At 43.9% G+C, this 72,089-nt stretch overlaps 3 protein-coding genes across 5 annotated transcripts; 2 read left to right on the forward strand and 1 right to left on the reverse strand.

Moving 5' to 3' along the window:
- Window positions 1-936: 936 nt before the first annotated feature.
- Window positions 937-15,997, reverse strand: LOC124134450 (methionine adenosyltransferase 2 subunit beta-like). 2 transcript variants are annotated; one of them, XM_046499283.2, is made up of 6 exons: window positions 15,917-15,997; window positions 13,108-13,303; window positions 12,332-12,446; window positions 7,786-7,938; window positions 7,056-7,249; window positions 937-5,263 (listed from the first exon to the last, which is right to left on the reverse strand). In XM_046499283.2, the coding sequence occupies exons 2-6, from the start codon at window positions 13,291-13,293 to the stop codon at window positions 5,012-5,014; spliced, it is 900 nt and encodes a 299-aa protein (XP_046355239.1). In that variant the 5' UTR covers window positions 13,294-13,303; window positions 15,917-15,997; the 3' UTR covers window positions 937-5,011. The 2 variants fall into 2 exon arrangements, with proteins under 2 accessions (XP_046355239.1, XP_046355238.1); XM_046499282.2 differs by having other exon boundaries at window positions 15,836-15,973.
- Window positions 15,998-16,164: 167 nt separating this feature from the next.
- Window positions 16,165-29,967, forward strand: LOC124134451. Of its 2 annotated transcripts, XM_046499284.1 has the most exons (7): window positions 16,165-16,283; window positions 17,836-17,902; window positions 18,754-18,819; window positions 19,427-19,500; window positions 22,895-22,943; window positions 23,822-23,964; window positions 29,654-29,967. In XM_046499284.1, the coding sequence occupies exons 1-7, from the start codon at window positions 16,182-16,184 to the stop codon at window positions 29,714-29,716; spliced, it is 564 nt and encodes a 187-aa protein (XP_046355240.1). In that variant the 5' UTR covers window positions 16,165-16,181; the 3' UTR covers window positions 29,717-29,967. The 2 variants fall into 2 exon arrangements, with proteins under 2 accessions (XP_046355240.1, XP_046355241.1); XM_046499285.1 differs by lacking the exon at window positions 23,822-23,964.
- A 5,177-nt stretch (window positions 29,968-35,144) lies between these two features.
- LOC124134452 (R-spondin-1-like) lies at window positions 35,145-40,312 on the forward strand. Its single transcript, XM_046499286.1, has 4 exons — window positions 35,145-35,302; window positions 38,948-39,032; window positions 39,410-39,474; window positions 40,014-40,312. The coding sequence occupies exons 1-4, from the start codon at window positions 35,227-35,229 to the stop codon at window positions 40,124-40,126; spliced, it is 339 nt and encodes a 112-aa protein (XP_046355242.1). The 5' UTR covers window positions 35,145-35,226; the 3' UTR covers window positions 40,127-40,312.
- Window positions 40,313-72,089: the final 31,777 nt, after the last annotated feature.

Below are 72,089 nucleotides of genomic sequence, written 5' to 3' on the forward strand. Positions count from 1 at the left end.
ACAAAGCCTTTCCTGAGCACAGTTTCCTGATGTGCACGATGGGACATCATAGATATATTTCCCTAAACAACATATAACACTTCTATTGTCAGTTTGAATATATCCCACTGCACGTTAGATCATTATGGAGTTTATTCCCTTGTTTGGACGGGTTTCGAGGGTGACAGGAACGTCTATCCTGTAGTTGATGTGTCTCCTCCGACTATTCCTGCAGGTACAGAACCGTTCACGCAATCCCTCTTCATTCCTTCCCGCTATAACTAGAAGTGTGATGTATCACTCCTCAAACCCCGAGCTGGATATATCCCTCCCTGGAGATGGTATCAGGGCAGAATTTCACACATGGGGGACACGAATTGAAAAGCTGGCTGTCTGGAGGTTTTTTTACTTTCTGAAATCAGTCCAGATCTGAGGAGCTGTAACGTTTTCAAACATAAAACAGAATTGACTCCCGCGACTGGATTGTTGTGAGCCTTCCTGCCCCCAGCCCGCGGGAAGATTCCCCGCAGTCATCATACACTGAATACCAGCAGAATTAATACAGAAATTAGGCAGCAACCATTTAACCAATTTAAAGTTTTAAAAACTGGCGTCTGACCTATAACACTGCCTGAGCTGCTATACCACAAAGGAAGTGGAGTTTCAGGGAAGCTGACAGTGAAGTAAGTCAATGGGTGTTTTGCATGCAGTCAGGAATATTACAGATTGAAAGGACATTGTAGGAAATAGACCCAGCAGTTAACAGACCCACTGACCCAGGATGTATAGGAACAAAAAGAGTGCAACTATCTGGCCAAATAAAATGGATCGTTCAGGATGCCATGTTTCTGCACATTACTCCCACAATTTCTGTCTTGTCAAAGAATGCGGGAACTGACAAAGTCATAAACACATCCTGGATAAACTAGGAAATATGAGACAAAGAAACAATCTACATATATGTAAATACTTTATTCCAGTTGTAACAGTTCCACATCCCTCACATGTGTATATATTAAGTAGTTATTGAGGTAAGAAGCAGCAGTACTACATCGGGGGTAAATACAAGCTCGCATAAATAATGAAGTCATATTTTGGCTATCTAGTGGACCAGTCTATTTGTCTGGTGTACCAAGCAGCTATACCAGTTAAGTCTAGTAGACCAGTCTATTTGTCAAATGGACCAGTTTATTTGTCAAGTGGACCAGTCTATTTGTCTAGTAGATCAGTCTATTTGTCAAGTGGACCAGTCTATTTGTCTAGTGGACCAGTCTATTTGTCAAGTGGACCAGTCTATTTGTCTAGTAGATCAGTCTATTTATCTAGTGGACTAGCATAATTATAAGACACCCACACTTCAGACACAACAATAGCTACTTTAATACGTCTGCTGTATGGTTGTACTGCTGTATGGTTGTACTGCTGTTTGGTTGTACTGCTGTATGGTTGTACTGCTGTATGGTTGTACTGCTGTACTGCTGTATGGTTGTACTGCTGTACTGCTGTATGGTTGTACTGCTGTATGGTTGTACTGCTGTATGGTTGTACTGCTGTTTGGTTGTACTGCTGTATGGTTGTACTGCTGTTTGGTTGTACTGCTGTATGGTTGTACTGCTGTTTGGTTGTACTGCTGTATGGTTGTACTGCTGTATGGTTGTATTGCTGTATGGTTGTACTGCTGTACTGCTGCATGGTTGTACTGCCGTATGGTTGTACTGCTGCATGGTTGTACTGCTGTATGGTTGTACTGCTGTTTGGTTGTACTGCTGTATGGTTGTACTGCTGTATGGTTGTACTGCTGTTTGGTTGTACTGATGTATGGTTGTACTGCTGTATGGTTGTACTGCCGTATGGTTGTACCGTTGTATGGTTGTACTGCTGTATGGCTGTACTGCTGTATGGTTGTACTGCTGTACTGCTGTTTGGTTGTACTGCTGTATGGTTGTACTGCTGTATGGTTGTACTGCTGTTTGGTTGTCCTGCTGTTTTGTTGTACTGCTGTATGGTTGTACTGCTGTATGGTTGTACTGCTGTATGGTTGTACTGTTGTATGGTTGTACTGCTGTATGGTTGTACTGCTGTTTGGTTGTACTGCTGTATGGTTGTACTGCTGTTTGGTTGTACTGCTGTATGGTTGTACTGCTGTACTGCTGTATGGCTGTACTGCTGTTTGGTTGTACTGCTGTATGGTTGTACTGCTGTATAGTTGTACTGCTGTATGGTTGTACTGCTGTTTGGTTGTACTGCTGTTTGGTTGTACTGCTGTATGGTTGTACTGCTGTATGGTTGTACTGCTGTATGGTTGTACTGCTGTTTGGTTGTACTGCTGTATGGTTGTACTGCTGTATGGTTGTACTGTTGTTTGGTTGTACTGCTGTATGGTTGTACTGCTGTATGGTTGTACTGCTGTATGGTTGTACTGTTGTATGGTTGTACTGCTGCATGGTTGTACTGCTGCATGGTTGTACTGCTGTTTGGTTGTACTGCTGTATGGTTGTACTGCTGTTTGGTTGTACTGCTGTATGGTTGTACTGCTGTATGGTTGTACTGCTGTATGGTTGTACTGCTGTTTGGTTGTACTGCTGTATGGTTGTACTGCTGCATGGCTGTACTGCTGTATGGTTGTACTGCTGTTTGGTTGTACTGCTGTACTGCTGTATGGTTGTACTGCTGCATGGCTGTACTGCTGTATGGTTGTACTGCTGTTTGGTTGTACTGCTGTACTGCTGTATGGTTGTACTGCTGTATGGTTGTACTGCTGTATGGTTGTACTGCTGTATGGTTGTACTGCTGTACTGCTGTATGGTTGTACTGCTGCATAGGTGTACTGCTGTATGGTTGTACTGCTGTATGGTTGTTCTGCTGTATGGTTGTACTGCTGTACTGTTTAATGGTTGTACTGCTGTAGGGTTGTACTGTTGTATAGTTGTACTGCTGTACTGCTGCATGGTTGTACTGTTGTATGGTTGTACTGCTGCATGGTTGTACTGCTGCATGGTTGTACTGCTGTATGGTTGTACTGCTGTACTGCTGTATGGTTGTGCTGCTGCATGGTTGTACTGCTGTTTGGTTGTACTGCTGTATGGTTGTACTGCTGTATGGTTGTACTGCTGTATGGTTGTACTGCTGTATGATTGTATGATAGTACCGAGGCCCCTGAAGTCAGTACATTGACACATAAACAAAACAGTCACTCTCCATCCCTGTGCTAAATCATAACAAAACACAAACACCCTCAAACACCCTCTGTAGCAACACAAACACCCTCAAACACCCTCTGTATCAGAAGACAGACACGTCTGGTTGCTAGTCTAGGGTGTTGCCAGGTTTGTTCGTCCAACACAATATTCCCAGTCTTCCCCTATGTGGAACATGACCAATGCATAGGTATCCATACTGAAACAGTACAGTACCACAGTAATCACACAAGTTGTTGTCCATTACTTGTGTCTACTTTGTCATGACTCAAGTACTTCAGTAGAATTTAACCTGGAAGATGTTTTTATTGATAAAAGCAAAACTTCCTCAGCTCTAGTTTCCCTAACTAGTGATGACTCCGGCCAGATGATGTCCTACAAACTTGGAGTCCCACAACAACATCTAAACTGACACAAGTTTTGTTCCATTCAGCTCGTTCTGCTGTTTGACAGCATTTCTTCAAGGCTATTGTTCACATTAAGGCGTGTGTACAAGACTAAAAGTCACTTTGAAAACATTCTCTTGTTTCAAATGTAAAACTTTACATGTTGTAACACTAAAAGAATCAACATATGAAGGTAATTGCGTATGTTAAATTATTCTAAACAACGAATAACTCTTGGAGTTGCACATCTGGTTAAAAGTAAGTACACCATACCAGACCAGAGACCATATAATATCTATTATATGGTCTCCAACTATACTAATGACTGCCGCCAACATGTCCGTCCTCACATGTGCAGAAGCAGAAGAGAGTGAGTGAGTAAGTTTGATTTTACACCGCTTTTAGCCATTTCCACACACCAATAACAAATAATAAATAGAAGCTGACCCCTGCAGCTCCTCGTCTTAAGCACATCAACAAGCACCCTGCAGAATAAAAGCACCACCTACCCTGGTACTAGAAGACTAAGAGATTGCACTCAGCAATATTTAGACGGCGTTCTGTAAATAATCATGTCTGGCCTAGACAATCCAGTGATTGACATCATGAGCATCGATATATGTGATTGGGGTACGATGACATGCATCAACCAAGTCAGCAAGCCTGACCAACAATCCTATGAGTCGCCTCTTAGGACAAGCATGGGTTGCTGAAGACCAATTCTAACTCCGATCTGGTTCCACCAAGTTCTGTTAATGTCCAGATTGTAGTAGTGTGTTGTGTACAGGGCAACATGCATGTATTTCGGGACTTTCTGGAGAGTTATCTTTCCTTGTCTATAATGGTTGCTGACAAATTTGTTTGAATCTTTCATGTTCCCCTATCTAAATGTGCCCATTTAGACAAAAACAGCTGATTTTTGTTTGAAATGAGCTCTGAAGAGAGACACTGTTTTAATGGCCTAATCCTGCGGCCACCCTCTAACTACAAGCATTTACATTCCTCACAGCAGGAATCAAGGGAGCTGTTGCTGAACCAGGCCAAATCACCTTTGTAGAGCATGGTAGTGTGCTCAACTGGTTTCATAATGAGTTGGTGTTTCACGTTTGATCATCAGGTGCACTCTACTGGTCAATACTGAATGATTGAGTATTGTTTTACGCCTCTTTTAGCAATATTCCAGCAATATCACGGCGGGGGACACCAGAAATGGGCTTCACATATTGTACTCATTTGGGGAATCAAACCCAGGCCTTCTGCATGACGTGTGAACGCTTTAACCACTAGGCTACCCCACCACCCCCTCTACTGGTCAATAACCATGGTCACCGGTAAATTACAAAGAGTAATACCGTCCCCAACTAGCAGGAATAATATGTCCTTCAGGAAAAGATATAACACTATAAGTAAAACATAATTAATTCCATCTTCCACATGCTTCTTCCTTGTCTAGGGTTTGTAGTTCTGGAGAACGTGCGCAATGCCTTCTCTGAACCTTGTCCTCTGACCACAGCCCAGCGCCTCGAGCCGGGAACAGTCCAGGTGGGAGTTGAAGGGCCGCGTGGCACCAATTGAGGGCTTCTTATCGGCTTCGATGTGACTGGCTGGGAGGCTAAATATCTCTGCCATTGCCACAGCCATGTCGTACTTGGTCATGTTTTCATCACTGCTCCAGTGGAAGGTGCCGCTGATGGAGTTATCCTGGAGGAGACAGCAAAACAACTAATTATCATTCCTGGTGACCCTTGGTAGCTAGTGCTCACTTTGCAGTAATACTCTGGATCTTAGACTTGGCCCATAGTTAATTGTATTTTACAGGATCAACTTTCAGTACTCTCAGTGTGATAATCGTTGAAGGTTCTCACACAGGTTGTTCATCTGGAACTAGTTGTATGCAGTCTGCATCTCCTGAAAAATGCTGCATATATGGATACCCAAAGAAATCTTTTGAACCTGAAAATATTAACATCTTACAGCCGTTCTCAGTGAATGGGGTAGCCAAGGCACCACGATTTGCTTGAAGAGTTGTGTCCCCTGGACATGCCAGGAACCTATGATCCCTAAACCTTGAAAGATAATGGTTATGAGTGAGTGAGTGAGTGAGTTGGGTTTAACACCGCTTTTTACAGTATTCCAGTTATATCGCGGCGTGTCAGCTTAATGTGGGAGGAAAGCTCGAAGTGATGCAGGTCTCAGACGTTTACCACTTCCGTGAAACCCACGAGCACGGGTATGGTGCTGACAAACCTGGAAACATAATGAGGGCGACCCGGGATTTGAACCCACAATCATAGGTTTCCGGCGTGCCCAATGGACGCTTTTCTGCCCAGCAAATCGCGGCTCCTTAGACAACTGGGCCATCCTAATGCCCCCTAATGGTTATAAGGCAAATAGATACCCATTCTTCTAAATTGTCGGTCTCCGTAGGGCGTGGGGGTGGTTATAAAGATTGGTCTAGAATTGGGTCGGGCACATATTAGGGCTTAATATGGTTAACACAGTAAATCAAAGAAGACTGTAAATATCTGAGACCATACAAGACCAACCAATGGTGAATACCATAAACATTGTGGTTGTCAAGGTAACACACAGCCAAGTCACACATTGTTGTTGTCAGGGTAACACACAGCCAAGTCAAACATTTTTGTCAGGGTAACACACAGCCAAGTCACACATTGTTGTTGTCAGGGTAACACACAGCCAAGTCACACATTGTTGTTGTCAGGGTAACACACAGCCAAGTCACACATTGTTGTTGTCAGGGTAACACACAACCCAGTCACACATTGCTGTTGTCAGGGCAACACACAGCCAAGTCACACATTGTTGTTGTCAGGGTAACACAGAGCCAAGTCACACATTGTTGTTGTCAGGGTAACACAGAGCCAAGTCACATGTTGTTGTTGTCAGGGTAACACACAGCCAAGTCACATGTTGTTGTCAGGGTAACACACAGCCAAGTCACATGTTGTTGTCAGGGTAACACACAGCCAAGTCACATACATTGTTGTTGTCAGGGTAACACACAGCCAAGTCACATGTTGTTGTCAGGGTAACACACAGCCAAGTCACACACATTGTTGTTGTCAGGGTAACACACAGCCAAGTCACACATTGTTGTTGTCAGGGTAACACACAGCCAAGTCACACATTGTTGTTGTCAGGGTAACACACAGCCAAGTCACATGTTATAATCCCCTCCAAGTCAGCACATCCGTGAGACTCTGGGGACCTATTCTGCCTTATGTCCTCCAAAAGGACAGTTGGTACATCAACAGGGGTGGATGTTCAAGGTCACCAAATATTTCTTTTATAGATTTGATCAAAACAAGAAAAGTACACATTATTTGCACAACCTCTTCATCATGGATTAGAAAGACAAAAAATGCAAAAATCTAACAAAACATAACTTTAGTCTTTTTTAATAATATTTACCCAGTAATATATTTTGGTCTAAGATAAGTAATTGTCATCCCACAAGTTCAGTATGTACCTGCAGTTTCTTGTCTGCCAACTGTCGGATGGCGACGGCGACGTCCCGGCAAGCTGTAGGGTACCGGCGTTCATAGTCAGACATGACACATGACTTTGTTGTGTCCTTGACCTTCTCAAACAGAACTGTGACAGCACTCTCTCCTAGATACTCCACTTCTCCATAGAGTATGGGGACACGTAGTACGCCATTACCTGCAGGACACAGCACCATACAGCACCAGGACCATACAACATTGAGCTCTCACCAACAGTCTCACAGAATTACACCAACATTGAGCTCTCACCAACAGTCCCACAGAAATACACCAACATTGAGCTCTCACCAACAGTCCCACAGAAATACACCAACATTGAGCTCTCACCAACAGTCTCACAGAAATACACCAACATCCAAAGGTGTACAAGATGACAAAAATCAAATCTGCTAATGACATATAACTCAGAACAAGGTTTAAGATTGGTTCATTGTCTCAGGTATGGACTCATTGTCATCCAAAATCACCTGAAGAGTGTTTTACAAATTTAGTAATGATATAGAAGAATGTCCTATCAAAAAATGTGATAACACACTGAAAATGTCCTGATTTCATTTGTCCACAGGAAAATCGACATATAATGATATAGCCTCTTGGAGACTTCACGAACACATGGTGATACATATAAGCAATTGTAGCTGTTGAAATGCTGTGGTATAAAATGCTACACAACTTTCTGTGACTTTTACAAACCTTTATCAGTTTCCAGAGTGACTTTCTCCCCTTCATATTTGCTCTGGCCGTACATGTTGAGCGGCGATGGCTGGTCCGTCACTGTGTATGGAGGCTTGGACCCATCAAACACGTAGTCAGTACTCACAAACAGCACCCATGCCCCCACCTTGCCTGGAACACGAAACTCACGATAATACCCACGCCCCTACCTTGCCTGGAACATGAAACTCACGATAATACCCACGCCCCTACCTTGTCTGGAACATGAAACTCACGATAATACCCACGCCCCTACCTTGCCTGGAACACGAAACTCAAGATAACACCAACGCCCCTACCTTGCCTGGAACATGAAACTCACGATAATACCCACGCCCCTACCTTGTCTGGAACATGAAACTCACGATAACACCCACGCCCCTACCTTGCCTGGAACATGAAGCTCAAGATAACACCAACGCCCCTACCTTGTCTGGAACATGAAACTCACGATAACACCCACGCCCCTACCTTGCCTGGAACATGAAACTCAAGGTAACACCCACGCCCCTACCTTGCCTGGAACATGGAACTCAAGGTAACACCCACGCCCCAACCTTGCCTGGAACATGAAACTCAAGGTAACAGCCTCGCCCCTACCTTGTCTGAAACATGAAACTCAAGGTAACATCCACGCCCCCACCTTGCCTGGAACATGAAACTCACGATAACACCCTTGCCCCTACCTTGCCTGGAACACGAAACTCAAGATAACACCCACGCCCCTACCTTGCCTGGAACATGAAACTCAAGGTAACACCCTCGCCCCTACCTTGTCTGGAACATGAAACTCAAGGTAACACCCTCGCCCCTACCTTGCCTGGAACACGAAACTCAAGATAACACCCACGCCCCTACCTTGCCTGGAACATGAAACTCAAGGTAACACCCACGCCCCTACCTTGTCTGGAACATGAAACTCACGATAACACCCACGCCCCTACCTTGCCTGAAACATGAAACTCACGATAACAACCACGCTCCTACCTTGCCTGAAACATGAAACTCAAGGTAACACCCACGCGCTCCTACCTTGCCTGAAACATGAAACTCAAGGTAACACCAACGCGCCCCTACCTTGCCTGGAACATGAAACTCACGATAACACCTACGCTCCTACCTTGCCTGAAACATGAAACTCAAGGTAACACCCTCGCCCCTACCTTGTCTGGAACACGAAACTCAAGATAACACCCACGCCCCTACCTTGCCTGGAACATGAAACTCAAGGTAACACCCTCGCCCCTACCTTGCCTGGAACATGAAACTCAAGATAACACCCACGCCCCTACCTTGCCTGAAACATGAAAATCAAGGTAACACCCACGCCCCTACCTTGCCTGAAACATGAAACTCAAGGTAACACCCACGCCCCTACCTTGCCTCGAACATGAAACTCAAGGTAACACCCACGCCCCTACCTTGTCTGAAACATGAAACTCATGATAACACCCACGCCCCTACCTTGCCTGGAACATGAAACTCAAGGTAACACCCACGCTCCTACCTTGCCTGGAACATGAAACTCACGATAACACCCACGCCCCTACCTTGCCTGGAACATGAAACTCAAGGTAACACCCACGCCCCTACCTTGCCTGGAACATGAAACTCAAGGTAACACCCACGCCCCTACCTTGCCTGAAACATGAAGCTCAAGATAACACCCACGCTCCTATTTTGCCTGGAACATGAAACTCAAGGTAACACCCACGCCCCTACCTTGCCTGAAACATGAAGCTCAAGATAACACCCACGCTCCTATTTTGCCTGGAACATGAAACTCAAGGTAACACCAACGCGCCCCTACCTTGCCTGGAACATGAAACTCAAGGTAACACCCACGCCCCTACCTTGCCTGAAACATGAAGCTCAAGATAACACCCACGCTCCTATTTTGCCTGGAACATGAAACTCAAGGTAACACCCACGCCCCTACCTTGTCTGAAACATGAAACTCAAGGTAACACCCACGCCCCTACCTTGCCTGGAACATGAAACTCAAGGTAACACCCACGCCCCTACCTTGCCTGGAACATGAAACTCAAGGTAACACCAACGCGCCCCTACCTTGCCTGGAACATGAAACTCACGATAACACCCACGCCCCTACCTTGCCTGAAACATGAAACTCACGATAACAACCACGCTCCTACCTTGCCTGAAACATGAAACTCAAGGTAACACCAACGCGCTCCTACCTTGCCTGAAACATGAAACTCAAGGTAACACCAACGCGCCCCTACCTTGCCTGGAACATGAAACTCACGATAACACCTACGCTCCTACCTTGCCTGAAACATGAAACTCAAGGTAACACCCACGCCCCCACCTTGTCTGGAACACGAAACTCAAGGTAACACCCACGCCCCTACCTTGCCTGAAACATGAAACTCAAGGTAACACCCACGCCCCTACCTTGCCTGGAACATGAAACTCAAGGTAACACCCACGCCCCTACCTTGCCTGGAACATGAAACTCAAGGTAACACCCACGCCCCTACCTTGTCTGAAACATGAAACTCATGATAATACCCACGCCCCTACCTTGTCTGGAACATGGAACTCAAGGTAACACCCACGCCCCTACCTTGCCTTGAACATGAAACTCAAGGTAACACCCTCGCCCCTACCTTGCCTGGAACATGAAACTCAAGGTAACACCCTCGCCCCTACCTTGTCTGGAACATGAAACTCAAGGTAACACCCACGCCCCTACCTTGCCTGGAACATGAAACTCACGATAACACCCACGCCCCTACCTTGTCTGGAACATGAAACTCAAGATAACACCAACGCCCCTACCTTGCCTGGAACATGAAACTCAAGATAACACCACAGCCCCTACCTTGCCTGGAACATGAAACTCAAGGTAACACCCACGCCCCTACCTTGCCTGAAACATGAAACTCAAGGTAACACCCACGCCCCTACCTTGCCTCGAACATGAAACTCAAGGTAACACCCACGCCCCTACCTTGTCTGAAACATGAAACTCAAGGTAACACCCACGCCCCTACCTTGCCTGGAACATGAAACTCAAGGTAACACCCACGCCCCTACCTTGCCTGAAACATGAAACTCACGATAACACCCACGCCCCTACCTTGCCTGAAACATGAAACTCACGATAACACCCACGCCCCTACCTTGCCTGAAACATGAAGCTCAAGATAACACCCACGCTCCTATTTTGCCTGGAACATGAAACTCAAGGTAACACCCACGCCCCTACCTTGCCTGGAACATGAAACTCAAGGTAACACCCACGCCCCTACCTTGCCTGGAACATGAAACTCAAGGTAACACCCACGCCCCTACCTTGTCTGGAACATGAAACTCAAGATAACACCAACGCCCCTACCTTGCCTGAAACATGAAACTCACGATAACAACCACGCTCCTACCTTGCCTGAATCATGAAACTCAAGGTAACACCAACGCGCCCCTACCTTGCCTGGAACATGAAACTCACGATAACACCTACGCTCCTACCTTGCCTGAAACATGAAACTCAAGGTAACACCAACGCGCCCCTACCTTGCCTGGAACATGAAACTCACGATAACACCTACGCTCCTACCTTGTCTGGAACATGAAGCTCAAGGTAACACCTACGCTCCTACCTTGCCTGGAACATGAAACTCAAGGTAACACCAACGCCCCTACCTTGCCTGAAACATGAAACTCAAGGTAACACCCACACCCCTACCTTGCCTGGAACATGAAACTCACGATAACGCCCACGCCCCTACCTTGCCTGAAACACGAAACTCAAGGTAACACCCACGCCCCTACCTTGCCTGGAACATGAAACTCAAGGTAACACCCATGCCCCTATCTTGCCTGAAACACGAAACTCACGATAACATCGACGCCCCTACCTTGCCTGAAACACGAATCTTACAATAACACCCACGCCCCCATCTTGAGCTACGTTGTGTCAGGTGTAACCCTACTCAGAGGCAAATGTGGGAAAAATGCAACTCATCTGGCGAGGACCCCAGCCGGGGGATGTGCTACACATATGGGTGAGTGAGTGAGTGAGTGAGTGCGTATGTCGCAAAACAGTACATAACAAACTCTCTACAGCGAACTAACGATAGCCATCTGATATCTGATCCCCAACAAGCCCAAATACCACTCATGTTTCTGAGCGAAAAGGTTTTTCTGAACAATGTTTATGCATCGAACTGATTTCTCCGGTCCCTTGTAGTTCATTATATCCATGTTCTACTGTAAAAACAATACTGGGATTTCCATGCAGTCCATCAAGTCCATGATAAAGTAATCTAGTGCATTCTCCGAAATACTGTTGTGACATGAAACCTCTTTCAGCTTCGGGAATTATTGTTGGCAGTATGGTTTTATGCAGCTTTTAGTCATATCACAGCGGGGGACACCAGAAACGGGCTTCACACATTGTAGCCATATTGGGAATCGAACCCAGTCTTTGGTGTGATGAACAAATGCTTTAACCACAAGGCTACCCCACCACCCCACTACACATCGTGGTCCAGCCTACCTGCCTCTGTGCACAGGGTCCGTGTAGCATCAATGTTGATCTTCTGTGTGGCCTCGGGTTGACTCTCAACAACGTCTGGACGTCGTTCCGCTGCAGCATGGATTACACAAGATGGCTGGAAGATACAATTACAGGACATACCAGATGTACCAGCTACAAGGAAATAATGTCTGTCCACAGAGAAGCGTGTTGTGTCAAGCAAAAGGCTAAGCACATTAACCCATGAAGTGCAGATAATTTGTAATTCACAATGTCAAGATTACAAACGATGAGGTTTCAACAGGTTTGTGTAAAACAGCTATGTCACTATTCTGACGCTTGGTGCAATGTGACCGGTCATTTCACATGGGGAAAAAGACAGAATACATTGAATGAAGCTATCACATTGATGGAACTTGAAGTACTAGTTTTTCGTTCATTCGTTTGTTTGTTGTTTAACGCCGCACTCAGGAATATTCCAGCTATATGACGGCAGTCTGTAAAGAATCAAGCCTGGACCAGACAATCCAGTGATTAACATGTGCATCGCTCCACGCAATTGGGATACGATGACATGCATCAACCAAGTCAGTGAGCCTGACCACCTGATCCCGTTAGTCGCCTCTTACGAGAAGCATCGTCGCCTTTTACGGCAAGCATGGGTTGCAGAAGACCTTTTCTAACACGTATCTTCACAGGTCACTGGTTTTTCAATCCATTGATGAATATACATTAAAAATTCATTATTACCAAGACGGTAATCAAACATCTAATTATCATGAACATGAAGCACATACCTTGAACTCTTGTATAACTTGCTGGATGGCACTGGGATTGGTTAAATCAACCTTTTTCAGTTTGTCGCCACTTCTGGAGAACGCCAGCCCCAGAACCTCCCATGACGGAGCAGCAGAAAACTCTTGAAACACAGCTCTCCCCAGCAGTCCTGACGCTCCCGTGATCAGCACTCGCTTCAACGCCATTCTCAGTAGTCTACAGTTGTATACGAAATATATCAGTACATATACTCATAGACCATGAGGACTACATTCCAAATCTAATACAATGAATTGCTAAATATGATTGTTTGTTGGTTGTTTAATGCTGCGCTCAGCAATATTCCAGCTATATGATGACAGTCTGTAAATAATCCGAGTCTGATCCATCCTGTTTCACCCGCCAGTCAGCGATATTTACTTCACATCATGGCGGCATGTTTGTTTGTTGTTTAACGCCGCACTCAGCAACATTCCAGGGAAATGACGATGTAAATAATCGAGCCTGGACGAGACAATCCAGTGATTGACATCATGAGCATTGATCCACGCAATTGGGATATGATGACCTGCACCAACCAAGTCAACAAGCCTGACCACCCGATCCTGTTAGTCGCCTCTTACAACAAGCATAGTCACCTATGGGCAAGCATTGGCTGCTGAAGATCTATTCTACCCTGGACCTTCACGGGTCTGCTTAATATGAATATAGATATTCATGTTAGATACAAAATTGGGGAGTGTGGGTCATCACATCTCTAAAATGATCAGCATGAGACATCGGACTATCAACGGAGAGCAACTCAGACCAGGAGTATGGTGGTGTCTATGTATTAGTTAATACACAATATTATTTGTTTGTTTCTTTGTTGTTTATCACCACGCTCAGCAGTATTCCAGCTGTATGACGGCGGTGTGTAAATAACTGAGTCTGAACCAGACAAACCAGTGATTGACATCATGAGCATCGATCTACACAATTGGGAGATGATGACTGCATCAACAGTGTTCCTGTTTACCGGTAATTACAAGTTTTTCACCGGTGAAATTAGGCTTATACCGGTAATTCATGTGACTGCCAGTCCCTGTGGACCGGCAAATAAAGTACCTTATTAATCTTTGTTGAACAAAACAACGGCGATATTCATATAAGTATATTTTTCAAATGAAGTCAGCTTGTCTAGGGTTTCCCCTTGTCTATTTCTAGTGCAAGGATATAACATATATATTTGTAGCGACCTAGTCTCGAAATATTAAAAAAGAAGAGAGAATTGTGACTTAACTTTGAGTGAATGACGAGTAGATATAACTATGCTACTTCAGAGATGACATCACTGCATTGAACATGATGTTGAAAGAATTAATACCAGGTAATTTTCATACATTTTTTTATTTGTTGAAAGTTGGGACTGAGAAAAATTTGAGGGGACTGGTAATTTTTAAAGTTGCCAGTCCAGGACTGGCAGTTTCAAAAGCCAGCAGGAATACTGAATCAACCAACCAAGGCAGAGAGTATGCACGATCACTCCAAGGTCCCAAGCACTCCGTATTCGTCATTAGAGCGGAGTAATGTGGATTAGTTTGCTACCATGTCCGACCTGTGCATTGTGCATCATCATGTAGAGATGACGGGGATTGCTGCTCATGATATCAATCTTAGTTTGCCTGGATGATTTGATTACTTGCATGACAAAGCTGGAATAATACCGATTGTGGCAGTCCCTCATGCAGACCCTGGAACATATATATCCAATACCACCCATACAAGGCCATAACAGTTGGCAAGTCTAGATTACTGCAGTTTTAGGCTGAAAGTGAAGAGAGTCTCTCAGCTAATTTTATTTATATTATATTAAAATTATATTGAAAATATTAAAAATGTTTCTATTTTTTCTGTAAAATATTTTCATAACAGAGACAAGAAGTCAGTCAATTATTACAGTATAAAACAACAATCGCTACCATCATGGAACTGAGCTGGACAGATAAGAAAATTAATGTTCCCTACCATACATATCTGTAAAACATGGATCAGATGTTTTAAAGCCATAGACAGCCTGTACATAATAGAGCATGCACCACATAAACATGAGATGTGGACTATTTGTTACAAAAATGTTCAAATGCCTTTAATACGTAAAATTTACTTTTATCTGCAAATAACTTATTTACTTAATCCCATCTGCCTACAATCACCTCTCATCAAGTGAATCCCCTACTTCACAGACAGCCTAATCACATCAGTCATGGTTGACTAGATTACAAATCCACCAGTTGATACCTTTCCAATGCAGTAGAATAACGCAAACAGGGTGGGGACTATACACAAGTATTATAATTATAACAAAATAAATTGCTATATTTCCATGACATATTGTTCCATCCTCAAACTGGACATTTTCATCCTGGTATTGACAACATTATCAAAGTAGCCGCCACGTTTATTTTGAAGTATTGACACCGTAATGTGCCATGAAACATGTCGTTCAGCAGGTAAAGGTGTAATGTCAAGTCCGTACTGGTCGGCCTATTGGTCCATATCCTTGTATTTTACAAGGAGAATCTAGCTGAAGACACATAAGTAATGTATTATTTACAAACTGATATGCTTTCAGTATAGATCTAATTTGAAAAACATTTCATGATCATGATATTTCACCAGTGTTGACAGCTATCTAATTACAATTTCACATCGGTTGAATTGAAATAAGCGGTAGATCACACCAGTAACTAAAGTGACGCCAGTTACCTTTATTAAGTGCAGGCGTGATTGATGCGGTTTTATTGTCACAAGCTTTTGCACCGATTTACTTATATCAGGCAGACTTACAATAGTTACACGTTGTTTACCATTGACTGAAACACCAATCAGGAAAGACAACTCTCCGGTGTGTCCGTATTCAGAAGTTCCTTGCATCGTTAACTACAGTGACAAGAATGTTAGTGACGCCTAAATGTCGATGTAAAGAGTTTACTTGCGCTCGTTTCGCTGTCATTCGGCACATCTCGGGCAGCCCCGCTGAACGTCCTTTTCTCATATATAGCTTCGAGAAAACTGAGATCTAACAAAGTAATTCAGATCGTGTATTTCTAAAATGGCGGGCTGTTTCAATCCAAACAGTATGGAGGAATTTATGGTGTCAGCTGATGCAAGTTTGAAACGATTCGAAACGAATTTTGACATGATATGTTCAAAGGTACATGCCTGTTTGTACATATTTACCTATTTCATTACATGTAGGATACTGTTTATTATGAACTGTTTCATAATTATTGTCAAAATTCCAGGCTTTTAATTCTGATTGCACATCTTTACCTCGGCTGTTTGTTATTTGATGACAATCATACGCCGCAGACTGTGAAATAATTACATCACGGTCAGTAATGAGCAGTTTTTTCTCATGATAAGATGCATGCCTGCTTAATGATAAGTAATATTGCACTATTTTCCTGTAATTTAGTTGCTTTTATTCTTTACAGAGCTTGATTTGCAGGCATCACATCCATCAATTCAATACACAAAAGCCCTGTCTCATCATTATTGTTACATGGCAGTTCTTAATGTACTAATAACTGCCTGGGATTGGCGGTGATGAGTGTTATACCACCAGGGACTACACATCTGTTAATCAATTAATCTGTTAATTAAGTCATTGCCATTCCCATGTTCTATTCTGAACAAGAGTTATGGTATTTCAGGGAATTATTCATCTGGTCCAGACACAACACTAGATTTCTAGACATACAGAAGTTTCAATGACACACTCAGCTTAGTGGGCATTTTTATATTGAAAACTACTCGCTTGTATTATTACGATTTGCCACAGGCTTTGATATGCACCAACGCCTTGTATATGAACTGAATATCTCAAAGGTATTTTCCGGCAAATCAAGTTGACAGTTCTTGACATCAGGATCCAGATAAACCAATCATATCATTACAATATCATGCTAGTGAATCAGGTCACAGGGTGGTGCACACAAAGTTCAAAAGAGGATCAATTTATTAAATGAGAGAAGTATTAATGCTGGAAATAACTTAAGAGATAAATGTAGGACACTTTCCATTTTTGCACTTTTCAAGTTTATTACATTTACAGAGAAAACATGTCAAAATATTGCAGCCAGGTTGAAAAGACAAAATGGGTTACCTCCCTTGCCTCATGATGCCAAAGTGTACAGTGATTTGAGTGTGATAATAACATACCTTGTAATTTGAAGGGTGGTGACCATAGTGATGCTGGAATGTGTTCAGGTGAAAGGTTTTTTGAAGCTGGAAACTTTGTTCTAGGGCGTTTCCACACCAAGATCTAAAGAAAGAGAAATGTATAGTGTGAGATAGGATAAGTATATAAGTATACAATTTAATGTAAAATTTTCAATTATATCTTTATTACATACACAAGCCATCATGAGATAATAACAACACAACAAATCTGTAATCATGGCTTCTAGTCTTTGAATGCTAGCATAAGATGAAACACCTCAGCTGTTCCCCATGTTGACATGTGTGTCTGACATGTGTGTCTGACGTGTGTGTCTGACATGTGTGTCTGACGTGGGTGTCTGACATGTGGGTCTGACATGTGGGTCTGACATGGGTCATGTGTGGGTCTGACATGTGGGTCTGAAACGTGGGTCTGACGTGTGGGTCTGACATGTGTGTCTGACACCTGGGTCTGACATGTGGGTCTGACGTGTGGGTCTGACACGTGGTTCTGACATGTATCTTGTTTCTTTCTCTTTCAGTATGGACAGGCTTTCCCAGATGATGACATAGTTTCCATGAAGACTGGTGAGATTGTGAATGACAAAGGTATGTATCTCCCCATTGTGCAAACATAACTATAACACTTGTTGACATAATTCTCCATTATATAACAGATGCATCTGTTTGTGGGCCTGCCCCAAATAACCCAGTGATCTCAAAAACGAGTTGATAATTTTTTTATTAAGATGCATGTAAACAGACTGATGTAATACTAATGTTCATCCAATCTCATTAAAATCAGATCTTTTACTCCACATGACATGTGGGCTTTTGAGCCAATCAGATGTCAGCTTTCTAAAATGAATCGGCTTAATTTCTTTACCACCATGATTCGGAAATTTTGATTTTAACGAAAGAAAATTAAAAGTGAAAACAAATATTCCTTTGATGTTACTTCCGAGATTCCTTGGAGCTCAGAAACAACAGCCTGTATAAAACGTCAACAAGAATATAATTGATCTGCAGTTATTAGTTACGTTCGGATTTACCAATTAACTTCGTTTTTCAAGACACAGAAATGAGATATGCTGGTCTTAATGTTTTGCTTATACATACCTCAATGCTGATTGGTTAATTAGAAAATTCACCTGATGTGTCAATGCAAAGTGATACTGTGTCGAAATACTATATCTCATGTAAATTGGGTTTCATATTCAGCACAATCAGCTTTTTGTTAGAAATTTGTAGGCTGCTTAAGATGAACAAGTTCTGTAAAGTTCTAGCTTTGTAAACTAAATATGCTAATATTATGCATATTATATAAAATTACAAAAAATTGTCAATGTTGGTGTTTCAAAGTGAAAGGGCTTTTTATGTTCTTCATATTTATGAATGATTAGCTTGACTAGGTCAGGGGAACTCGTTATTTAACCTGATATTTGTTTTTTGTGTTGCAGGAACTATCCGGAAACTTAAGCCTGTGTCTTTTGGAGGAGCTAAGCTGGCAGTGACCAAGCGTCGAGGTACTGGCCAGAGTTTCCTGAAGGGATTTGTGGGGGGCTTCACTGACTTTGTGCTTGCTGTGGCTCATTGTAGTGAAACAATTCAACCATCTTCTCTCAGGCGGCATTCAGTGACCTCCCTCACATGTTGGGTCTTCTTTATTAACCTCTCCAATAAGCCAGTGCACATTTTTTCAGATAGAAGTTGTCTTGTGCTATTTGAAGTTCTTAATAATTCCCTCAGTTTAGGCTTAAAAAAATAGTCTTGGTTCTCACACACTGCCTGCATCATAAAGTCTGCCGTACGTGTCGTTTTTAATTCCATTTTAAAAATAAATAAATATATATATACTTAATAAATACTTAATGACAATGCGATCCAATATAGTACGCAGTTACTTCCCTTTACATGCCCACTGCTTTACTGGTGTCCCGTGTTATGGTCATGGCTGCAACAGGAGTTTGTATGCTTGTTTATGTAGGGAGGCTCTTAACATATTAGTTTAAACAAGCAAACAAACAGAAAAAATACTGCCCGACTGCCCGCACTCTATGGTCAAAAGTTGTTGCCTGAGAACAAATACTTTTATTTTCTCAAGCCTTAAGGACATGTATGTTTCACTTTCAGCTGACAAGTTCACCAAGGCTCTGTCCCACAGCACCATCGACTTGTCACAGAGCCAGCCGGTCGACGCCCAGTCTGTGAGTCCACTGTGTAACCTTGGGGTTTCACCCAGGTGCCACTACTGCATGTGGAGGGTATTACGTGGCAATTCCCAAATTCAAACAATATGTTAACCCAGAAAACTGTACGTAAAAGAATTTATTGGGAAACCAACAAGCAACTAACAAATGGTATACAATCAACAATTGTGTTACAAAATCCGCTAGATTTACAAATCAGTACAAATTACTGCACACCAATTACAATGGCAGTTAGCTTCTAACGAATCCCAACAGAATTAATGTACTACAGTTACAATCACCGTGTAACAATAAAATACACTGGAAAAATACCAACAGGCCACAAAGTTGCGACTAAATTGGTCGCCATGGCGATCTAGTTTTGTATTTTGCGACTGGTATTTTCATGTCAGTCGCCAACTGGCTCCTTGTCTTTAATTAAGTTTGGCGACTAAATATCTCTTGTCATAAGATATTAAAAAAGATCGTTTTTAATATAAGTGCGTAACTTCGGTGAAAAAATTCGATATCAGAACATAATAACATCGACAAGATCACTGTTGGCCATGTGTTCTGTTTTCGCTTTCGATATGAAGCTCCATACCTGGAATGAAGGAAGCACTTTCCGTTATTAAGTAATGCACTAACGATGTTAAGAGTTTAGTACCCACGCATGCGCTGTACGACATCCGCCCAGGTGACAGCTAAGGCGGTCGTTTCGCCGTTCAAAAACACGAAGTATTTTTCTATATTTGCGCAACGGCAAATGATGAATACCGTATTTTCTTTAGTATAGTGCGCACCCCTCTCTAGCAGATTCAGTATTTATTTTTTTTGGGGGGGGGGGGGGGGGGGGAAACAGGGGTGGAAATTTGCCATTTCCCGACTCTCGGGGAAAGTAGAAATACGAGGTTGGGCAACAAAATCACTTACTTTAACTTGTCCGGAGGCAAGTAATATTGGAAATTACTATCACTGTCTACATTTCTAACTACTTGTAAGGCAGGCAGCCAATCAAATTTCAGCGGTGATACCAAGCTCGTGTTTGATAAATTTCAGAAGTTGGCGAAAGATTTTTGTTAAATCATGTTATTCTGAACTAAAAGGCAGGAAATCACGATATATATATATTAAAAATATGGAACTTCGTGAATCTATCGTGCTAGGTTACGAGCTGTGACAGATTTTTCATGCATATATTTTTGCATTAAACATCGTGTCCGAGCCGAGAATTTAAGGCGACGAAAGCTGAGATGTCATTTGACTTACATTACATGCGATCGCACGAAAAGATGGAAATAATAACTTAGATGTAAGTTTGATTACTTTTAGATATATTTTTGTTGAATTTATTTATTACTTTGTATAATATATCAAAGATTTGCTTAAAACGTCTTTATTTTGCTCTTTGACATGTTCGATGTGGACCCGTTGTTGAAATGTGTGTCCGAGAATTATATTTTCAATAACATCGCGGGAAATAGTGAATAATTTTTTTATTTATTGATAAAAAAATGATAAATTGATATGGAATACGTATTTCAGACATTGTGAAATGTGATAGATTTAATAAATGAATGATATTATAGGTAGGTCCATACAAATATAAACTATTTTGACGTGACTACGGCTTGGCCGGAAAACCGGCCTACGGTGTTGAAAGGGATAAACACATAGATAAAAAATCACCAGACATGTTGATTTACCGTTTAAATTGTATTTTTTTGTTCTGCTAGGCATTGTTTTATATCCAGGGATTAAGATTACCATGTGTATCTTCTCGTAAACTAAGCCGGACACAGCAATCAGCTGTACACACAATTTCTTGGAATTTACCGGTGATTCAGTCAAGTCACACCCAATGATATAACTTTACAGGGTTTTAATGCAAGGATCGGCAAAAAATGTATCTGAAACTTCTTCTTTTTATCAGGAATAATATATTCCAATATCTTGTTAATTTAGATGCAGCTTTTACCAAACATATTTGAAATAATAATAACCCTAAGCGTAAGCGAAGCAGCTGATTGCTATATATTACCGGGTATTACATGGTTTTACATGGAACACACAGTCTGACCAGTCACCGTCAAGGCTCCCGTGCACGTGATCGCGTGAATTACGTGTTGACATAGAATCGTCCAACAAAATCAAATATGACCTTTAACGAGTCAAAGTATGGCATTTATGACAAATGTATCCATTCTCTGTCAACGAAAGTTCGTTTCAAGGCATCAATAGCGGTAATCTGACCGTGGTTTCTCTTAATAACCGTTTGTTAGATCTTCCGATCGCTTCACACACGATTTCGCCGAAATAAATTAAAACAATATTAAAAGTAATTTTGAATAAAATTAATGAAATAAGTTACTAACATAAGTCCAGATATACAAAGAACACTTTTTATAGTCAGACAGTGTAATTACATGATTTGTTTGCGTACTTCAGTATGGATTTGTTGACATGGTATTTCCGGTGTTACGTTCTCATGGTAATGTCTTTCCATGGGGGAAAAACATCAAAACTCATTATTTCGTGTATAATGCGCACCCCCTTCTACACAGCTGTGTTTTTTTGGAAATAAATGCGCAGTATACTCAAGATAATACGGAATGCTTTGAATGGCGAAGCTGACACGGAAGTTTCGTCGTCTATCGACACGTTCGATGAACCAAAACCTGCAACTGGCACCGGTAAACTGTCAGATGATGTTACTGACACAATGTTCTAAAGCTTGTTTGTCTGAAAAACTCAAAAGCTTCAACAACACGTCAACAGTTGTTGTTCATGATTTAAAACTGATTATTCAAACTAATGGATTTTTTTTTTTTGTTATGCAGTTAAATTACAAGTCATTACTTTTGGCTCCTTACATTTTGTCTTGGCTCTTTGAAATTCTATTTGGCTCCTTGAAAAAATAATTTAGGAGCCAAGTGGCTCCTTTGAATTTTTTGTAACTTTGTGGCCTGACCAAGGGACACACAGGGGCTACAGTAGTTTAATCTATGAAATATTTCGCTTTCGAACCATGACTGTATCTTGTTTTTCAACCTCGATTTTGAAAACTGATTTTTTTAAATAATCTTTTCTTTCTTAAATTGATGTGTGGAGAGGCCATTGTCAAAGAGGCATTGTTGTTGCAATTTACTTTGAAAGATACCATTTAATTGAAATTTGTTACAAATGATAAACCACTAATTCCTGATATGATGCAGTCTATGACTGACAATTTAAATCATTCTTCATCACATATCCCGTAGTGTGAGAATCTTGTATTCTCTTCTTTGAAATGTCCAGCACTGGCAGAACAGTGAGTGTCGTTTTCTTATCCTGAAGCTTTTTGGAGTGAAGTCCTATTGTGGCTAGTAATGCATTGTTTACCATGTACTAACGTTGAAAATGATTGTTTCAGATTTACAGCAGCTACGTGTCACCCCGGGTCAATGTGACCCATTTTGCAGGTAAGTCTCCATTTTCACAGATGTCGCGTAGCTTACTTCCTGTAGTCATGGTGTAGGCAGGCTGTGTCTTTAAACATTTATCTGAAGCAAAGTTAAATATGATTCTTTTCGGAAAGTAGACTTTAGCCGTTATGTTGTTTAGTTTGTACATACATGTAGTAACATTGTCAAGGAAGTACATGTGTTGGTTGGTAATGTCGACACAAAATGTTCATGTCCAGGAGTGCTGGTGTTTGTTAGCTTGTCTGTTGATGTAACATTGCTGATGGGGATGATATCCATCTAACAAGGAAGGTGTGGCAGATACACAAACACAGCATTTACATGATCAAGTGTCAGTAACCAGATCCATCTTACAAGGAAGATGTGGCAGATACACAAACACAGCATTTACATGATCAACAGTCAGTAACCAGATCTTCAATCATACAGCATTCACCCATCTTCCCGAGGCAAGAGAGTTAACTGACTATAAAAGTCTAGTTTCCACCCTTGCCGAACTTTTAAAGTCAGTTAACTCTCTTGTCCCGGGAAGATGGCATTCACCCTGCTGGGTTTCCAGAGAGCAGGTGCCCAGTTTCCAAAACCTGACAGAAACTAGGTTACTATAACCCAGATGGCTTTGTGTCACCACACCCTGATGGTGTTCTATTGGCACTGATTTACCTTGCCCAGATAGATACTTTTGAATGTTTACACGCCAACGTGACCTTGCTGGAATATTGCTTACTGGGGAACTATAAACTAACACTCACTCACTCATTTCACCTTAACATTTGGAACAAGGGGGTATCTTATTGGTTCAAGCCTTTACCCTCTGGAATAGTGCTGAAAACTTTTGTAAAACAACTCACTCACTCATTATCTTGACCTTTCAGATGATGCAAGCAAACTGCTCTCTTTCATTTGTGAGGATGAGAATGAGCCGAGTGATGCGGAAACCATCAGTTCTGGAGACACTTCCAGCGTAGACAATGAGGCGGAAGACCGCTCCACTGACCCAGAGTCATACTCAGATGAGGTAGATGGTGACCTTGACCTCTGTACGCCCAAACCTAGATACCCTTGCAAACCAAAGCAGGATGTGTTACGTTTCAATGATAATGTTTGGTATTCTCTTGGAAGTGCCAGCAATCAGTCTCCAAGTTCTGGATCAGATTTGTCAGTTAGGAAAAACTTTGGATCTAGAAATTCTCGTTCACAAGAAGTATCAAGTAAAACTGAGGACAGTTTTAGCACAGAAGGAGATCAGAAAGGTGCATGCGGAAACTTGTCGAAGAGTATTCTTGCACGATTCCACATGATGAAGGGTCAACCGGAGGACAGTGGGTTCGAGAGCGGTCCAGGGATAAGAATGGGTACTGACGAAACAAGAGACAAGGCGCCTCTACGACTGTTTTGTCTGAATGAAGATAAGATAAACCGAGTGATGAGCTGGGTCAAAGATCAAGCAAATGAGAGTCGTCATCTTGGAGCTCGGACCCAGCCAGTGCGTTTGAAAGATGGGTTTGAATCCAACCTGCCAACCCAAGCAGATGACGTTCATCTTAAGTCACCGACAAAAATTAGAAAGAAAAGTGAGAAAGATCACAACTTTAACAATCAGTCATCTCTGCAGAATCCACCTCCATATCCTCTGACTAGACTAATAGGTGATATGAACCAGACGTATACGGTTCCTCTGCCTAATGGGAACAACCCATACAGGATGCCATTCATGGATGTCAACCGGGGCACTTGTAAACAGCCTGACCCACCTCCTTGCAACCAACACAAGACCTGGTCGGCTGATGCTGGTCCGGTAGCTTCATCAAAGTCCACTAATGTTGGCAGAATATATGACTCATCTGAGCTGTTGGAAACCTCTCAAGAGCTCAAGACAGATGCCATGTGCCAAAGAAGGATTGTCCGAGCAAGAAAACGAACGTTCATTCCAATACAACCTTCTTACACCTCTGAGCAGCTTTTGGACTATTTGACCTCACCAATGCCACAAACAATTGTTGAGATATTGTCTCCAGCACGACCAAGTAGTTTGGAAGTTGAGGAGGAGACACTGCCATGTCTGAAGTCTCCGCCTCCATCTCTGCTTCCCCCGAGGACTGATGACAGTTTGTATGGATGGGAGCATTCACAGATTCAGCACAGTCCCTCTCATCACCGTCACACACTCATGAATCGGTTTAGCAAACAAGAAAATAACATTGGAAGAGCTGTTGATATCAACGGACACTACCCTATGAACAATTTGAACAAAAATGATGCCACAGAAAGCAGTGGATCTTATGATGATGATGATGATGTTGTGATCACCAAGGTTAAGATAGAACCTGGACATGAAGCTGTCACCTCCCATACACAGCCTTGGGAACATGCAGAACCAAGAGAACATCCTCAGCCTTGGGAACATGCAGAGCCAAGAGAAAATCCACAGCCTTGGGAACATGCAGAGCCAAGAGAACACCCACATCCTTGGGAACATGCACAGCCAAGAGGACATGCACTGGCAAGAGAACATGCACAGCCAAGAGGACATGCACAGCAAAAAGAACATGTCCCCTGTGAGATGAGGAACAAGTATTGGCTGGAGGACAGAGTGTCAGTGAAGGATGATGCAGTGACACTGTGTGAAGGATTTGGATACTCTATCCCTGAATATGGCCACATTATGACTCCTGTACCTCAAGCCATCATTTCTCACAATGTTGGCAGGAACATAGGAACGCCAGTAACCATTGAACACAGCAACAACAGAATCATGAGAACTCCTAATGGAACACTAAACTCTCTTGTAACCTATGGTGATGACCAAAACCTGGGAACACCCAAGTCCTTCATCTCTCAAGATACCAACAGAAGCCCTGGAAGAACACCTGATGCACTGCCAATAACCATCACCCATGGTGACAACAGAAATCCTGGAAGAACACCTGATGCACTGCCAATAACCGTCACCCATATTGACAACAGAAATCCTGAAGGAACACCTGATGCACTGCCAATAACCGTCACCCATTGTGATAACAGAACCCTGAATGGAACACCCCAAACCTGCTTCTCTGCAGGATCTAGAAACAAGAAGCAGATCTTTGATCACTTGAAGCAAACAGGATCACAGTCTGATTCGAAGGTGATCACTGAGAAAGGGCTGAGTCGAGGGCGTGTGAAGGCAAGGAGGCAGCTTACAATGGAGCAGACAGGAAGGGGAGACCCCCAGCATCAGCTCCGCTCAGATGGGGGACAGGTGCTTGACAAGGAACAGCCTACTGCTAGACCCAGAAAATCACAAATGCAGCCCCGGGTGGTTGGGACAAATAGTGGGAGAAACAACACCAATAAGTTTTCTGTGGATGGAAAGAGTTATGAAACTCTTGCTAAGGTGTCATCTAAACACAGGCAGTCAGATGATGCTGGGGCCGATTTAACCTCAGCTGGTGAAGGGAGAGTAGGGAAGAATTACCAGGTAGGATGCTCTGCAGCCAGAGGTAGAAATGTAGCCTTACAGCTTAATGGAAGCGAACAGGAGACTGTGGGTAGGCATCGACATAGGTCTGATCGGATGGATGAAACACCAGCTTCACCTGGAAGGAAGGATGGGGCTGGCATGTGTAAAAATCCCAAAATAAGCTCCAGAAAATGTCAGCCAGATAACCACGTGTTGTCTCCATTGCGAAATGGCAGGTGTTCAGCAGCTTCCAGTGTGGGTCTCTCCCCTTCATCACATCTGTCTCAGCTGCAGCTTAATAGCCCAACTCGGGCCAAGACTGAAAGGCCGAAGTCCGACAAGACATATAGCAAAGAACTGTTCAAAACTCCCAAGGGATCTCCCAGACCAAAATGTGCAAAACACCCTTCCCAGATCACCAATGACCTATCCTCAAAAACACCATATCAGTGCAAAGACTTCTCTCAGAACATTTTCAGTTTGAAAAATAAAACCTCCACTGACAAATCTAACCACATGAGTCATAAGTCTTCTTCCTACAATGATGTATGCATATCTTCCAGAAATCATGTTTCATCTCGGTCTCCTTCTAAATCAGACTCAGACAATTTCAGACGATCCATGCCACAACTACCAACTTCCCCTCGTTTGCATCCCTCAGACAAACAGAAAACCTCATCAAACGAGTACCTGGTATCCAAGGAAAATTTCAACAAATCTCCTCATTCGAAAAATATATCTTCTAAAGCGTCGAAAAAGCCAGTTTTTCTTGTTCCAGACAGTTCCCACATCAGGTCACTGAAATCTGTCAAATCATCCAAATCGATAACCTCTGAACTTAATTCACGCGCAGTTAACACAGGACTTAAGAAGATATCCCGGGACCAGTTCCGATCTGTGTACAGGACAGCAGACAAGAACCCTCTGTGGACAAGCACCCCATCAAAAGCCAGGAGCATGCCTGTCCTCAACCAGACCATGTCCACGATTCTGCTTGGTGAGGATGATGATGGTGCCTCGGATGAGGACAACGATGATGATGAGGTTGAGACAGTCAGTCCCTACTCCTTCAGGTCCGAAAGTGTCATTGGAATGTAGACTTCACATAATGGACAGTTGGCACTACACGCTCTTTCTGGAGTGTAGACTACCCATGGTGGACACCCTCTGTCTGGAGTGTAGACTTCCCATGGCGGACACCCTCTGTCTGGAGTGAAGACTTCCTATGGTGGACACCCTCTGTCTGGAGTGTAGACTTCCCATGGTGAACAGCCTCTGTCTGGAGTGTAGACTTCCAATGGTGAACAGCCTCTGTCTGGAGTGTAGACTTCTTGTTGTGGACACCCTCTGTCTGGAGTGTAGACTTCCTATGGTGGACACCCTCTGTCTGGAGTGTAGACTTCCCATAGTGGACACCCTCTGTCTGGAGTGTAGACTTCCAATGGTGGACATCCTCTGTCTGGAGTGTAGACTTCCCATGGTGGACACCCTCTGTCTGGAGTGTAGACTTCCCATGGTGAACAGCCTCTGTCTGGAGTGTAGACTTCGCGTGGTGGACACCCTCTGTCTGGAGTGTAGACCTCCCATGATGGACACCCTCTGTCTGGAGCGTAGACTTCCAATGGTGGACACCCTCTGTCTGGAGTGTAGACTTCCCATGGTGGACACCCTCTGTCTGGAGTGTAGACTTCCCATGGCGGACACCCCCTGTCTGGAGTGAAGACTTCCTATGGTGGACACCCTCTGTCTGGAGAGTAGACTTCCAATGGTGAACAGCCTCTGTCTGGAGTGTAGACTTCCTATGGTGGACACCCTCTGTCTGGAGTGTAGACTTCCAATGGTGAACAGCCTCTGTCTAGAGTGTAGACTTCCCAAGGTGGACACCCTCCGTCTGGAGTGTAGACTTCCCATGGTGGACACCCTCTGTCTGGAGTATAGACTTCCTATGGTGGACACCCTCTGTCTGGAGTGTAGGCTTCCCATGGTGGACACCCTCTGTCTGGAGTGTAGACTTCCCATGGCGGACACCCTCTGTCTGGAGTGTAGACTTCCCATGGCGGACACCCTCTGTCTGGAGTGTAGACCTGCCATGGAGGACACCCTCTGTCTGGAGTGTAGACTTCCCATGGTGGACACCCTCTGTCTGGAGCGTAGACTTCCCATGGTGAACAGCCTCTGTCTGGAGTGTAGACTTCCTATGGTGAACAGCCTCTGTCTGGAGAGTAGACTTCGCGTGGTGGACACCCTCCGTCTGGAGTGTAGACTTCCAATGGTGGACACCCTCTGTCTGGAGTGTAGACTTCCCATGGCGGACACCCTCTGTCTGGAGTGTAGACTTCGCATGGTGGACACCCTCTGTCTGGAGTGTAGACTTCCCATGGTGGACACCCTCTGTCTGGAGTGTAGACACGACCTCTGCTGCTGTATGTGGGTCATGATCACAGGAGAGTGTATGACACTGCAGTGCTAAGTGAGTGAACTGTTTCATTGACCCACCCACAAACCCATTCCAGAACTGTTGAAGCTAACGTTACATGACAAAGACAGTTGATATGAGTTGTGATACAGCCTCCCACGTGCCAAATCCTCTAATTATTCAATTAGTGTTTCGAACACTAGTGTTTGTATGTACATATGGGTTTCACCTCATTGCCGGTGCTGTTAAGTGTGTGATGTCATTGGAGATTAGATGATCATGCAATTAATTGGGCTGAATGTCTGTTTATGTGTATACATTTCATTCACTGTAGTCGTGAAGATCCGGGGTACAATAGGTCTTCAGCAGCCCATAGTTGCTGTAAAAGGCGACTATCCTTGTCGTAAGACGCGACTAACGTGATGGGGTGGTCAAACTCGCTGACTTGGTTGATGCATGTCATCGATCCCAATTGCGTGGATAGATGTTCATGATATTAATCACTGGATTGTCTGGTCCAGACTCGATTATTTACAGACCACCGTCATATAGCTGGAATATTGCTGAGTGCGGCGTAAAACAACAAACCAACCAAATCACTGTGTGGTCCCATGTACTACTACCATATTCACTTTCAAGAACACAAGGCGGGGCTTCCATGGAGGACCTATTCTACTCTTTAAACCAAGTTAAGTGCCTTCATACTTCAATTGGATGTAATATTAATAGAAAAAATACTTGTCATCTTTTCGCTTGAAACAGGGTTTCTATACGTCTGTGCCCCTATTACATGCACATGCTAATTGTGATATTGTTTTTGAAACAAACTTCACATGCAAACTCTTTCAGTGGAGGTCAGAGAAGTGGAGTCTCAGTGGAGGTTATCTGTCACATCTCATGTTCCAGTTATGATTGTTCAAGTTATATAAGATTGTGGCAGTGATGAGAAGAACTCCATTTGAAAGTATAGTTGGCAAGAGACAGGGAGATATCAGGCCAGAAAACATGCCTTGACCACATGACATACTTACGTCCTTGTCCAAAGTTGAAAACTCAACAACAGCTCTGCTATTTCATGTTTGATATTTGCTACCTTTCTGACGTTATCTGTGTTATCTAGAATGAGATATATATTATCTGCAGATTAAACATTATTTCATTTATGGTCCTTGTTTGTCTGAAATGGGTTTCTTCAACTGACGAAGACACCAATGTGTCCTGGATCCATGCAGGAAAGAAGTACAAGAAGAAAGCAATCATGAAGAAACACATTGACATGTTTGTGACAGTTACCTTGTTCATAACACACTGATTTAAATACGAAAAGATGAAAGTGAATCAAATTCAGCCTCACATATGTTGATCTTTAAAACATTAATGAATTCAGTGACAGCAGGTCACATTTGAAACTTGAAATGGACGCTGTCCAAATGAAGTATTATGTTCAACAAATATTAAAATATAAGATTGTATTGCTGCAAATCTGATGTCCCTTCTGTCCAAGCCACAATTATGTTTCTAGACACATGAAGTTCGGGGATAGAATAGGTCTTCAGCAACCCATGCTTGTCATAAGAGGCGACTAACTGATTGGGTGGTCAGGTTGCTCATTTGGTCAATGTATGTCATCGTATCCAAATTGCGTGGATTGATGCTCATGATGTCAGTCACTGGATTGTCCGGTCCAGACTTGATCCTTTACAGACAGCCATCATATAGCTGGAATATTGCTGAGTGAGGTGTTAAACAACAAGTAAACAAACAAACAATGAATTTGAAGAACTAAGATGTCCCACAAATCTTTTATTGGAATAAGATTTGGACTTCTTGCTGAAGTGTCTCTTTAGCATTCTTAGGTTAGCATTCCAGAACATCAAACGTGAGGCCCAGAATTATCCATGAAGAAAGGGCTAGTGGCCAACGCATGATTGTAACAGTAGTCTCCAGGATGGCATGCTAATATCAAGGTCTGTTCAGATTACCCTGCGCAGTGATCAAGTCGAGTTTACCATTACCGAACCCCTACTCAATGAATGGGTCTCTAGAATGTTGTGTGCAGTAATGGCAGTATTTGCTTGCCTCCAGACACGTGTACGGCCGTGTACCCTGTGTAACAGAAACCGTCTTTCATCTGAAAAATATACCTTCCGCCATGATCCAATATTCCAGTTAAGACGTTGTTTGAACTAAACCAAACGAGGCGCTTTATGGGCATAAGTTAACGAGACATTTGATTGGTCTTCTGGCTCTGTATCCAGAAGATTTCTTTGAGGAAGTTGATGTAAAACTGCTTTGTTATTGAAACCCACAAATCTATAACATCCATCGTCATATAGCTGGAATGTTGCTGAGTGCGGCGTTAAACAACAAACAAACACGCCGGTGCCGCCATGATGTGAAGTAAATATCGCTGACTGGCGGGGGAAACAGGATGGATCAAGGACAATGTACACCTGCCTGACAGCTCTGACGTACACATTGTACAAACAACAAGACACCTTGCACAACACACGGCCGATCCCATGTTTTATGGGTATCTTTATTACTGACGTTCCTTTTGCCAAAACAATCAAAGATGCGTGCATGGAATAAATTACAATAACACAGCAACGTGTCTCGTGGTTAGTGACTTGTCAGTGCAAGAAAACCAGCCAAGATTTCTGCCGCAACAGGTTCCACACGTGCGTAAAGGGCAAATAGCTGTGGAAATTAAGAACGAATGCAAGAATTGGGACCGCGGAGCACATATATATACTCTTAAAATGGTAGAGGATACTCGGAAAGAACTAAAAATTCCCCAAATGTAAGATATTAGTTTCTCTTAATACTTTTATGTTATGAGCGAGTTGGGAACATGTTACACACCATTACAGGGTCGATTGATCCGAAACCAGGCTCTACGAAATCGAGCTCAAACAGCGAATCAAACTTGTATCATGCTACAGTTGTACGAGTTACGGTCTGACGATTACAACTGATTGCATGCAGCTTGGCTCCATGCTCGACGGCCTTGTTTTTTGTGCCGCTCCTTACAAAACGTCATATTGCCAGGAGACGTCAATGGCGTAACACTGGGGTAATCATCGCTGGTCACGTGTCCTGTTTTCTAACGAGTCCCGATTCACTTTGCACTTCCTTGATAGGCGTGGTCGTGTATGGCGACGTCGAAATGAACGTCAAGCCAACGTCTGCGTGAGACATGACAGATTTGGAGTTGGATTGGTTATGGTGTGGAGTGGCATCACTATGACTGCATGACCGAACCCCACTCCATATTGTGCAAGGAAGGGTAACTGGACAGTACTATCGAGGACAACACAGACACCCTTTGCTGTTCCGTGTGGGTCGACGTTTTGTCTTTGAGGACGACTACGCCCGTGCTTACCTGCCGCGCACGAATTCAGAATACTCACTTTCAGAAGCACAACATCCTTAGAATGCCATGACCAGCAATGAGCAGCACAACATCCTTAGAATGCCATGACCAGCAATGAGCAGCACAACATCCTTAGAATGCCTTGACCAGCAATGAGCAGCACAACATCCTTAGAATGCCATGGCCAGCAATGAGCAGCACAACATCCTTAGAATGCCATGGCCAGCAATGAGCAGCACAACATCCTTAGAATGCCATGACCAGCAATGAGCAGCACAACATCCTTAGAATGCCTTGACCAGCAATGAGCAGCACAACATCCTTAGAATGCCATGGCCAGCAATGAGCAGCACAACATCCTTAGAATGCCATGGCCAGCAATGAGCAGCACAACATCCTTAGAATGCCATGGCCAGCAATGAGCCCAGACCTTTCCCCTCTTGAACACGATAGGGAGACGTGTGCGTCAACGTCATAGGCTGCCGACCACGTGGGCCGAACCTGGCGCTGCAAGAGGAGTGGGACAGACTCCCTTAAATCGCCATTGGGAGACTCATACGCAGTATGTCTCGTCGACTAAATGAATGTTTCGACTAATCGTCGCGGTATTATGCACTACTGATCCAAAAAAGTCAACTTCGAAATTTCCCATTTTACCCCTATCGTCCTTCAAGATAGTTGGCGGTCATAATTCCTACTGTCATACTTGACTTTATTCATGCCCTGTGATTACAGACTGAGATGACGACCGATGTGACGAATGCGCTTCCATGTATCGGTGCAGTCGATGTAGACTTGGTTACGCGTTGGAGAACGCACCTGTTACCGTCGTCTTTGGTGACCAGCGTCCGTCACCCGTTGACCGTCTCACACCTGCGGCCGCACTCCAAACAATTTGTCGCCTTGCAGAGGCGCGTGTACACATGGGTTTCTACAATATTTAGTGTTTTTTGTATAGAGTTCATGTATGGTATTACGCCGTTTAAATGACTATTCAAGGTATGTCACTGGTAACTGTTCGAATCTGGACCAGGATAACCAGTGGTCGATAGTGTGAACACCGATTCGGGTCGTGGGATTTGGGTAGACACAGTCTACCAGGTCACAGCTGGTCTACTGAAGGGGCACCTCATTCCACTACCCATACCCGGGAGCCAGTGTGTCTCATGTCTGGAACTAGGTAGACCGCCTCCGTGGTCTTGTGGTAGAGCGTCCGCCCGGAGAGCGGAAGGTCCAGGGTTCGATCCCGGGCCGCGTCATACAAAAAGACGTTAAAAGATTGTACTTGTTGTTACCCTGTCTGGCGCTCGGCATTAAGGGGCTAAAACAAGGACTGGTCGGCTCGGAGTCAGTATACTGTGTCTGAGTGGGGTATTCATGTTAAACTGCGGCATGGTATCTCAGTGAGCTAGCACTAAAAATCGGCATCAGTCCGGACTAGTACAAGCAGCCACACACACACACATACACGTGCATGCACGTCGCTATATAAGTGCAATAATCTTGGACGCGACGTTAAACCCAATTTCACCTCACCTGGAACTAGGTCATGGCGGACCGTCCCGGGGTGCAGTGAATACATCACACTATATACAGTCGAGTAGGCGTTATATAGTCCACCATGGCATTGCAGATTGGTGAATATGAGGTATCAATTTTCCATTTGGTACCTTTAAATCTCGCACTTGCACACAAAAACGTATGTATGAATATATCGGTAGCTATCATGTCGATCCATACAAAATGGCTGCCGATAACCCATCCAAACTGTATCCGATCGATATCAGAACATTATCGGATGTTTTGGGCGACGATTTTGACGTCCTAGACGTAACTGGTGTGATGGTGACACTGTCAGCTCTTTCTGTGAATGGGTGTATTGTTAAATGGATGTCCAGATCCGGGGTAGAATAGGTCTACAGCAACCCATGATTGTCGTAAGAGATCGGGTGGTCAGGCTCGCTGATCTGGCTTGTGCATGTCATCGTATCCCAATTGCGTGGATCGATGCTCATGATGTCAATCACTGGATTGTCTGGTCCAGAGTCGGCATTTAGCTGGAATATTGCTGAGCGCGGCGTTTAACAACAAACGAACAAACAAACATCAAACTGTATGGTCGGTGAGCGTACAACACGTCTCCTCTTGTACCCTGTGTATATGCACTTCTCACGACTTCTTTTATAAGTCCAGACTCGATTATTATCAGACCGCCGTCATATAGCTGGAATATTGCTGAGTGCGGCGTTAAACAACAAACAAAAACCTGTTTGCCTGGCATGTATCCGTGTTTACTGTGGTGGCAGAATTGAGACACATATACCTACTGCGATGTAAACTATGGTCCACAGCTGACGTATTGAGGTCACACGTGCACTGGCACACTCTACACCGCTGTTGTCAACAACAGGGGGAACCAGTCGTAAACTGGGACAACAAGAAGTAGCGAGCAGGATGTACCAAAACAACGTTTCTTCATTAAAAATACAAAACAAATATATATTGGTATGTACAGATGTGGAGGGTAGGGGACCGGGATTGTTGGATGGGTTAGATACAAAATATTTGAAAAAAATGCCTTAGGTCTTACAAAGTACATCAGTTCACTGGACATGCTGTATACCCTAAAAATGTAGTGAAAAAAGATGTGTTCTTTAAAAAAAATGCACGACGTTATGCTGCAGGTACACGGTCGACAACCACTGGTGTATACATGATCAACAGGGTGGTAAAGTAATTCACGGTGGGCCTATCCAGGAGAGGACGGTTTGATGTCCCCTCTGTGTGGCCGTGTGCCCTGATGGGCGAACGCACTGACCACTAGGCCACCTCCCGCCCCAGTAGACACTGGTTGCGCAATGTCCCACTGACAGTCCCCTATGCTGCATCAACAAGATGATTTGAAGTGATGTTTCCGGTACATGTATCGCGCATTGGAAAACTGTTTACGACACAATTCCACGAACTGCAGTGACATGACGTGACAGGCGGAGGTCAGGGGGTATATATACAAGGCTGGTGTTGACGATAGCTACACTTCCCCATCATGTCGAACACTGTGTTGCTAGCACTGACTCTCTGCCTCGTCGTATCCTTAACGTCGGGGTTCCTCTTCAACAACAGTGAGTATAATGTGCATGTTATAGCGTGTGTATGTTATAGCGTGTGTATGTTATATGTGCATGTTATAGCGTGTGTATGTTATATGTGTATGTTATATATGTATGTTTTTTTAAGAATTGACATTCACTTTGTGTGAGGGCCAAGCTCCGACGTTCATACCGTTCATACTCCAGTGAACTCACACAAAGTGAAAGTCAATTCTTATAATTGTTTATCACAATTTCTTACCTCAAAGGATGTAGGCCAAGATCTATACACAATTTTATTTAGTACGTGTGACTTAATTGTATTACATTTACATCAATTACAAGACGTCATAATGGTCGACACGATAAACATTACGGGGGAGATTTGGGGAGTTGCTACTGAACCCATGGCGGTAACATGTTTTGGTCACCATTGATCAACTGGCCGATCAGTGAGAGGTGATTAAAGATGTGTCAAATAGACACGAAGGTAAACTCATATATGGCTGTAGACTAACATCTAGTCTCTGAAATGAACATATCGTACAGAAAAAAAACAGTTGTTCAGTTATCTTAATAAAAATATAATAAAAAAGAGCCCAGTGACTCTCTTCATTTTCACTGCAGTGATCTAGACTTGCCAGACTTGCATTGGCTGTATTTGATATATATTTGTATCAGGGTCTGTAAGACAGACTAATATGGCTGTAGACAGTCACTGCCAACCTAGACACGGATCGAGTCGATACAACCACAGTTTGGATGTGCATTTCTTCGTTTTGTTCACAAGGATGGGTCGTAGCGAGGATATTCGTGAACGATCGTGCAGTGAAACTCTGACGTTTCTCACTGTATACTAAAACGCTGAGTTCAAGATTAAAGCGTCTACATGATCAGAAAGAACGCTTCTGTATTTATTTGTGCTAGAGAATTCCCAGGGGGCCCCCAAGAATGTGGAAGTTGTCCGTCAGTGATTACGTCATTTCAAGAACACGGTCTCGTGAAAAACGTATGAACGTCAAATTGAACGTCAGTTTCGCGGTCATGTGACCGACCTCTCGTCCAATGGAAAAGTTGTGTATCGTGTAAACTTCAAATAAACAAAATATTTAATATATGTTATATCATGAGTATGTTATATTATATACGTGTATGTGGTATATCATATGTATGTTTAGACCATGTATATGTTGTATCATATGTATGTTATATCATGTGTATTTTAAATCAAGTGTATGTTATATCATTTATTTGTTATATCAAGTGTATGTTATATCATGTGCATGTTAAATGATAAGTCAAATACCCCAATGTGATTTGTCAGCGCGAGGTCAGATACCAAATGTACGTTAGCCAATGTCACTCAAACACACAACTCTATTTAATAAACGAATTAAGAATAAACCTTATGTGTGCGCTTTTACAATACCAATGCCATACAACATTGTATCCCAGCTTGATCGCATGGGGCCAACGATGGAGAAAGTTTGGGGATGGCAATAGTTGCCACAAATGCTGAAACAATGCCCCTATATGGCTGAAACAATGTCGCTATATGGCTGAAACAATGCCTCTATATGGCTGAAACAATGTTGCCATATGGCTGAAACAATGCCGCTATATGGCTGAATCAATCCCTCTGTATGGCTAAAACAATACCCGTATATGGCTGAAACAGTGCCCCTATATGGCTGAAACAATGCCCCTATATGGCTGAAATAATGCCCCTATATGGCTGAAACAATGTCGCCATATGGCTGAAACAATGCCCCTATATGGCTGAAACAATGTCGCCATATGTCTGAAACAATGCCCCTATATGGCTGAAACAATGTCGCCATATGGCTGAAAAAATGCCGCTATTTGGCTGAAACAATGTCGCTATATGGCTGAAATAATGCCCCTATATGGCTGAAACAATGTCGCCATATGTCTGAAACAATGCCGCTATATGGCTGAAACAATTTCGCCATATGGCTGAAACAATGTCGCTCTTATGGCTGAAACAATGCCTCTGTATGGCTGAAACAATGCCCCTAAATGGCTGAAACAATGCCCCTTTTGGGCCGAAACAATGTCGCTATATGGCTGAAACAATGTCGCTATATGGCTGAAACAATGCCCCTATATGGCTGAAACAATGTCGCTATATGGCTGAAACAATGTCCCTATATGGTCGAAACAATGTCCCTATATGGCTGAAACAATGCCCCTATATGGCTGAAATAATGCCCCTATATGGTCGAAACAATGTCCCTATATGGCCGAAACAATGTCGCTATATGGCTGAAACAATGTCGCTATATGGCTGAAACAATGTCGCTGTATGGTCGAAACAATGTCCCTATATGGCTGAAACAATGTCCCTATATGGTCGAAACAATGTCCCTATATGGCTGAAACAATGTCGCTATATGGCTGAAACAATGCCCCTATATGGCTGAAATAATGCCCCTATATGGTCGAAACAATGTCGCTATATGGCCGAAACAATGTCGCTATATGGCTGGAACAATGCCCCTATATGCCTGAAATAATGCCCCTATATGGTCGAAACAATGTCGCTATATGGCCGAAACAATGTCGCTATATGGCTGAAACAATGCCCCTATATGGCTGAAATAATGCCCCTATATGGTCGAAACAATGTCGCTATATGGCCGAAACAATGTCGCTATATGGCTGAAACAATGCCCCTATATGGCTGAAATAATGCCCCTATATGGTCGAAACAATGTCCCTATATGGCCGAAACAATGTCGCTATATGGCCGAAACAATGTCGCTATATGGCTGAAACAATGCCCCTATATGGCTGAAACAATGTCGCTATATGGCTGAAACAATGTCGCTGTATGGTCGAAACAATGTCCCTATATGGCCGAAACAATGTCCCTATATGGCTGAAACAATGTCCCTATATGGCTGAAACAATGTCGCTATATGGCTGAAACAATGTCCCTATATGGCTGAAACAATGTCCCTATATGGCTGAAACAATGTCCCTATATGGCTGAAACAATGCCCCTATATGGCTGAAACAATGCCCCTATATGGTCGAAACAATGTCGCCATATGGCTGAAACAGTGCCCCTATATGGCTGAAATAATGCCCCTATATGGTCGAAACAATGTCCCTATATGGTCGAAACAATGTCCCTATATGGCCGAAACAATGTCGCTATATGGCTGAAACAATGTCCCTATATGGCTGAAACAATGTCCCTATATGGCTGAAACAATGTCCCTATATGGCTGAAACAGTGCCCCTATATGGCTGAAACAATGCCCCTATATGGTCGAAACAATGTCGCTATATGGCTGAAACAATGCCCCTATATGGCTGAAACAATGTCCCTATATGGCTGAAACAGTGCCCCTATATGGCTGAAACAATGTCCCTATATGGCTGAAACAATGTCCCTATATGGCTGAAATAATGCCCCTATATGGTCGAAACAATGTCCCTATATGGCTGAAACAATGTCGCTATATGGCTGAAACAATGTCGCTATATGGCCGAAACAATGTCGCTATATGGCTGAAACAATGTCGCTGTATGGCTGAAACAATGTCGCTATATGGCTGAAACAATGTTGAAGCGGTTGTACCATTTTATTTGACTTACTTCTCTGACCAATTGTGGCGGGTACAACAGTGATGGTTTTCATGTTTACAGACTGTGGCCGGGGATGTCGATTTTGCACGGGACAGTTGGGGTGTACTAGCTGTGAAGCTCAGTTTTGTTTGAAGCGTGTTAACAGGTAACCACCACAAAAGTACATCCCCACACTCCCATAACTGAGGACTCACAGACGCACAACATGATTAAACATGCTTGTATGAGCGCTAAAAAATCAATTTCATCAAGAAGCCATAAGATAAACCTGAATCAAATTCTTATATTTTACGTACGCTTTATTCAATGTGTTCTGTTAATACTTGCTGTGACGTTGTCATGTTGTTGAATGAGTTCTACACTGATAAATGCCATTCGCTGTTGTTTTTTCGTCAGTATACAAACACAATTTATCAAATGATTGACTATGGATTGTTTTTGGTTCATTGAGGTGAATGAATCGAAAAACCGATGTGCAAACTGTGTGAATCCCGTCATGTAATTATATATTATTTCCTGTAGGTTTGGCGTGTGCTTAAGGGGCTGTGGTGTCGGGGCCTTCTGTAATCCCGTCGGCTACTGTAACGGTAAGTCCATATGTTTGTAATACTTAGTCTCTAAATCTATTGTATAAGTTTTCTTTTGGTGACTAAACGTTTTGAAATAGAGACAAAACTAAAAGAAAATATGTTATCGTAGCCTTGTATGAAATGTTTTGGAGTTTTGTTTGTTCAATTATAGAAGTAGTCGTGAGAAGTACATATACACAGGGTACAAACAGGGGGGACGTGTTGTACGTTCGCCGACCATTCAGTTTGATGTTTGTTTGTTTGTTCGTTTGTTGTTTAACGCCGCACTCAGAAATATTCCAGCTATATGACGGCGGTCTGAAAATAATCGAGTCTGGAAAAGACAATCCAGTGATTGACATCATGCGCATCAATCAACGCAGTTGGGATACGATGACATGCATCAACCAAGTCAGCGAGCCTGACCACCTGATCCCGTTAGTCGCCTTTACGGCAATCATGTGTTGCTGATGATCAATTCTAACCCGGATCTGCACGGGTCCCATTTAGTTTGAGTGTTGCCACTTTCACTTATCGATGTGTGTTGTGTGTTGCAGACTGTACCGATTCCCACTGTGACGTGTGTACCGCCAGGAATCAGTGTACCCGCTGCAAGAGTGGGTACACGCTACAGAACGGCCGCTACTGCTACCGCCGGTTCGGAGGTTGATCACGTGGGGAGCCACGCCCATCTCCACCCAGGCACTCAACTCAGCTCTACCCTGCTTCTTGTAGGGGGTGACATGCGCTCAGCCCCACCGTCAATTGTCCCAGGATTGTTCTGTTGTCATGCCGGTGGAAGTGGAAATCTATGTCAATTCTGTCTTTATATGTTATTAAATGTTTTACCATCATATATATTTACTTGTTTTTTTTTGTAGTTAGACGCAAAGCTGTTTAATAAGTCCATAAATGGAAACGGCTGCACGTCATTGCCTGGACTAGAGAGTTTGGACGGCCTTTTGGCACCCACACAGTAGTAGTAGTAGTAGTAGTAGTAGTAGTGGTAGTGGTAGTGGTAGTAATAGTAGTAGTAGTAGTGGTAGTGGTGGTGGTGGTGGTAGTAGTAGTAGTGGTGGTGGTGGTGGTAGTAGTAGTAGTAGTGGTGGTGGTGGTAGTAGTAGTAGTGGTGGTGGTGGTGGTAGTAGTAGTAGTAGTAGTGGTGGTGGTGGTGGTGGTGGTAGTAGTAGTAGTTGTAGTATTTTGATTAAATTAAGTAGTATTTTTAAACCAATCAACTTGACGTGTTTGTATTCACATCTACTGGAGGAATTTAGTTTCATTACTAAGATGATGTGGATGATGGACATAGGTAGCATATCTTTCGATGTCAACTGACAAAAAAAGAAACGTTACCAAACTGAAAACCGAAAAGTATTACAAAATGGTTGAGAATCAATCGTTCAAACACAACCACAACAGTGTGCTGAGTAATGCACGTGCTACATTACCCAGATCAGTGGAACTTGACTTTGAAGTGAAACTTCTGCTGCTCTTGTAGCATGCCAGCCTACAAAGATATGAATATAGAAGGAACGATGTACTGTTCAGTCACACCCAAACCATTGGACAGTGACAAATACCATGCTGAGATTAATGGTACTGAGAGAACAAGCCATATGATACATCAAGAAGCAACGCATGACCACGTTGCGAGGAGTTTTGGCCGTAGCCGAATGACAATCACCAGGCTGATGATCCATTAAAATATTGAAAGTCCAAGTTCACAGTAAAATGCATTTCTCCAATCGCAAAGATAAGTTTCTACCTCAGATTGGTCAGAATTAATTAGGACACACTCACTTACATCATCATAAAATAGAAACGGGTGACACCAGGCCCATTAGATTCCCTTCTTGTGGGCAAAACGCATCCATTAGGAAAGCATGTTCCAGCCAGGTGCAAGACATGTTTGAAGCCAATATCATTCAGCCCAGCAGGTGCAAGACATGTTTGAAGCCAATATCATTCAGCCCAGTTCTTCTGAATGGCACTCTCCCGTTGTCATGGTTAAAAAAACCGTGATATCTCTTCCCCCTTTGCCGTAGATTATAGACGTCTCAATGCAGTTCCCAAATCAATATGTTTCCCTCTACCAATTTTTAGTGTGCTTGATTGTGCTAGTGGCTTTTGGCAAATAACTCTCCATCCAGATGCAAGACACAAATCGGCCTAAATTACATCCGATGGCGTTTTGGATGGACCTTTTGGTCTACAAAATGTTCCGCAAACCATTTCAGATGCAATAGAAAAATGAATTGACTTAACATACTAATATATGTAGATGACGTAATATTTTCTAAAACGTTTTTGAACATTTGAGGCATCTCAAGGCAGTATTCCAAAAGATCAAAGAAGCAGGACTCACTCTAAGACCAAGCAACTGTAAATTTGCAACAAAATTCACCTACTTAAAGCACATTTTCAGCAAAGATGGCATCCATGTCCATATACTTGAAAAAACAGATTCAGTCACACAGACTCCACCCTCTCAAATGTCCATGGCGTGTGATATTTCTTAGATTTGGTCTCGTATTATCACAAATTTGTAGCAAACTTTTCTGGCATCGCCTCCCCTCTTTTCAAACTTCTGAAAAAAAGACGCGTCTTTTAGTCCAACAACTGCATCTCAAACTGCAATAGGGAACATTTTAGGCCAACTTGACGCTCATGGTGTAATTGGGAATGATGCTGTTAATTCATTTCGTTTGACCGTACAATATCTTCCTGTTCTGTTTTTAGGAACAAACAATGTTGATTGGCAACGTTTCTATTACTCGTCAGTTTCCAAGTAAGGGTATATGATGCTTAATGGTCATTTCCCATCACAGTCAACAACTGTTTTGGCCTCTTGAAATGGAAGATTTGAAATGATATTAATAAAAAAGGGTTACGGACATACTGTCTCTCTGTCAAAGATGATGGCTTTGCCCACGAAATATTCAGAATTGATGAGGATGGCCATATTGTGGTCGAGACTACATATTGAGGCTGAGTTTTCAAGCAGATGGAGGCTGAGGTTTTTATTTACACAAAAATTATTAGAGCTTGACGAAAAGCTTGACGTTCAGCAGCAAATACTGAGAGATGGTCATTTAGCCTGAACACACTTAGGACCGGCAAATCAGAAACTCAATATTCTCCTGCAGTACACCGTGTCCCATGGTACGAAAGTGTTCCAAAGAGTAACCTCCCTTATAACATACTCCCTCGTGTTGTGATCTCGTCACACCTTATTTTACATGCGCTTCAACGGTTTTTTTGTGTTTTTTTTGTTTGTTGTTTAACGCCGCACTCAACAATATTCCAGCTATATGACGACCAGCATGGGTTGATGAAGACCTATTCTACCCCGGAGTTTCACGGGTGTCGTGTATGCAGTAGGTGGAGAGTCTCCTGTTGGCGAGGATCGGGTGGCGGTAAACAACAAACAAACAAACAAGCATACACAAGTATCTGTGCATATGGTCATTTAGCCGGAACACACTTGGGGCGAGAAATCAGAAAGCCAGTATGCCCCAGCATTACAAACCCTGACGAAACCTTTAACACATTGACTTCACTAGTCCATGTACTTGTATCAAACACAACTGTATATATGTGACACTGGTCTACTGCTCTACAGTGACTGTACATTGTACTCCAGGCCCGAGGCCTCGAAAGTACAACAATCGAACTTACATCTGTTACATAACTATAATTTAACAACTGTTTCTTCTGTAAAATATGTTCATTTCAGAGACTCGGTGTTAGCCTCTGTGTCCCAGTTTGTCGCTCTCTCTCTCGCTGTCTCTCTTGCTGTCTCTCTAACTCTCTCTCACTCTCTCACTCCCTGTCTCTCTCCCTGTCTCTCTCACTCTCTCTCTGTGTCTCTCTCACTCCCTGTCTCTCTCACTCTCTCTCCCTGTCTCTCTAACTCTCTCTCACTCTCTCTCACTCTCTCTCTCCCTGTCTCTCTCACTCTCTCTCCCAGTCTCTCTCACTCTCTCTCTCCCTGTCTCTCTCACTCTCTCTCCCTGTCTCTCTCACTCTCTCTCTCTCTGTCTCTCTCACCGTCTCTCTCTCTCTCTCTCCCTGTCTCTCTACTCTCTCTGTGTGTCTCTCACTATCTCTCTCCATGTCTCTCTCACTCTCTCCCTGTCTCTCTCACTCCCTGTCTCTCTCTCTCACTGTCTCTCTCACTCCCTGTCTCTCTCACTCTCTCCCTGTCTCTCTCACTGTCTCTCACTCTCTCTCCCTGTCTCTCTCACTCCCTGTCTCTCTCACTCTCTCCCTGTCTCTCTCAATGTCTCTCACTGTCTCTCTCCCTGTCTCTCTCACTCTCTCTCCCTGTCTCTCTCACTCTCTCTCACTCCCTGTCTCTCTCACTCTCACTCCTTGTCTCTCTCACTCTCTCTCCCTGTCTCTCTCACTCTCTCTGTGTGTCTCTCTCACTCTCACTCCCTGTCTCTCTCACTCTCTCTCCCTGTCTGTCTCACTCTCTCTCCCAGTCTCTCTCACTCTCTCTCACTCCCTGTCTCTCTCACTCTCACTCCCTGTCACTCTCTCTCACTCTCTCTCCCTGTCTCTCTCACTCTCTCTCTGTGTCTTTCTCACTCTCTCTCCCTGTCTCTCTCACTGTCACTCCCTGTCTCTCTCACTCTCTCTCTCTCCCTGTCTCTCTCACTCTCACTCCCTGTCTCTCTCACTCTCTCTCTCTCTCCGTCTCTCTCACTCTCACTCCCTGTCTCTCTCACTCTCTCTGTGTGTCTCTCTCACTCTCTCTCCCTGTCTCTCTCACTCTCTCTCCCTGTCTCTCTGACTCTCTCTGTGTGTCTTTCTCACTCTCTCTCTCCCTGTCTGTCTCACTCTCTCTCCCAGTCTCTCTCACTCTCTCTCACTCCCTGTCTCTCTCACTCTCACTCCCTGTCACTCTCTCTCACTCTCTCTCCCTGTCTCTCTCACTCTCTCTGTGTGTCTCTCTCACTCTCTCTCCCTGTCTCTCTCACTCTCTCTCCCTGTCTTTCTGACTCTATCTGTGTGTCTTTCTCACTCTCTCTCCCTGTCTGTCTCACTCTCTCTCCCAGTCTCTCTCACTCTCTCTCACTCCCTGTCTCTCTCACTCTCACTCCCTGTCACTCTCTCTCACTCTCTCTCCCTGTCTCTCTCACTCTGTCTCTGTGTCTTTCTCACTCTCACTCCCTGTCTCTCTCCCTGTCTCTCTCACTCTCACTCCCTGTCTCTCTCACTCTCTCTGTGTGTCTCTCTCACTCCCTGTCTCTCTCACTCTCTCTGTGTGTCTCTCTCACTCTCACTCCTTGTCTCTCTCACTTTCTCTCTATCTCCCGGTCTCTCTCTCCCTGTCTCTCTCACTCCCTATTTGTCGCTCTCTCCCTGTCTCTCTCTCACCCCGTTTGTCTCTCACTCTCTCTCTCTCTCCCTGTATGTCTCACTCTCTCCATCCCTCTCTCTCTCTCTCTCTCTCTTACTCTCTCAACCTCTCCCCGTGTCTGTCTGTCTGTCTTTATGACTCTCTTGTTGAGATTGCCCTTGCCCCATGACACAGCAGGTAGTAAGGTTTGACTGAGTGGAATGTTCAATCATGCGCAGTTGATATGTCGTTGTCTCATATTTTCAGGGACTACATGTGTGTATTTACATACACCGACCAATCCACAGATTTTTTTGTTTTATTGCTTTGTATTTTCAAGTGATTTATACTGCCCGAGTTCTGAGGCGGGTGTAACGATTTGTAATGTACTCATTGGTGCAGATGTACTCGTACGTACCGAAGATAGTGGTACACCTGTTTCGACCTGGCCAAAATATGGATCACTGGATGAATCTGACCTATAAAGATACAGTCCACGACGGGCGTCAATCACCCGGTTTCATCTTGACATGGACGCAGCTCATCTAGAGTTTAAACCACCCGGTGTCATCTCGACATGGACGCAGCTCATCTAGAGTTTAAACCAGCCGTGTCATCTCGACATCGACACAGCTCATCTAGAGTTTAAACCAGCCGTGTCATCTCGACATCGACGCAGCTCAGCTAGAGTTTAAACCACCCGTTGTCATCTTGACATGGACGCAACTTATCTAGAGTTTAAACCACCCGGTGTCATTTCGACATGGACGCAGCTCAGCTAGAGTTTAAACCATCCGCTGTCATCTCGACATCGACGCAGCTCATCTAGAGTTTAAACCATCTGCTGTCATCTTGACATGGACGCAACTCATCTAGAGTTCAAACCATCCGCTGTCATCTCGACATGGACGCAGCTCAACTAGAGTTTAAACCATCCGCTGTCATCTCGACATGGACGCAGCTCATCTAGAGTTCAAACCATCCGCTGTCATCTCGACATGGACGCAGCTCATCTAGAGTTCAAACCATCCGCTGTCATCTCGACATGGACGCAGCTCAGCTAGAGTTTAAACCACCCGGTGTCATCTTGACATGGACGCAGCTCATCTAGAGTTTAAACCACCCGGTGTCATTTCGACATGGACGCAGCTCAGCTAGAGTTTAAACCACCCGTTGTCATCTTGACATGGACGCAGCTCATCTAGAGTTTAAACCACCCAGTGTCATTTCGACATGGACGCAGCTCAGCTAGAGTTTAAACCACCCAGTGTCATTTCGACATGGACGCAGCTCATCTAGAGTTTAAACCACCCAGTGTCATCTCGACATGGACGCAGCTCAACTAGAGTTTAAACCATCTGCTGTCATCTTGACATGGACGCAGCTCAGCTAGAGTTTAAACCACCCAGTGTCATCTTGACATGGACGCAGCTCAACTAGAGTTTAAACCATCTGCTGTCATCTCGACATGGACGGAGCTCAGCTAGAGTTTAAACCATCCGCTGTCATCTCGACATCGACGCAGCTCATCTAGAGTTTAAACCATCTGCTGTCATCTCGACATGGACGCAGCTCATCTAGAGTTCAAACCATCCGCTGTCATCTCGACATGGACGCAGCTCAACTAGAGTTTAAACCATCCGCTGTCATCTCGACATGGACGCAGCTCATCTAGAGTTCAAACCATCCGCTGTCATCTCGATATGGACGCAGCTCATCTAGAGTTTAAACCATCTGCTGTCATCTCGACATTGACGCAGCTCAGCTAGAGTTTAAACCACTCAGTGTCATCTTGACATGGACGCAGCTCAGCTAGAGTTTAAACCACCCGATGTCATTTCGACATGGACGCAGCTCATCTAGAGTTTAAACTACCCAGTGTCATCTGGACATGGACGCAGCTCAGCTAGAGTTTAAACCACCCGGTGTCATCTTGACATGGACGCAGCTCATCTAGAGTTTAAACCACCCAGTGTCATCTCGACATGGACGCAGCTCAACTAGAGTTTAAACCATCTGCTGTCATCTCGACATGGACGCAGCTCAGCTAGAGTTTAAACCACCCAGTGTCATCTCGACATGGACGCAGCTCAACTAGAGTTTAAACCATCTGCTGTCATCTCGACATGGACGCAGCTCAGCTAGAGTTTAAACCATCTGCTGTCATCTTGACATGGACACAGCTCATCTAGAGTTTAAACCACCCAGTGTCATCTCGACATGGACGCAGCTCAGCTAGAGTTTAAACCACCCGGTGTCATCTCGACATGGACGCAGCTCAACTAGAGTTTAAACCACCCGGTGTCATCTCGACATGGACGCAGCTCAGCTAGAGTTTAAACCACCCGGTGTCATCTCGACATTGACGCAGCTCAACTAGAGTTTAAACCACCCGGTGTCATCTCGACATGGACGCAGCTCAGCTAGAGTTTAAACCACCCGGTGTCATCTCGACATGGACGCAGCTCAACTAGAGTTTAAACCGCCCGGTGTCATATCGACATGGACGCAGCTCATCTAGAGTTTAAACCACCCGCTGTCATCTCGACATGGACGCAGCTCAGCTAGAGTTTAAACCATCCGCTGTCATCTCGACATCGACGCAGCTCAGCTAGAGTTTAAACCACCCAGTACAGTCATGAACAGTTTTAACTGACACTATTCAAGAAGAAAATTATATCCGGGTTTCATTTTAAAACGTTTCTTTATATTTAGACAGGCTGCGGAATTTTAAAATGACACATTTGTGATGACACAGCGACTTGAGTGATGTCATCCGGCAGTGATGCACTTCCCCAATGACAGCATGACGGCGCACCAACGAGACGTACTTTGTAGACACAGTTTGACAACAGATTGCGTGGAATCTAAGTACAGTATCTAACTGGTCACTATCTATCAGACGAGGTGTGGAAGTAGTGTAGGTTGGCATTTACCTAGGATGGTTTCATCAACCCCACGTGCACTTGAATCAAGTGAGCCGATGTCGCAAGACAACATGTCACATGTCATTGACTATCAGATAACGTTTATCCCAATGGTGTACTTAGTGTTGAGACATAGATGTCGCGTAATGTGACTCGCTAGGCACCTGCTCGGATCACAGACGCAGGGTTGAGCCCAAGTATAGCTGTATACGCGGGCAAGTCTTATACAGCCTACTCTGCTACCCACACACACCATATTTGTAAAGGCACTGGGTCGAGAATTGGAAGGTACATGATACAAATAATATGTACCATGCTATGTATAAACAGGCTAAACACATCTTTCGCCAATGGAAACAAAGTCTTATAGATGAAAGATTAAAAGAAATCCACCAAGCAGCGGAAATAGATGTACATGATTTGTTTGTTTGTTTGTTGTTTAACGCCGCACTCAGCAACATTACAGCTATATAACGGCGGTCTGTAAATAATCGAGTCTGGACCAGACATTCCAGTGATTAACATCATGAGCATCGATCCGCGCGCAATTGGGATGCGATGACATGCATCAAGTTAGTCAGCGAGCCTGAACACCCAATCCCGTTAGTCGCCTCTTACAACAAGCATAGTCGCCTTTTACGTCAAGCATAGTCGCCTTTTACGGCAAGCATGGGTTTTACGGCAAGCATTGAAATAACTGTTCACTTTTAGTGAGATACTAGCCGTCTTCCAAGGGTTAAACAGTAACGAATCGACAGGGCCAGATGGTCTCGCTAACGAGCATATCCAGTATGCAAGTAGATCCTTGATAAAGCATATTATGTTATAATTCAATTTATGATCAAATATGAGTTTTGTTTGTTTGTTTGTTTGTTGTCAGTTACGCCACACAGACGACCGCTGGGTGGAGCCCCGGATTAGCTGTATTTACGCGGACAAGTAACGGTGGTCAGGCTCGCTGACTTGGTTGATGCATGTCATCGTGTCCCAATTGCGTAGACCGATGCTCATTATGTCAATCACTGGTTCGTCCGGTTCAGACTCGATTATCTGCAGACTGCCGTCATAAAGTTGGAATATTTCTTAGTGCGGCGATAAACAACAAACACCAACATGTACATGGTTCATTAGCGGATGTCAATCACATCGCAGGCGAAAATTGGCTACCTTGTGGAGATTATTCCAGGGTGCGTTGTACAAAGCGATCTTAGCGCTAAGGTGATCGTAACTCCCATACCTTAACGCAGACTCACGACAGTCGTAGCGCTGAGGTTGTTTTGTACAACGGAATCCAGGTTGGTCCACTCGTGACCAATCGTGTCATTCCGTCGTATAATTACCTCCCTTCTTACATAGTCGGGCGAGTATGTGTCACCGCGAAATTTAATGAAAGTCTGCCATATTCCTATAACCGTGCGCGGTTCAGGGACAAACGAGGTTGGGGGTTACTCACGTTTTTTTACCTACCGGTATACACGAAGCATACATCAATGTAAAAACGATACATCACGTCAGTAAAGCATGGGAGGTTAAACGTAGTTGGTATCTCGTTACGGAATTGGGTTATCTCATAACAGGGTGGTGAATGACAACAGCGAATGACAATACGTTCATTAAGTAGTAGGGCTTATAACTCGTTCCTGTTTCAACTCGCTCCAGGCTGGCCGATTTAATCCAATTCGTTTGACCTCACGCGGATTCCATATATTTCGCAACACTATCACCTGTCTCGCCCCTTGTGGAAGATGAAGAGCGCCCTCTAGTAAAGAAATAACTTAACACCCGAGGGAAATTTGATTATGATTCCCTTCGAGAACAAATACTTGAAAACACGCCCATACTATATACCACAGTGCGTACAGGTACATAATTATTGGCCCGTCAAGATCCAGGGCAGAATAGGTCTTCAACAACCCATACTTGCAGTAAAAGGCGACTATGCTTGTCGTTAAAGAGGCGATTAACGGGATCAGGCGGTCAGGCTCGCTGACTTGGTTGATGCATGTCATCGATCCCAATTGCGTGGATCGATGCTCATGTTGTCACTCACTGGATTGTCTGTTCCAGACTCGATTATTTACAGACCGCCGTCATATAGCTGGAATATTGCTGAGTGCGGCATTAAACAACAAACATTATTATTATTATTATTATTATTATTATTATTATTATTATTATTATTATTATTATATATAGCAGGTATCCAGGTACTAGTATCTGCTCAAATGCGGTTTTATTTGTTCCCAGTCCATTGGAACCTTTTGCATTCCAGTTATCATTCTCAACTCCCTGGGGAGTATACAACCCAGGCTGCCAAGGGGCGCTAGAAGGTTTATACATTCACCTCACATATCAGGTACCCATTCCCCGATGGGTGACCAGAGGCACATTTGAAGTAAGTAACTTGCCCAGGGTGACAGCACAAGTTCTGACACTTGTGTTTTAGGTGTATGTACGTATTCGTGTTTCCACCATCTGGAAGTGCATGCAGTGATTATGCTTAGAATTAATCACAAAATTATTCCGTCGTTATGCGTTACAAAGCAATCGCCAAATACATCAGAAACCAGTCAATGTATGAGAACTTTCATCGCAACACTTGTAGTCGTTACCTCATTTTACACGCAATATTTTTATTTGTTTAAATGCGCACTCAGCCCCGTCGCAAACATGCGTCACCTCGAGGAATGAATACATTCGTTTTGCAGTGAAATAAATTACGTTTTATGTCATATATTACCAGGGGATTGTGAAGCTAAAGGAATCGCAGTTTTGTCTAGACTGTCCCCAAGTCTTCCATCATGAAGTCGCGTGAGTCATCCCTGCATACACGATTAGTTGTGGGGACAGTAGTTTCTCTCAATGTACACACGTGCGTGTTTGTTTCAGCCCTACCCATATCGGTACACTAGAACCTGTCTTCTCTCCGATATAAAGCTGTACATGTAATGTGTGACCACGGATATCAGTATCCATCATGATTCAATGACTGTTAGTCAATATAGGACCCCAGAAACACACGAGGGTGTCAGTAGACTAAGCAAACACTGAACTTTAAGTCTTTGAGGAACTCTGGGAACTGCCACGGACGCAGTGCACTTGTTTGTTTCTGTGCCGCCACACGGCAATAGTCCAAGTTTAGGACGTAGGCCTCTAAATAATCAACCTGGACCAGGCGAACCAGTGGTCATTATTGTGAGCAACGCTGTCGGGGTACGATGACACAACATCAACGGGGGGGGGGGGGGGGGGGGGGGGGGGTTAGCCTAGTGGTTAAAGCGTTCGCTCGTCACGCAGAAGACCCGGGTTGGATTCCCCACATGGGTACAATATGTGAAGCTCATTTCTGATGTACCCCGCCTGATATTGCTGGTATATTGACGAAAGCGGCGTAAAACCATAGTCACTCACACCATCAACCAAGTTATCGAGGCTGACCACCCGAACCCATTCGTCACCTCTTACGACCAGCATGGGTTGCTGGGAATCAATTCTAACCACAGGAACTAGATAATACCATGTATAACATAATATATTCGTATAGAAAAAAATCACACCCCTCTATATATATATACATAGAGACATAGAGGGTGTGATTTTTCTCTGTATACGAAAATATTATGTTATACACGCTATCATCGAGTTCCTGTGATTCTAACCTGTAATCCCCACGGGTCGTGGTGAGGTGAGGTGAAATTGGGTTTAACGTCGCGTCCAAGATTATTGCACTTATATAGCGACGTGCATGCACGTGTATGTGTGTGTGTGGCTGCTTGTACTAGTCCGGACTGATGCCGATTTATAGTGCTAGCTCACTGAGATACCATGCCGCAGTTTAACATGAATACCCCACTCAGACACAGTATACTGACTCCGAGCCGACCAGTCCTTGTTTTAGCCCCTTAATGCCGAGCGCCAGACAGGGTAACAACAAGTACAATCTTTTAACGTCTTTTTGTATGACGCGGCCCGGGATCGAACCCCGGACCTTCCGCTCTCCGGGCGGACGCTCTACCACAAGACCACGGGTCGTGGGTGACGTGAGAGTGTAACGTTGGAATGTTAGCTCCTAACGTCTATACACGGTCCAGTGTATATAACCACTGTGGTACAGGGGGTCGCACCCCCTCCTTTTGAAAACCAAAAGTATGCCATTAAACTTATCTGAGAGAGGAGTTTGATATTTTGGACCCCTCCCTTTTTAAAATAATAATATATTTTAAGTAATAACATTTTGATGGCTTTAGTTTATAGTGATTGAGGGTTGAGGGCTGACAGTAGGTTGCCACAGATTGACAACTGACCAGCCAAGGGAGGCGTCGGTGGATTGACAACTGTTTTAACCAATGTAAATTCCTGTAAACTCATGCCACGCCCCGTGGGTGTCAAGCTACCCGTAGCATCTGCATACATGAGATGTATCCCTCGTGGGGTGTGGCGACATGAAGATGTGATTTATAAAGGCTGCAGAATTAAATTGAATGACGCTGCAGGCGTCCACATTGTGTTTATGATGGAGCCGCAATTTACTGTGCAGAGTTGTGTCCCTTGGGTATGCCAGGAACCTATGACCGTGGGTTCGAATCCCGGTTCGCCCCGATTATGTTTCTAGGTTCATCAGCACCATACCCGTGCTCATGGGATTTACGAAGTGGTAAACGTCCAAGACCTGCATCAATTTCCACCCACATCAAACGCCGTGATATAACTAGAATACTACTCGAAGTGGCATTAAACATAACTCACTCTGAACCAAGGCTTTTAAAGCCACGTTTACCTCACGGATTAAGTCGTAAATATACACGACAGTAATTAATGACAGAGGTGCACATGGAACAAAAATGTCCAGACACCAGAAAATGGCAGAAAATTACATTTACGCCCAAACACAATTACTCATGAATCGATTATTGATAAAACTCCACAAGCTTGCTCATCGTTTAAATATTTAAGAGAAGAATACTTTGAAAATAAATATTAGCGGTGCACTCGTGCTTCTAGTTTTACATTGATATGTCCATCATGAGATATTTATACGTGTATTTGATGCAACTGAATTGCCTGTGGTTGCATTGTCCCAGACGGTGACAACCTACACTCCACCAGCCTGCGACATCTGTACAACGACGTGAATCATTGACAACTAGCTTCAATAATATTCTTTGTAATATCCATATTGTCCCATTTGTTCAGGAACTGATTTAGCAATGGCCTGAAGTTTGAAGGCTGTTTTAACAATCTGCTGCACACCTATCAGTTCCATTGTGTTCTACCATTAACTTCTGTAACATGAGGTTGCTATGTAACCTTTTAATCAATAAGTAATCATATTCTGTCACGTTGTCATAACGACCTGTTTTATTCGAATATTGTGTACGCTGCGTTTGTAAATCAACCCGTGACGTCACAATGTGCAAACCGTGCAATGAATTCTCGTCAGCGGCCATCCTTTGTATCTCAAGAGCAAGTATTTCGGTAAACCCACACTAAGTTGTGCGGTGTGGTGTGGTGTGGTAATGCGTGAATGATGAGATCTGATCTAACCAGCTTCAAAGTAAAAAGCTGCACACTTTTTCCGAGTCAATGGAAGTCACGTTACATAGCGCAAGTTAACCTCAGCTCAGTCAAACAGCTGTTTTCTATCAATTTTGAATTTTGTTTGAATTCTTTTACAATGTCATATTAAAACATATCGGTAACATAAACGCGTTGTCACTCGGGGTACATGCGCCCCTCGTTAGGTTTTACTCCACTAGCCTCCGTATAGTATAGTATAGTACAGTACAGTACAGTACAGTACAGTACAGTACAGTACAGTACAGTACAGTATAGTATAGTTTTTACGCCACTTTTAGCAATATTCCAGCAATATCACGGCGAGGGACACCAGAAATGGGGTTCACACATTGTACCCATGTCGGGAATCGAACCCGGGTTTTCGGCGTGACGAGCGAAAGCTTTAACCACTAGGCTACTCGACCGCCCCTTATAGTATAGTATAGTATAGTATAGTATAGTATAGTATAGTATAGTATTACCGACCGCCCAGTATAGTATAGTATAGTATAGTATAGTATAGTATAGTATAGTATTACCGACCGCCCAGTACAGTATAGTATAGTATAGTATAGTATTACCGACCGCCCAGTATAGTATAGTATAGTATTACCGACCGCCCAGTACAGTATAGTATAGTATAGTATAGTATTACCGACCGCCCAGTATAGTATAGTATAGTATTGTATAGTATTACCGACCGCCCAGTATAGTATAGTATAGTATAGTATAGTATAGTATAGTATAGTATAGTATAGTATAGTATAGTATTACCGACCGCCCAGTACAGTATAGTATAGTATAGTATAGTATAGTATTACCGACCGCCCAGTATAGTATAGTATAGTATAGTATAGTATAGTATAGTATTACCGACCGCCCAGTATAGTATAGTATAGTATAGTATAGTATAGTATAGTATAGTATAGTATAGTATAGTATAGTATAGTATAGTATTTGATGACTCACGCGTCCCCTTGCTATGGGTGTAACAGTTCAGGGCAAAACTTGATCACACTGCACGTGGGTTAGAGCAAGCTTTATCTCCCAGCTAGCTGATATTTCTGACGCATGGGTATATGTTATGACTAAAATACCGATGATAATGTGTGGTATATATGATATAGCTGATATATTGATGGTGACGTGTAGCATATATATATATATATATATATATGGTAACATGATACATGATATAGCGTATATATGGATGATAACATGATATAGCGTATATATAGATGATAACATGATACATGATATAGCGTATATATGCATGATACATGATGTAGCGTATATGTAGATGATAACATGATACATGATATAGCGTATATATAGATGATAACATGATATAGCGTATATATAGATGATAACATGATATAAAGATGATAACATCAGACCTGATGTAGCGTGTATGAAGATGATAACATGGTACATGGTATAGCGCATATATAGATGGTAACATGATACATGATATAGTGGATATATGGATGATAACAAGATACATGATATATATATATATTGATGATTATGATGATAACATGATACAGCGTTTAAATATATAAAGATGATAACATGATACAGCGTTTATATGGACTTATATATAACTGTTGTCCTCAAGGCCTCGTACACAATTAATTGAAACATATCCACAGAGACGTGGTACAGAGTATTTAATGGCACTTCATCTGAATTATGTAGAAGCCCTTTCAGCAACCACTTGGTATAGACATATGTGAAATAGACCATACAAAACATCAGAAAACCATTAATATTCAAACGCATTCTCAACGCGCCTCAGGACTTCTGCATGATTGGCGTCCTGGAGTCGCATCCAAGGCCAGGATTTATCGAGCGGAGCTAACAGTGCCTGAGGTGAACCACGGGGGTGTACACCCAGCCCATCGCGCCCACCCCGGGGGTGGATGTGTGATCAGCCAACTAGAAAATGTCAAGTTTGTTATGGCCGTTCCCGGACATGTGTTATTCTTCATGGTCCTCCTCTGTTTTGGTGACCCTCCCCTGATCCCTCTGACCCACCCGCCCCTATAATAAATGACCGGGGACTTATAGTAGTGGGAAGTCCTTGTAGGGAGAGTCCGAACGCCGGGAAAAGTCAGTAAAAAATCGATTTTCGATTTTAACATCTGTCAAAATTATTAAAGAATTAAGAAAACACATAGTCCCAGTTTGAACGCTTTAAAAATCAACAATCAAATCTTTTCCACACTGATCACATTATATGTTTGTGTAAAGCTCTATCATCTGTCTGAACCTCTCCGGACACATCAGTTTTTAATTAACGAGAATTAACAAACACAGAACGTCTTGCCTGGACGCTCCACATTACACTAACAGCACCATGCTCCATGGATCCCGACTCTGACCTGGACGGAGCACGTCACGGCGTCATCTGACCCCTGAACAAACCCCAGTAAAGAGCCTCCGGATATCAATAACACGGAGATCAGACATAAAACCTAGTTAAAAGTACATCTTCAGATTCCTCCACTGGTGTGCCAGGCAACAGTTCATGCTTGGCTGACCAGCAATGTAAGTCTGTATCAAGTTAATCAGGTTTCTCTGATCTCCAACTTCCCTCACTGTTCTCGGCCAGCCAACCTTGACCTCTGTGCACGAGCCTATTTAGCCTCGTACCATCAGTATAGGGCACTGTAGGAATAATAAGACCCGCGAAGATCCGGGTTAGAATAGGTCTTCAGCAACCCATGCTTGTCGTAAGAGGCGACTAACGGGATCAGGTGGTCAGGCTCGCTGACTTGGTTGATGCATGTCATCGTATCCCAATTTCGTAGATCGATGCTCATGATGTCAATCACTGGATTGTCTGTTACAGACTCGATAACTTAGAGACCGCCGTCATATAGCTGGTATATTGCGGAGTGCGGCGTTAAACAACAATGAAAGAAACAAACAAACAAGAATGGTGAGTATTCGCCTGATTCACAAATATTTTGACTTTTCTCAAAACATTCCATAGTTGATACTGAGCGCTAACTTTCCAAAGCAAAACACTGAAACAAATAAATAAATAATGGAATAATATATCAGAGACTGTATAGAGTCTGGCCGGTAGGAATGATATATCAGAGACTGTACTGAGTCTGGCCGTTAGGAATGATATATCAGAGACTGTATATTGTCTGGCCGGTAGGAATGATATATCAGAGACTGTATGGAGTCTGGCGGGTAGGAATGATATATCAGAGACTGTATTGAGTCTGGCCGGTAGGAATGATATATCAGAGACTGTATTGAGTCTGGCGGGTAGGAATGATATATCAGATACTGTATAGAGTCTGGCGGGTAGGAATGATATATCAGATACTGTATAGAGTCTGGCGGGTAGGAATGATATATCAGAGACTGTATATTGTCTGGCCGGTAGGAATGATATATCAGAGACTGTATTGAGTCTGGCCGGTAGGAATGATATATCAGAGACTGTATAGAGTCTGGCGGGTAGGAATGATATATCAGAGACTGTATAGAGTCTGGCCGGTAGGAATGATATATCAGATACTGTATAGAGTCTGGCGGGTAGGAATGATATATCAGAGACTGTATAGAGTCTGGCCGGTAGGAATGATATATCAGAGACTGTATTGAGTCTGGCCGGTAGGAATGATATATCAGAGACTGTATTGAGTCTGGCGGGTAGGAATGATATATCAGATACTGTATTGAGTCTGGCGGGTAGGAATGATATATCAGATACTGTATAGAGTCTGGCGGGTAGGAATGATATATCAGATACTGTATAGAGTCTGGCGGGTAGGAATGATATATCAGAGACTGTATATTGTCTGGCCGGTAGGAATGATATATCAGAGACTGTATTGAGTCTGGCCGGTAGGAATGATATATCAGAGACTGTATAGAGTCTGGCGGGTAGGAATGATATATCAGAGACTGTATAGAGTCTGGCCGGTAGGAATGATATATCAGAGACTGTATAGAGTCTGGCGGGTAGGAATGATATATCAGAGACTGTATAGAGTCTGGCCGGTAGGAATGATATATCAGAGACTGTATTGAGTCTGGCCGGTAGGAATGATATATCAGAGACTGTATTGAGTCTGGCGGGTAGGAATGATATATCAGATACTGTATTGAGTCTGGCCGGTAGGAATGATATATCAGAGACTGTATTGAGTCTGGCGGGTAGGAATGATATATCAGAGACTGTATTGAGTCTGGCGGGTAGGAATGATATATCAGAGACTGTATTGAGTCTGGCGGGTAGGAATGATATATCAGGGACTGTATTGAGTCTGGCGGGTAGGAATGATATATCAGAGACTGTATTGAGTCTGGCGGGTAGGAATGATATATCAGAGACTGTATAGAGTCTGGCCGGTAGGAATGATATATCAGAGACTGTATACAGCCTTGGCACCATTATTGATTGGAAACTCACTTGGAATGCTAACACGGAGCATTTTCAAAATAAAAGGGCCAAAAGCGATTGTATTTCTTACGGCGTCTTAGGCATTTTAAACTTGAGAATACAATACTCTCTCTGTTTTATAGAACATTTCTTCAAAGCATTTTAGTTTTTAATGTAAACTGCTGGTATGGGAGTCTGTCTGTTCAAAATATATCTAAAATAACTAAAATTTGAAATAGCAAAATCTCAGGTACCCAATTTCAACACATCGGCGACATTTATGAGCAACATCTACATCTATCTATGTATCTATCTATGTATCTATCTATGTATCTATGTATCTATCTATCTATCTATCTATCTATCTATCTATCCATCCATCCATCCATCCATCCATCCATCCATCCATCCATCCATCTATCTATCTATCTATCTATCTATGCATCCATCCATCCATCCATCCATCCATCCATCCATCCATCCATCCATCCATCCATCCATCTATCTATCTATCTATCTATCTATCTATCTATCTATCTATCCGCACGCTCTACGCTTCCATTACGTACAGTCGGTACGGGCAGCTATATAATGGTATGCCAAGCACATGTATCAACAGATTTACGTTTTTGTACTGCCAGTTTGTTTATGCAAGTGATTGCTATACTGGATTGTAAATAGTCTGTATTTGCATTTCAGATGAACTTACAACACTTGAAAACGTGAACTGCCTCTAAGCTGGACTAACAGATCAGCATGGAAGCATGCAAGGTACGCACTGCTCACCATCTACAACACCACGGATTTTATTTCCTTTGGTGTCTCAGCGAATAGAATCCAGTTCGCCTTTCCTTGACATACATGTACATACTGTGCGTCGTAAAACCGACAACGCTACTCTGCTAATCACCACGATAAAGAAGGTCTGCTAATCACACGATAAAGAAGGTCTGCTAATCACACGATAAAGAAGGTCTGCTAATCACACGATAAATAAGGTCTGCTAATCACACGATAAAGCTGGTCTTCTAATCACACGGTGAAGCTGGTCTACTAATCACCACGATAAAGCTGGTCTTCTAATCACCACGATAAAGATGGTCTACTAATCACCACGATAAAGATGGTCTACTAATCACACAATAAAGATGGTCTGCTAATCACACGATAAAGATGGTCTACTAATCACACAATAAAGATGGTCTGCTAATCACACGATAAAGAAGGTCTGCTAATCACACGATAAAGCTGGTCTTCTAATCACACGGTGAAGCTGGTCTACCAATCACCACGATAAAGATGGTCTACTAATCACCACGATAAAGCTGGTCTACTAATCACACGGTAAAGCTGGTCTACTAATCACTACGATAAAGATGGTCTACTAATCACCACGATAAAGATGGTCTACTAATCACACGATAAAGGTGGTCTACTAATCACTCGATAAAGATGGTCTACTAATCACCACGATAAAGATGGTCTACTAATCACACGATAAAGATGGTCTACTAATCACCACGATAAAGCTAGTCTACTAATCACACGATAAAGATGGTGTACTAATCACACGATAAAGCTTGTCTACTAATCACCACGATAATGATGGTCTACTAATCACACGATAAAGATGGTCTACTAATCACACGATAAAGCTGGTCTACTAATCACAACGATAAAGATTGTCTACTAATCACACGATTAAGCTGGTCTACTAATCACCACGATAGAACTGGTCTACTAATCACCACGATAAAGCTAGTCTACTAATCACACGATAAAGATGGTCTACTAATCACACGATAAAGATGGTCTTCTAATCACATGATTCAGCTGGTCTACTAATCACCACGATAGAACTGGTCTACTAATCACCACGATAAAGCTAGTCTACTAATCACCACGATAAAGATGGTCTACTAATCACACGATAAAGATGGTCTACTAATCACACGATAAAGCTAGTCTACTAATCACACGATTAAGCTGGTCTTCTAATCACGATTAAGCTGTTCTACTAATCACCACGATAGAACTGGTCTACTAATCACCACGATTAAGCTGGTCTACTAATCACCACGATAAAGATGGTCTACTAATCACGCGATAAAGCTGGTCTACTAATAACATGATAAAGCTGGTCTACTAATCACACGATTAAGCTGGTCTAGTAATCACCACAATACAGCTGGTCTACTAATCACCACAATAAAACTGGTCTACTAATCACCACAATAAAGCTGGCCTACTAATCACATGATACAGCTGGTCTACTAATCACCACGATAAAGCTGGCCTACTAATCACACGATAAAGCTGTTCTGCTAATCACCACAATAAAGCTGGTCTACTAATCACACGATTAAGCTGGTCTAGTAATCACACGATAAAGCTGGTCTACTAATCACCACGATAAAACTGGTCTACTAATCACACGATAAAGCTGGTCTACTAATCACACGATAAAGCTGGTCTACTAATCACACGATAAAGCTGGTCTACTAATCACCACGATAAAGCTAGTCTACTAATCACACGATACAGCTGGTCTACTAATCACACGTCAAAGTTTGTCTACTTATCACCACTAAACGTTGGTCCACTACTCTGACTATTTATTATGATAGCGCTAGTCTACTATTCACACCGACAACACTTTTCTACGATTCAAACGATAAAACAAGTCTACTGTTCATTACGGTATCGCAAGCCTGATTGACTATTCTTCATAGTTTTTATAACAATTACGTCAGTACTAGTCTGATTGCGATAAAGCTGGTCTTACTAACAAATGTTAGATTGCTGACTTTGTGTGCTGGTGATTAGGTGCCTCACTCTTGCAGTGTGGGTTCGAATCCCGGACGGGACTCAACTCCCAAAACGTACAAGAATCTGTACTTTACAAAGAAAGTGTTACCCCAAAATAACATTTGTTACATTTGACCACTTTCTAAATGGCATTGGGTGTTCATGGTCTTACTAATCAAAATGATAAACGCTTGTCTGACTGTTGCATACGATAACGCTATCATGCTTTATATTCACCACCGCTAGTCTTACTTTTTATGACGATAACGCTATTCTCAATATTCATCAACGCACGTTGTATTTTTGTGTTGTTTAACGCCGCACTCCGCAATATTCCAAATAATCGAGCCTGGATCAGACAATCCATTGATTGATATCATGAGCATCGATCCACGAAACTGGGATACGATGACATACATCATCAACCAAGTCAGGGAGCCTGACCAGCCGATCCCGTTAGTCGCCTCTTACGACAAACATAGTCGCCTTTTACGGCAAACATGAAGACCTATTCTACCCCGGATCTTCACGGTTCTATTCTACCCCGGATCTTCACAGTTCTATTCTACCCCGGATCTTCACGGTTCTATCCTACCCCGGATCTTCACGGTTCTATTCTACTCCGGATCTTCACGGTTCTATTCTACCCCGGATCTTCACAGTTCTATTCTACCCCGGATCTTCACGGTTCTATTCTACTCCGGATCTTCACGGTTCTATTCTACCCCGGATCTTCACAGTTCTATTCTACCCCGGATCTTCACGGTTCTATTCTACTCCGGATCTTCACGGTTCCATCAACGCAAGTCTTACTCTTTATGACGGAACAGAACATAACTTTATTCACGCAAGGTTACATAGCATAGCACCATGAAATAGTTATCAGAAATCAATATACAGGTATATATATGGCGGCCGACCATATATTACTTAAACTTATTGATAACGCTATTCTAAATATCTATCACCGCTAGTCTTACTATTTATGACGATAAATTTATCACAGCTTGTCTAACTATCAATAATGATAAAGTATTACCATGACGTCGGTGTGACTATATATCAGCGCTTGTCTCTCGTTTTATTGATATAACACAAATTTAATCCCCATATGATATTACTAGTCACAGTATTGCTGACAATAACGCAACTCTACCATACATTACTCTAACTCCGTTCCATTAATCATTGCGATAAATTATCATCTCTGCAGATCAGACTCGCGTGTCATTTCCGGCCTCCCAGCTGGAGCCGGGTCTATCTGCATTGTAGTCGCCTTTCCTATAACTGAGCGAGTTATTTATACACAAATCTGATTTAGTGTCAGCTGATCCAGAGTAGAATTGGTCTTCGGCAACCCTTTGCTTGTCGTAAGAGGCGACTAACGGATCGAGTGGTCAGGCTTGGTGATTAGCGTAATTTGCTTATGATGTCAATCACTGGATTGTCTGGTCCAGATTCGATTATTTATAGACCGTGGTCATATAGCTCGAATATTGTTGATGTGCGGCGTTAAACAACAAACAAATAAGCATAATTATCATTACAAAAACGTGATGTCTGAAGATGAAGAGCGTGTGACGATGTACTTAACTCGTGGATCTCCACCGATCCTATGTTTACGACCAATCAGGTTTATTATTCCTGACAGCCCATTCAACCTCTCTAAAGACTTTTCTTGACATGATTCGCAAACAATTTACAGGAATAAATTGATGGAATAATGAATGCAAATATTACTTTGTTGAATTTTCAAATTTTTGCCTCCTCCTGGTAACGTACAGATATCGTTGACGTGTGGACAATTAGCACATCTCCCATCACTCTCTAACCTACTAAGTATTCTCCGCATAAACAACCCACTATATTTGTTGGCGTTGGCAAGATAAAAATCAAATCATTTAAATAACTAAGTACAGTGTTGATGCAGACATGGTGATTGCATCTCACACAGTCCCAATCGGACGAAATAACGTTGATAGGATGAATTCTGGCATTGAGACTGCCAATATGTGGGTGAAAGCGAGAGTACCAACAGCCGTAGGTCGTGATCAGCTGTTTGAGGAATCTGTCTGAGTACTACTGGTATGGATATTGAAGGCGTCTACGGACCCATGCCAAACGCCCGTTATAGCGCGGGTCAATTAAACCCTGCTGCGTACATAAAATATATTTCAAATACTACATGGTTTTATCGGATAAAAGATATCCGGTTTTTAATATTAGGTCAATGAATGCCAATATTGTCCGGATTTTAACATAAGAGTTATCTTTCCCTGGTGGCTGACAAGTTTGAAAGTTTTCTGCTTCTGAGAAAAAAAATAAGACAAAATAAAACAACTCGTCATTCTGAAAATATGCTTCTGATGAGAAACATTATTTTGTACATGACCTTTGGAACAGGTCATTTATTATAGGGGAGGGGGGTGGGTGCGATGAACTTCGTGGGCTGGGAAGTTGGGGGACATGAAGAAATGATTTTTTCAAAACAAGAAACAGTTCTTATCTCACCCCCCCCCCCCCCCCCCCCCCCCCCCCCCCCCTCCATTCCCCCCATCCCCATGCCCCCCAACCACCCCCCGCCCCCCCCCCTCTAGCTGCCCAGTGATAAATGACCAGTCTCTGGCATACGTTGGTATTTATATGGTGGCTTTTCATTAGCAAGTCAAAATCGGTCTAGACACGAAAAAAAACGCTTGACGTCACAGTGCATAAGGGGATATATATCCATTACGAGATGCAAATAGTTGTATTGTACAGTGCATCGTCGGGCAATGACAGTGACAGAGATTCGGAGAGTCAATACGGGACCTTATGCCATACAATCGTTCTGCGATATCTGAAGAGAACCCAACTGTGATGTAAGCGTAGATCAATATGTTGTAACTAGCCTGGGATGTCGCGCCCGCGGTGGCAGCACCAACAGGGGGAACAGCGGGGCATTGATAAGGCAGGCAAACAAACCGTTACTCAATCTAGAGAAAGAAGGGAAAAGTAAATACTTATTAAAGCAAGATAAATTTTTAATTCCAAGAGACGGAAAAATTGTTAATCAATGATTACACGTCAAACACGGAGATGCTAAGAGGTACAGATGTTAGGCAATGTGGGATTTGTGGGTGGGTTGGGTGTGGTGTGGTGTGAGATGGGTGGGGTTTTGTAGGTGGGTTAGATGGCTGGTGTGCATTGACAATATCTAGATTATTCTACTACTAATAATAATGTGCATATTTATACTGCACGGAACCCACACCCTAAGCATGCTAGAAGCGCTACAGTAATTATCTGGGTCAATGGATCAGTGTGCACTCGATTTTCATTCTCAGCTCCCTGAGGAGTATGCAACCATTAAAAGGGCCAAGTGTTGTCAGAGGTCTTATGTGAGAGGTCTGTGTATATTGAATACGTATTGTATCTAGGCACACAATGGACAGGCACTTCAGCAATTGCTGGATGCAATCTGTACGTTCACCTTATATATTACATTCGTCAGCCCACACGTTTTCACCAAAAGTCTCGTGCACATCCTGTACAAATTTTATAGTTAGTATTCGTAATATTAACGTCCGTTTCCTCTTCCCAATAATACACCACCGACCACCCCCCCCCACCCCCCACCCCCCCACCCACCCCCCCCCCCCCCCCACCCCCACCACCCACCCCCTAACACCACCCCCCCACACACACACATCCCACCCTACTCAAAACCATCTCCTCAATCCCCCATCCCTCCCCATACAAACACTCACACGCCCAAGGCCATCAGCTATCATTGTTCACAAGAAGAGCCTATATGTTTACAGAAATCTTTACAAGCATTTGGAGAACTCCTCAAAGTTATGAAAATGTATCAATAGATTCCAATAGATGTCCAGCTAAACATGGCAGATACGTGGATTGCCAATATGCCACGTGCTTATTTTCCATAACTCCCTGGTGTGCGACAAGCAGATCACTTAAAGCTTCCATCATTATTTATTCACGACCATAACAGATTATTAATGATGACATTATGGTGAAACCTGTTTTGTAGCCTTCAGGACATTCGATACTCCAGCAGGTGAGACGACGATCTCGCTTTGACGACCACCACGTGGCTAGGGCTGTCTCTCGATACATGCTCCTTATGTTAAAATAATCAAGCTGCATGATATAAAAATTCAAATGCGAAATAGACCTGCCTATTCAGGTTACTTTAGCTTGTTGCATCTGTATGCTGTGATGAGCAATACATAATTCTCTACCACACCCGTATTGATCTGCTTCTTAGAAACTGGGTGTTCTTCAGAGTGATAGTTTATACGCCGCCGAAGATCCGTGAGTTTATTATGGGAGGAATGTGTGAATGTGGTAGACCCAGTCGGGATATTACTGAAACATCCGGCGTGAAACATGTCCCACTCACTCACTCACTTTCAAGTGATCCCTGTCAGAAATAGGCCCATCTGAGCACATCATGTTTCAAATACCCTTCTCTAAACTCCTTATGGAAATGAGATTTCGTGAAACAACACTGACCTTGTTATACGTACATACTTATATCAGTAAACACTTCTAGCTGGGAATTAACCGAGGATAGCTCAGATAGTGTTGTTTAGGTATTAAAATCTCTCAGCAAACAATAATCCTTTAACGTTGGTGCTGCGTCACCTGTATTGACCACGTGGTTATTGATCAGTGCCTGTGCGGGTGTTTGCGGAGCTGACGGTTAAACCGATTATCTAGCCTTACTCCAAGGCTGTCCTGAAAGAAAAGTCCATGGATGTGTAGTAATTCTATCCTAATAGGCAAGTCTAGATATGTGGACAGTAGGGCTCCAGTCTCTTATACGGACAGCTTGTTCTTATAATTTATATAATCGAGAAATTATGATTTAAACTAATTATTGCCTTAGAGACTTGCGCAAGTCTACCGATTACTCAACACAGCTTACAGTGAAGGGAGTGTTGACTCTGTAGTCCTGAAGTGTTTGTAATACGGTTCATGAACCTGTAACATGAGCATACTTAATGATGGAGATTGAGTCTGGGAGACACATGTATTAGACTAGGTCGCTCGTCTTCCAATGTCGACCCGTGAAGATCCGGGGTAGAATAGGTCTTCAGCAACCCATGCTTGCCGTAAAGGCGACTATGCTTGTCGCAAGAGGTGACTAACGGGATCGGGTGGTCAGGCTCACTGACTTGATTGATGCATGTCATCGTATCCCAATTGCGTAGATCGATGCTCATGATGTCAATCACTGGATTGTTTGGTCCAGACTCGATTATTTACAGACCGACGTATAATGCTGAGAGCAACAAGTAAAAGTAAATAAAATCTTCCAATGTCCCTTGTGTTCCAGACAGGGGCACCCGAGAAAGCACCCTGTGACGTGGGGTACAGAGAGCGTTGACGGTTTGGGGCACTATGAGGTTAGAGGTGCTGTGTTTACGGGGTACAGAGAGCGTTGAGGGTTTAGGGGCGCTATGAGGTTACAGGTGCTGTGATGTGGGGGTACAGTAAGCGTTGAGGGATTAGGGGCGCTATGAGGTTACAGGTGCTGTGATGTAGGGGTACAGTAAGCGTTGAGGGTTTAGGGGCGCTATGAGGTTACAGGTCCTGTGATGTAGGGGTACAGTAAGCGTTGAGGGTTTACGGGCGCTATGAGGTTACAGGTGCTGTGATGTGGGGGTACAGTAAGCGTTGAGGGTTTAGAGGCGCTATGAGGTTACAGGTGCTGTGATGTAGGGGTACAGTAAGCGTTGAGGGTTTACGGGGGCTATGAGGTTACAGGTGCTGTGATGTGGGGGTACAGTAAGCGTTGAGGGTTTAGGGGCACTGTGAGGTTACAGGTGCTGTGATGTAGGGGTACAGTAAGCGTTGAAGGTTTAGGGGCGCTATGAGGTTACAGGTGCTGTGATGTGGGGGTACAGTAAGCGTTGAGGGTTTAGGAGCGCTATGAGGTTACAGGTGCTGTGATGTGGGGGTACAGTAAGCGTTGAGGGTTTAGGGGCACTATGAGGTTACAGGTGCTGTGATGTGGGGGTACAGTAAGCGTTGAGGGTTTAGGGGCGCTATGAGGTTACAGGTGCTGTGATGTGGGGGTACAGTAAGCGTTGAGGGTTTAGGGGCACTATGAGGTTACAGGTGCTGTGATGTGGGGGTACAGTAAGCGTTGAGGGTTTAGGGGCACTGTGAGGTTACAGGTGCTGTGATGTGGGGGTACAGTAAGCGTTGAGGGTTTAGGGGCGCTATGAGGTTACAGGTGCTGTGATGTGGGGGTACAGAGAGCGTTGAGGGTTTACGGGGGCTATGAGGTTACAGGTGCTGTGATGTGGGGGTACAGTAAGCGTTGAGGGTTTAGAGGCGCTATGAGGTTACAGGTGCTGTGATGTAGGGGTACAGTAAGCGTTGAGGGTTTACGGGGGCTATGAGGTTACAGGTGCTGTGATGTGGGGGTACAGTAAGCGTTGAGGGATTAGGGGCGCTATGAGGTTACAGGTGCTGTGATGTGGGGGTACAGAGAGCGTTGAGGGTTTACGGGGGCTATGAGGTTACAGGTGCTGTGATGTGGGGGTACAGTAAGCGTTGAGGGTTTAGGAGCGCTATGAGGTTACAGGTGCTGTGATGTGGGGGTACAGTAAGCGTTGAGGGTTTAGGAGCGCTATGAGGTTACAGGTGCTGTGATGTGGGGGTACAGTAAGCGTTGAGGGTTTAGGGGCGCTATGAGGTTACAGGTGCTGTGATGTGGGGGTACAGTAAGCGTTGAGGGTTTAGGGGCGCTATGAGGTTACAGGTGCTGTGATGTGGGGGTACAGTAAGCGTTGAGGGTTTAGGAGCGCTATGAGGTTACAGGTGCTGTGATGTGGGGGTACAGTAAGCGTTGAGGGTTTAGGGGGGCTATGAGGTTACAGGTGCTGTGATGTGGGGGTACAGAGAGCGTTGAGGGTTTACGGGGGCTATGAGGTTACAGGTGCTGTGATGTGGGGGTACAGTAAGCGTTGAGGGTTTAGGGGCGCTATGAGGTTACAGGTGCTGTGATGTGGGGGTACAGAGAGCGTTGAGGGTTTACGGGGGCTATGAGGTTACAGGTGCTGTGATGTGGGGGTACAGTAAGCGTTGAGGGATTAGGGGCGCTATGAGGTTACAGGTGCTGTGATGTGGGGGTACAGAGAGCGTTGAGGGTTTACGGGGGCTATGAGGTTACAGGTGCTGTGATGTGGGGGTACAGTAAGCGTTGAGGGTTTAGGGGCGCTATGAGGTTACAGGTGCTGTGATGTGGGGGTACAGTAAGCGTTGAGGGTTTAGGGGCACTGTGAGGTTACAGGTGCTGTGATGTGGGGGTACAGTAAGCGTTGAGGGATTAGGGGCGCTATGAGGTTACAGGTGCTGTGATGTGGGGGTACAGAGAGCGTTGAGGGTTTACGGGGGCTATGAGGTTACAGGTGCTGTGATGTGGGGGTACAGTAAGCGTTGAGGGTTTACGGGGGCTATGAGGTTACAGGTGCTGTGATGTGGGGGTACAGTAAGCGTTGAGGGTTTAGGGGCACTGTGAGGTTACAGGTGCTGTGATGTGGGGGTACAGTAAGCGTTGAGGGTTTAGGGGCGCTATGAGGTTACAGGTGCTGTGATGTGGGGGTACAGAGAGCGTTGAGGGTTTACGGGGGCTATGAGGTTACAGGTGCTGTGATGTGGGGGTACAGTAAGCGTTGAGGGTTTACGGGGGCTATGAGGTTACAGGTGCTGTGATGTGGGGGTACAGTAAGCGTTGAGGGTTTAGGGGCACTGTGAGGTTACAGGTGCTGTGATGTGGGGGTACAGTAAGCGTTGAGGGTTTAGGGGCGCTATGAGGTTACAGGTGCTGTGATGTGGGGGTACAGTAAGCGTTGAGGGTTTAGGGGCGCTGTGAGGTTAGAGGTGCTGTGTTTACGGGGTACAGAGAGCGTTGAGGGTTTACGGGGGCTGTGAGGTTACAGGTGCTGTGATGTGGGGGTACAGTAAGCGTTGAGGGTTTAGGGGCGCTATGAGGTTACAGGTGCTGTGATGTGGGGGTACAGAGAGCGTTGAGGGTTTACGGGGGCTATGAGGTTACAGGTGCTGTGATGTGGGGGTACAGTAAGCGTTGAGGGTTTACGGGGGCTATGAGGTTACAGGTGCTGTGATGTGGGGGTACAGTAAGCGTTGAGGGTTTAGGGGCACTGTGAGGTTACAGGTGCTGTGATGTGGGGGTACAGTAAGCGTTGAGGGTTTAGGGGCGCTATGAGGTTACAGGTGCTGTGATGTGGGGGTACAGTAAGCGTTGAGGGTTTAGGGGCGCTGTGAGGTTAGAGGTGCTGTGTTTACGGGGTACAGAGAGCGTTGAGGGTTTACGGGGGCTGTGAGGTTACAGGTGCTGTGATGTGGGGGTACAGTAAGCGTTGAGGGTTTACGGGGGCTATGAGGTTACAGGTGCTGTGATGTGGGGGTACAGAGAGCGTTGAGGGTTTACGGGGGCTATGAGGTTACAGGTGCTGTGATGTGGGGGTACAGTAAGCGTTGAGGGTTTACGGGGGCTATGAGGTTACAGGTGCTGTGATGTGGGGGTACAGTAAGCGTTGAGGGTTTAGGGGCGCTATGAGGTTACAGGTGCTGTGATGTGGGGGTACAGTAAGCGTTGAGGGTTTAGGGGCGCTATGAGGTTACAGGTGCTGTGATGTGGGGGTACAGTAAGCGTTGAGGGTTTAGGAGCGCTATGAGGTTACAGGTGCTGTGATGTGGGGGTACAGTAAGCGTTGAGGGTTTAGGGGCGCTATGAGGTTACAGGTGCTGTGATGTGGGGGTACAGTAAGCGTTGAGGGTTTAGGGGCGCTATGAGGTTACAGGTGCTGTGATGTGGGGGTACAGTAAGCGTTGAGGGTTTAGGGGCGCTATGAGGTTACAGGTGCTGTGATGTGGGGGTACAGTAAGCGTTGAGGGTTTAGGAGCGCTATGAGGTTACAGGTGCTGTGATGTGGGGGTACAGTAAGCGTTGAGGGTTTAGGGGGGCTATGAGGTTACAGGTGCTGTGATGTGGGGGTACAGTAAGCGTTGAGGGTTTAGGGGGGCTATGAGGTTACAGGTGCTGTGATGTGGGGGTACAGTAAGCGTTGAGGGTTTAGGGGCGCTATGAGGTTACAGGTGCTGTGATGTGGGGGTACAGTAAGCGTTGAGGGTTTAGGGGGGCTATGAGGTTACAGGTGCTGTGATGTGGGGGTACAGTAAGCGTTGAGGGTTTAGGAGCGCTATGAGGTTACAGGTGCTGTGATGTGGGGGTACAGTAAGCGTTGAGGGTTTAGGGGCACTGTGAGGTTACAGGTGCTGTGATGTAGGGGTACAGTAAGCGTTGAGGGTTTAGGGGCGCTATGAGGTTACAGGTGCTGTGATGTGGGGGTACAGTAAGCGTTGAGGGTTTAGGGGCACTGTGAGGTTACAGGTGCTGTGATGTCGGCGGTAGAAGGATGTGTTGAGATTAGAGTGTTGTGATAGATGATGTTGCTCTTATGATGGCTTGTCCAAATACACAAATGGGCATCAAAACGCACCTATGTCCGAGTTACGTGAAGGCAGCTGCTGTCATATGGTATCAACGCCGTGATATAACTGGAATAATGTTAAAAGCGGCGTTAAACCCAACTCACTCACTCACTCACTCACTCACATGGTATCAATTTGACCACAATGCATAACCAAAGCTTTCGTAAGTCACAAATTAACGTGGGTCAGTGGGTGAGTTGGGTGAGTGGTTGAGTGAGTGAGTGAGCGAGCTTTCTACCACTATACAATACTCACCTCGAGTATTTGACAGCCAACCCAGTGGCTGACAGCATGAACACCGACGGGGAATGACAACACACTGTAACCATCCAATCCTAATAACGACTAACATGGAGAACGAAGGAACGATTCTGACGCAGAATCCCCGGGATTTATGTGCAGAGGAGATACCTTGCCTCTCATGTGTTCCCATGACGCCGAATGTATACACATGGTCATGAATATTGTGTAAGTCACGAACACTGGAGGTGAGGTGAAATTGGGTTTAACGTCGCATCCAAGATTATTGCGCTTTTATAGCGACGTGCGTGCGTGTGTGCGTGCGTGCGTGTGGCTGCTTGTACTAGTCCAGACTGAGGCCGATTTATAGTGCTAGCTCACTAAGATACTATGTCGCAGTTTAACATGAATACCCCACTCAGACACAGTATACTGACTAGGAGCCTACCAGTCCTAGTTTTAGCCCCTTAATGCCGAGCGCTAGACAGGGTAACAACAAGTACCATCTTTCAACGTTTTTGGTATGACATGGCCGGGGATCGAACAACGGACCTTCCGCTCTCCTGGCGGACGCTCTAACCACTAGACCACGGAGGCGTTCCACGACCATTGGAGTTGAGATGAGTTCAGAGTGTTTGATTCTTATCACATAACATAAGTTTCAATCCATAACCTTTTTAATGAATTCGAATCCAGATGTACAATGGAAGACATAAATGATTCAATGCCCCGTAGATGTAATCAATGATCTTTGAACGGAGCACTTACGCACCATGTCAAATAAGTTCAAATGGAAATTGACGCTAGAATTATACGAAACGGAACTAATCGACTGTTTCATCGTCACGGGTTCAAGGCAGTTTAAACGTAATTTCACACACCCACAAGACCACTCATTCACTCATTCAGCGACTCCCTTGAACAATTTCGTTATATAGCGATGTAGTGCCACCGTGTCATCAGAGTAGCAGCGCGTTATAACGAGGTCAGGTTAAGGCAGCAGTTCACATATCGTCAACTTTTTGTTCAAACAGCTTTATGTTTCCCGTGTATCAGTTTGTCTTTGTCTGCAGCGGAAGACTTTCATGTCCTTGTTTCATACAGTGTAATCTTTTGTCATGGCAAGCTTCCTTGTCGTGAGTTGCGTCCCTTGCGAACCTCCGTTCAGCTCACCCTGTCTGAACTGGAACCTCCTCTCGACTCTCCCTGTCTGAACTGGAACCTCCTCTCACCTCTCCCTGTCTGAACTGGCACCTCCTCTCGACTCCCCCTGTCTGAACTGGAACCTCCGTTCAGCTCACCCTGTCTGAACTGGAACCTCCTCTCACCTCTACCTGTCTGAACTGGAGCCTCCTCCCGCCTATCCCTGTCTGAACTTGAACCTCCGTTTACCTCTCCCTGTCTGAACTGGAACCTCCTCTCACCTCACCCTGTCTGAACTGGAACCTCCTCTCGACTCTCCCTGTCTGAACTGGAACCTCCTCTCACCTCTCCCTGTCTGAACTGGCACCTCCTCTCGACTCCCCCTGTCTGAACTGGAACCTCCGTTCACCTCTCCCTGTCTGAACTGGAACCTCCTCTCACCTCTTCCTGTCTGAACTGGAACCTCCTCTCACCTCTCCCTGTCTGAACTGGAACCTCCTCTCGACTCTCCCTGTCTGAACAGGAACCTCCTCTCACCTCTCCCTGTCTGAACTGGAGCCTCCGTTCACCTCACCCTGTCTGAACTAGAACCTCCGTTCACCTCTCCCTGTCTGAACAGGAACCTCCTCTCACCTCTCCCTGTCTGCACAGGAACCTCCGTACACCT

Source organism: Haliotis rufescens, unplaced genomic scaffold (genome assembly GCF_023055435.1).
Source record: "Haliotis rufescens isolate VD_foot unplaced genomic scaffold, xgHalRufe1.0.p SCAF_35, whole genome shotgun sequence".
NCBI lineage: Eukaryota > Metazoa > Mollusca > Gastropoda > Lepetellida > Haliotidae > Haliotis > Haliotis rufescens.

Excerpts from the sequence above, each read along its gene's own strand:
- LOC124134450 (XM_046499283.2), bottom strand. The coding sequence starts at position 13,293 with ATGGCGTTGAAGCGAGTGCTGATCACGGGAGCGTCAGGACTGCTGGGG. Across the intron at positions 7,939-12,331 it reads GACCCTGTGCACAGAGGCAG|GCAAGGTGGGGGCATGGGTG; the intron begins GTAGGCTGGACC and ends TTCGTGTTCCAG. Across the intron at positions 7,250-7,785 it reads CACTCTGGAAACTGATAAAG|GTAATGGCGTACTACGTGTC; the intron begins GTTTGTAAAAGT and ends TGTGTCCTGCAG.
- LOC124134451 (XM_046499284.1), top strand. The coding sequence starts at position 16,182 with ATGGCGGGCTGTTTCAATCCAAACAGTATGGAGGAATTTATGGTGTCA. Across the intron at positions 19,501-22,894 it reads AGCCGGTCGACGCCCAGTCT|ATTTACAGCAGCTACGTGTC; the intron begins GTGAGTCCACTG and ends TGATTGTTTCAG. Across the intron at positions 22,944-23,821 it reads CAATGTGACCCATTTTGCAG|ATGATGCAAGCAAACTGCTC; the intron begins GTAAGTCTCCAT and ends TTGACCTTTCAG.
- LOC124134452 (XM_046499286.1), top strand. The coding sequence starts at position 35,227 with ATGTCGAACACTGTGTTGCTAGCACTGACTCTCTGCCTCGTCGTATCC. Across the intron at positions 39,033-39,409 it reads TGTTTGAAGCGTGTTAACAG|GTTTGGCGTGTGCTTAAGGG; the intron begins GTAACCACCACA and ends TATTTCCTGTAG. Across the intron at positions 39,475-40,013 it reads TCCCGTCGGCTACTGTAACG|ACTGTACCGATTCCCACTGT; the intron begins GTAAGTCCATAT and ends TGTGTGTTGCAG.